Source organism: Drosophila erecta, unplaced genomic scaffold, assembly GCF_003286155.1.
Source record: "Drosophila erecta strain 14021-0224.00,06,07 unplaced genomic scaffold, DereRS2 tig00000000-arrow-pilon, whole genome shotgun sequence".
NCBI classification, from domain to species: Eukaryota; Metazoa; Arthropoda; class Insecta; order Diptera; family Drosophilidae; genus Drosophila; species Drosophila erecta.
The window spans coordinates 2,668,104-2,738,049 of record NW_020825194.1 but is presented as its reverse complement, the minus strand read 5'-3'; the positions used below and the strand labels follow the sequence as shown (position 1 = coordinate 2,738,049).

The 69,946-nt window shown below is 44.1% G+C and overlaps 6 protein-coding genes across 10 annotated transcripts; 2 read left to right on the top strand and 4 right to left on the bottom strand.

The window, feature by feature from the left end:
• The first annotated feature begins 20,841 nt into the window (after positions 1–20,841).
• Positions 20,842–29,358, top strand: LOC6554624 (muscle segmentation homeobox). Its single transcript, XM_001981310.3, has 2 exons — positions 20,842–22,326; positions 28,428–29,358. Exons 1-2 carry the CDS (start codon positions 21,102–21,104, stop codon positions 28,763–28,765), a joined length of 1,563 nt encoding a protein of 520 aa, XP_001981346.1. The 5' UTR covers positions 20,842–21,101; the 3' UTR covers positions 28,766–29,358.
• Positions 29,359–53,550: 24,192 nt separating this feature from the next.
• On the bottom strand, positions 53,551–54,332 carry LOC6554623 (protein TsetseEP). The gene is made up of 2 exons (XM_001981309.3): positions 53,894–54,332; positions 53,551–53,821 (listed from the first exon to the last, which is right to left on the bottom strand). Exons 1-2 carry the CDS (start codon positions 54,293–54,295, stop codon positions 53,591–53,593), a joined length of 633 nt encoding a protein of 210 aa, XP_001981345.1. The 5' UTR covers positions 54,296–54,332; the 3' UTR covers positions 53,551–53,590.
• Positions 54,333–55,358: 1,026 nt separating this feature from the next.
• Positions 55,359–56,093, bottom strand: LOC6554622. Its single transcript, XM_001981308.3, has one exon. It carries the CDS (start codon positions 56,078–56,080, stop codon positions 55,379–55,381), a length of 702 nt encoding a protein of 233 aa, XP_001981344.1. The 5' UTR covers positions 56,081–56,093; the 3' UTR covers positions 55,359–55,378.
• Positions 56,094–56,383: 290 nt separating this feature from the next.
• On the bottom strand, positions 56,384–57,250 carry LOC6554663. 2 transcript variants are annotated; one of them, XM_001981307.3, is made up of 2 exons: positions 56,838–57,250; positions 56,384–56,669 (listed from the first exon to the last, which is right to left on the bottom strand). In XM_001981307.3, exons 1-2 carry the CDS (start codon positions 57,210–57,212, stop codon positions 56,448–56,450), a joined length of 597 nt encoding a protein of 198 aa, XP_001981343.2. In that variant the 5' UTR covers positions 57,213–57,250; the 3' UTR covers positions 56,384–56,447. The 2 variants fall into 2 exon arrangements, with proteins under 2 accessions (XP_001981343.2, XP_026839577.1); XM_026983776.1 differs by lacking the exon at positions 56,384–56,669 and adding an exon at positions 56,676–56,697.
• Positions 57,251–58,032: 782 nt separating this feature from the next.
• LOC6554661 (protein phosphatase 1B) lies at positions 58,033–65,465 on the top strand. 2 transcript variants are annotated; one of them, XR_001448290.2, is made up of 7 exons: positions 58,033–58,404; positions 59,560–60,455; positions 60,519–60,636; positions 63,516–63,621; positions 63,690–63,744; positions 64,055–64,179; positions 64,435–65,465. XR_001448290.2 is itself a non-coding variant. In XM_015153583.2 (6 exons), the coding sequence occupies exons 2-6, from the start codon at positions 59,643–59,645 to the stop codon at positions 64,447–64,449; spliced, it is 1,107 nt and encodes a 368-aa protein (XP_015009069.1). In that variant the 5' UTR covers positions 58,033–58,404; positions 59,560–59,642; the 3' UTR covers positions 64,450–65,465. The 2 variants fall into 2 exon arrangements, 1 of the variants encoding a protein (XP_015009069.1); XM_015153583.2 differs by lacking the exon at positions 64,055–64,179.
• Positions 65,466–65,521: 56 nt separating this feature from the next.
• On the bottom strand, positions 65,522–67,164 carry LOC6554662 (dynein assembly factor with WDR repeat domains 1). Of its 3 annotated transcripts, none has more exons than XM_026976930.1 (5): positions 67,055–67,164; positions 66,923–66,998; positions 66,470–66,871; positions 66,089–66,406; positions 65,522–66,036 (listed from the first exon to the last, which is right to left on the bottom strand). In XM_026976930.1, the coding sequence occupies exons 1-5, from the start codon at positions 67,131–67,133 to the stop codon at positions 65,532–65,534; spliced, it is 1,380 nt and encodes a 459-aa protein (XP_026832731.1). In that variant the 5' UTR covers positions 67,134–67,164; the 3' UTR covers positions 65,522–65,531. The 3 variants fall into 3 exon arrangements, with proteins under 3 accessions (XP_026832731.1, XP_026832733.1, XP_001981342.3); XM_026976932.1 differs by having other exon boundaries at positions 66,470–66,844; XM_001981306.3 differs by having other exon boundaries at positions 66,089–66,871.
• Between the last annotated feature and the right edge of the window lie 2,782 nt (positions 67,165–69,946).

Genomic DNA, 69,946 nt, shown 5'->3' with positions numbered 1-69,946 from the left:
CTTTCTGGACTGACTTTGTGGCTTTCTGGCTTTCTGGATTTCGGGCTTTCTGCTGCTGGCTTCCAGTTTTGGTTGACGTGATTTATTGGCCCACTGCCACTACCTGAGGGCGTTTTGTCGCAAATTAGTTGCATTCGGCTTCTGTTAATTTAGCAACTGCTAGTGCCGCCCCAACTCCAACCAACTCCGGCCAACTCCGCAAAATTGCAAAATGCAACGCAAATTGCGATAATTTATCGAAGGCTGGCCGCGTAAAGTTAAACAGAAATTACGGCTTTTTGACAGTCCCCCAGCCATCCGGCGATCCTCGTCAGAAGGTAAAGCACGCTCAACAAATCAACGCCTCGAATTGCGAAATTTATGCGCCTCTGCCGCCGATCAGAGCAGCAGGGGCCACCTTCGGTTTAATATTTTATTAATTTGACATATCAACTCGATTGTGGCTAATTGCGCTAAACGAACCCGGCCAAGATCGCCTTGAAGGTGTGGCGACGTGCATCACGAGCTTAAGCTAATTATGGCACTGAATGAACAGGAAATCCCTATAAAGTTAACAATATTGATGGGACATACATGAAGCTGAGAAAGGATGGGAAGCTAGGGGTATAAATCCTGTTGAAGGTATAAAGTGTATTATTCATCATTACAATATACAATTAAATTTGACGGATACCCTTTATTTTACAGTACTGCCAGTTTCTCACACCAAAGCAACTAGAATCTTGAGGCAGGACCAGCGCACCGAAGAATCATTAAGATCAAATTTATTTCCACGTCGCAGGCTGAATACAGTAATTATTGAATAAAGTAATTATTATAATAAAGTAATATTAAAATAATTCGGTATTAATGTGTACATTTATTCACCTATTACTATTTCTATGATGTAATTAAATAATTATCATATTAAGGCAATCCAAATGTCGAGTTTTTACTTTTTACTAACGAGTACTTTGTACTCGATTGCCAGAGAACAAATAATATAGATTTTTGTTTGGGAAACATATTGTCTTGTAGCCCTATAATTCCCAACTAGTTCTAGTGAAGACTGTAAGGCATGTCTTCTAGTTTACGGTCGCAAAGTAGTTCAAGTAAGCTCTCTTACCGGTCGAGCAGTGAGTGTAGTGTATGTACCGGTGTTTGTATGTATGTATGTATGTATGTATGTATGTATGTATGTATGTATGTATGTATGTATGTATGTATGTATGTATGTATGTATGTATGTATGTATGTATGTATGTATGTATGTATGTATGTATGTATGTATGTATGTATGTATGTATGTATGTATGTATGTATGTATGTATGTATGTATGTATGTATGTATGTATGTATGTATGTATGTATGTATGTATGTATGTATGCATGTATGTATGTATGTATGTATGTATGTATGTATGTATGTATGTATGTATGTATGTATGTATGTATGTATGTATGTATGTATGTATGTATGTATGTATGTATGTATGTATGTATGTATGTATGTATGTATGTATGTATGTATGCGGGAAAATATTATTCATACAAGTGTTTGAAATGTTATAATATTTATTTTAAAATATTTATTCATTAAAAATATTTAAAATACAATATAAAATTATTGTAAAGAAATTGATTACCTTACCCTGTTTGATCACACTGTGCAAGGGGTTGGACTTATCCCAGTTATTTACTTACTGGCTCATCAATCACCCTGCAATGAGGTGGTTTTCCAGGCGAACTGGCCTCACCCATTGTTGGACATTTATCCACGGCCTGTTTGCGGTTTACTTTTAATTTCAAACACGCCGTACATCTATTAGCAGGCCATTAAGGATGGCGAGATGCATCCGAGCACATGTCAGCTATATCTGGGCATCAGCCAATGTCAGTCGGTTTTGTAGAACGTTTGACAAGCGGACTCCGCCATTGTTTTCCACGATATGTACATGGCATATACCCTCGATGGTTGTATAGCCACTCCACCATCCATTCGGTTATTTGCTCAGACATCCTCTGGTGTCTTAATTATGTCAGCGGGCAATCGTGTGTTAATAATCACATATTTATAATCGTATTAGCTGAAAAGGAGAAAAAAAGTGCACAAAGCGGTGCCAGAAAGAGCAGATACACAGCAGATACACATTCGGTTGGAGATGAATGTGAGTAGAGGGGCAAATTTGTTCAATGGGTCGATCATAATGAAAACCCTGCCACAATTCCCGTACGCCATTCATTGGCACTTCACAACCAATTCATATCGAGAACGTTCCCATTTTCATCGGGCCTTGTAAAAAATAAGAGGTTGACAATCGATTCTGAACGGGTCATAATATTAATTTGTAATGGTTGCTGCCTAAACAATTCGAAATATTCATGAGGCAGATGCACCGATTTAAACAAAGAGTAGGTACTGCTGTGTAAATGGAGAATGAATTTGTCCCTGATATGTGTCCTTTAGAACTTCTTTTCCACAGCATACATCTCAAACTACAGTGTTTAATAGGTTTATTATACCCGTTACTCCTAGAGTAAAAGGGTATACTAGATTCGTTGAAAAGTATGTAACAGGCAGAAATAAACGTTTCCGACCATAAAAAGTATATATATTCTTGATCAGAATGATCCAATTCATTCAAATTTGGAAATTTATTTTTTCTAAATTTTTTTGTAATTTTTCTGATGTTATGATGTAGAAATTCAAAAATGTCCCAAGACTGAAGTTCTAAAGTCCATAACTCAACTTAACTTAATCGGATTTTGAAGTGGCATACCTCTAAATGTTTCCGGAGAAATTCTCTAAGAATCTGCATTCAAATTTAGAAATTTATTTTTTTTTGATTTTTTTGTAATTTTTCTGATGTATTGTGTTGTAGAAATTCAAAAATGGCCGAAGGCTGAATTTCTATACTTCATAACTCAACTGATCCTAATCGGATTTTGAAGTGGCATACCTCTAAATGTTTCTGGAGCAATTCTCTAAAAATCTGCATTCAAATTTGAAAATTTATTTTTTCAAAATTTTTTTGTAATTTTTCTGATGTTATGATGTTGTAGAAATTCAAAAATGTCCCAAGACTGAGGTTCTAAAGTCCATAGCTCAACTTAACGTAATCGGAATTTGAAGTGGCATACCTCTAAATGTTTCTGGAGCCATTTTCTAAAAATCTGCATTCAAATTTGAAAATTTATTTTTTCAAAATTTTTTTGTAATTTTTCTGATGTTATGATGTTGTAGAAATTCAAAAATGACCCAAGACTGAAGTTCTAAAGTCCATAACTCAACTTATCCTAATCGGAATTTAAAATGGCATACCTCTAAATGTTTCTGGAGCAATTCTCTAAAAATCTGCATTCAAATTTGAAAATTTATTTTTTCAAAATTTTTTTGTAATTTTTCTGATGTTATGATGTTGTAGAAACTCAAAAATGCCCCAAGAAATAAGTTCTAAAGTCCATAACTCAACTTATCCTAATCGGATTTTGAAGTGGCATACCTCTAAATGTTTCTGGAGCAATTCTCTAAAAATCTGCATTCAAATTTGAAAATTTATTTTTTCAAAATTTTTTTGTAATTTTTCTGATGTTATGATGTAGAAATTCAAAAATGACCCAAGACTGAAGTTCTAAAGTCCATAACTCAACTTATCCTAATCGGAATTTAAAGTGGCATACCTCTAAATGTTTCTGGAGCAATTCTCTAAAAATCTGCATTCAAATTTGAAAATTTATTTTTTCAACATTTTTTTGCAATTTTTCTGATGTTATGATGTTGTAGAAACTCAAAAATGCCCCAAGAAATAAGTTCTAAAGTCCATAACTCAACTTATCCTAATCGGATTTGGAAGTGGCATACCTCTAAATGTTTCTGGAGCCATTTTCTAAAAATCTGCATTAAAATTTGAAAAATTTTTTTTTTCAAAATTTTGTTGTAATTTTTCTGATGTTATGATTTAGAAATTCAAAAATGACCCAAGACTGAAGTTCTAAAGTCCATAACTCAACTTAACTTATTCGGATTTTGAAGTGGCATACCTCAAAATGTTTCTGGAGCAATTCTCTAAAAATCTGCATTCAAATTTGAAAATTTATTTTTTCAAAATTTCAAAATTTGTAATTTTTCTGATGTTATGATGTTGTAGAAACTCAAAAATGCCCCAAGAAATAAGTTCTAAAGTCCATAACTCAACTTATCCTAATCGGATTTTGAAGTGGCATGCCTCTAAATGTTTCTGGCGCAATTCTGTACAAATCTGCATTCAAATTTGAAAATTAATTTTTTTTCAATTTTTTTGTAATTTTTTTGATGTTATGATGTTGTAGACACTCAAAAATGACCCAAGTCTGAAGTTCTAAAGGTCATAACTCAACTTTTTCTAATCGGATTTTGAAGTGGCATACCTCTAAATGTTTCTGGAGCAATTCTCTAAAAATCTGCATTCAAATTTGGAAATTTATTTTTTTTTAATTTTTTTGTAATTTTTCTGATGTTATGATGTTGTAGAAACTCAAAAATGCCCCAAGAAATAAGTTCTAAAGTCCATAACTCAACTTATCCTAATCGGATTTTGAAGTGGCATGCCTCTAAATGTTTCTGGCGCAATTCTGTACAAATCTGCATTCAAATTTGAAAATTAATTTTTTTTCAATTTTTTTGTAATTTTTTTGATGTTATGATGTTGTAGACACTCAAAAATGACCCAAGTCTGAAGTTCTAAAGGTCATAACTCAACTTTTTCTAATCGGATTTTGAAGTGGCATACCTCTAAATGTTTCTGGAGCAATTCTCTAAAAATCTGCATTCAAATTTGGAAATTTATTTTTTTTTAATTTTTTTGTAATTTTTCTGATGCTATGATGTTGTAAAAATTCAAAAATGACTGAAGACTGAAGTTCTAAAGTCCATAACTCAACTTAACTTAATCGGATTTTTAAGTGGCATACCTCTAAATGTTTCTGGAGGCATTCTCTAAAAATTTGCATTCAAATTTGGAAATTTATTTTAATTTAATTTTTTTTTAATACCCGTTAGTGAAAGAGTATACTAGATTCGTTGAAAAGTATGTAACAGGCAGAAGGACACGTTTCCGACCATATAAAGTATATCCCCAGCTTCTACTAGCTGAGTATCGGGTATCTGATAGTCGGGGAACTCGACTTTAGCATTCTATCTTGTTTTTATCTGGCAGATTGTCATCTTCTCCCAGCCAGTGTTACCCGATTCCGGAGGAGTCGCATCCTAGCACTTCCATCCACTTCAAGGACATCCCGCCGCGTGCATAAATCACAACAAAATCATTGGATTTCGCCTTAAAAAACGAGGAGTCAGGAGTCCGGGAAAGCATTTGACACCGAATCGAAAAGGATATTCGGTAGCGGCGCAGTAGCTTTCATGTGCGTTACCCTTTGTGTCATCCGATGCCAACTGTTTGTCCAATCATATTTACGGTGAGTTGAGCTACATGCTTTCTGGGTCATTAAGTAGCATTTCATAAACTGCAATATAGGTTTTGTGAGCCCTTCGTCTAATTGTCCTCAAATGGTTTGGGGTGCCGGGGCTACGGTGGCATGTGAAAGTGAAATCACGCGCTAACAATTGAAAGGATTCATTAATAAGCTGTCTAATAGCATATCCATATCTTCTCGAGTGCTGCAGCCGCCGCATGTCCTTTTATTTGGCTCCTTGTTAACCCTCCGAAGCCGATTCCCCTAAACGATGCGCTGCGCGGCGTAAAATGTTTTACGCTTCGTTGCATTGAAATTCATTTGAAAACGATTTCTCTTTCAGACACACACACACAGACACACACAGATGCGCACAGAAGTGAAGTTAATTTATTAGACGTTTTGTACGCATTAAATGGCAGAAGGACATCATCATCATCGAATCGAAATCGGAATCTGAATCGCAATCGGAATGGGAGTCTATTAAATTCGTGTTCTGCCCTTTTGTCTGGCTCGAGTGCCTGCTCATCTGGTGCTCCTGGGGTTGTTGTTTGTTTGTCTGCCGGTGACTCCGACTTCGAATCAGGATCGGCAGCGGGATCAGGATAGCCGCAGGATCACAACGAGCGTGCACTGCAAAAAGGTGAGTGGGAAAAACACGTAGATATGTGGTTTATACTCAAGTCCTTACAGTTCTTAAAAAACTAGTTTATTCCATGGTGGCAGAAGATTAGCCTAGATTATACTATGTATGCTACACTCTCACAAATACTTCGTATGACTAAATATTTCTTTGCATATATTTCCTAAATATTTTCTCCCAGTGCACATAACAGCATCGCCCTGCGGCTGCCGCTTTTTACCGCCGCCAGGCATCTTTGTCGCCTTTAATTTCTCGTTAATTGTGAAAATATTTATACTCATTTGTGCATTTTGCACCTTTTGCCGCATCCCTGCCGAAATCCTCCCCTATCTAGGGCTAATTTAACACTCGGGGGTTGGTCAGGACAGGACCGGGTTGTCGGTTGGCCCGGCTTGATTGCCCAAAACAATTCGGACACAAAAGTCATTAGGGGTTAACTAAAGTGGCGATGAATTTACGAAAATTTCTATGTGATTTATAATGGACTGCTCGGCCGGGTAATGAATTCCATTTAAATTAACATTGAAATTTATTTGAGTACTTGAACTGGGGGCACGTAGCCAGCTTGACTTTGCATCTTTTCGCCATTTTCCCATCTCATCTGTCGCATCTTTGAGATTGTCTGGCGCAGATACTCAGTTGCTCAGTATTCGTATCTCAGAATGCTGGTCGAGCCTCCAAGGAAAGTGAGAATTATGCCTAATGAATGAGGGACAATGGTGCAATTGAAAACTTGTTGGTAATTGAGTTTCGCCTTTTGTGTGTGGGAAAACCATTCCAGGATATTGATAAGTCAAAGGGGAAACATTTATTACTGGAAATTGCGAGGAATACTGTGTTTTTCAAGTGAATTATATGTTGTGTTTTCCCTAATTGCATTAAGCGGAATATAAGTTATGTGTTTTGCTGGTCCGAGAATACCATTAAATTTAATTATGTATTCAATTATTAAGCCCATGAGATGAGCGTGCTGAGTAATCAGTGATATAAAATAATCATTCCATTTTAATATGCCTTTTTAATACTGAGTAATCGCGGGACATTCTCGACCCGTCAGTTTTGGGAGCTATAGCTTCTGGATCAGCCACCGCTGACACGCCCGACATGCGATGATTTATTGACGTGGTCAAAACATGTGTTGGAAGTGACAGCCACTTGCGGCATCTGCAACGCCGCCGGCGCAGACGCCTCCAATTCCCAGCTAAACATTTATGTATGCCACCATACTTGTACACGTATATCCAGATCCAGTATCCTGCGAACGGGAAACGCCGCGTGTGTTCGCCGCATTTTCACATTTTCACGGGAATTGTGTTGTTGCGGTTGCGCCCAACTTGTCTGCCACTAACGATCCCTAGCAGCGGCAATCAGTCTGATCTGATCTGAACCAAACACTATTCCTCTCGAGTTTCCGCCTCTGGTGTGGGCATAATTGGATCGGGATCGGGTTCGCGGCTGGAAACCAGCGATCGTGCTCAGTGGCCCCGTAATTATCAATTATTTTCAAACAATTAATAAACATTTATAGCAATCTACAATTGGCCGCGCTCTTCTTCGAGCGGAAGCAGCTGAAAACTAAGTTAAGAGGAAATAGCACTAGTTTATTAGCTAATAAATGTAGATGGAAAAAAGTGGGATGGAAGTATCTCAAGTGAGGCAACTGTATATAATTTAAAGCTTGTCGTTCTATGAATACACTAGTTTGTAAATAACATTTAAGGCGCATTTAATGAAAATCAAAAATTGCAGACATGGTGAATATGTCCAGCATTTATGGAAGTGGCTTCCCATGCGGGGTCCCAGTTCCGACTGAGATTTTAATCGCCCGTCGTCAGCTGCCCGCTGGGATTTTTTGGACGTGGTGTTCCCGGGTTCCCGGGTTCCTGGGTTCCTGGCTGTTCGGCACGCACAGTTAGCCGCAAACAATGGCGATGGTGATGGCGAATTTGAATGCCGAAATCGAAACTATGGCCATGTCAGGCGGCCATTTTGCGCTGAAAGGATAACAATAATAATACCCTCAATCGGAGCTGCCCGCCTCACTGGACGTTCATAATGTCACTCTGGCAATTGACCAGCATGAATGTGCCCAGTCGAGTCGAGTATAATTGCCATTCCCCCTGCTCCTCCCAAACTATTATGTACCTCATGTATTTGTATATGCATAGGCACTCCCCTTTGAGGGCGAGACAATCACAATCACTTTGGAATCGGAATCGGAATCAGAATCGCCGCCATTAATGCAATTGCCGAAATGTCATTTGCATGCCGGACCTTCCCAGCCATTTAGCACTGCCCCTCTCACAATGACGATAAATTTGATGGAAATTGCCTTTCATAGGCATTTCATGCCTTGTGTGTCAGTAGTTTGATTAAATTGCCTCTGTTTCTGTTTCCCAGCCGAAAGTGTCAAATGGAAAATGCCTGATTGAAGATTGATGGCCACAAAGGGCAAAAACTGTTTGGCAGTCTGGGAAGGCTGATAAATCTTCTAAAATCGGTGTTTTTAAGCTATAGATCGTGTGAAATGCGTCTTGGAAAATGGCTGCCCCAAGGAACGCTCCAAAAATGCGTGCTAAATCTACTATAATACATCGGGAAAATGATGAGTACCAGGAATCCTTCTTTCCTGCTCATTACATCGCCGAAACTCTTTCAGTTGGCGTGAAAAATATGAGTGCTATTAATGAGCCGCGTCCTGCAAGGACAACTCCGTCCGGAGGATGCATTTTGGCCCGTCCTCCGGCTGAAATGCGATCCACAAAGAAAGCGACCGTGGCGGAATGTGCGACAAGTGTCCACCTCTGGCGCCGGATACTCTCGATCTGGATTGGGACGGAGAAAGTCGCCTGCGAGGCACAATATTTACCACTCGAGAAGCGTTCTCTAATCGCACTAACTACCGTTTAATGTTTGGCCTGGGTAGGTGCCACGCCCACTGGCGGCCACAGCTGCTGCGGCCAGAAGAGAAGTGCATATATTAGGTCTCATATTTTCCGAGGCTCGAGTAATTTTTCTCATATTCCATAATTACAGTGCCGCGCTGAACTCGGCGCCATAACTCAGAAAATTAGACAGGCAATTTCAATTTTAGAAGACCGCGCCCGAAAGCCGAGACCAAATCGAATCCGACTGAAATCGAAAGTTATCAGCGCTAATTGTGAGACCAAGTCTATAAATCTTGTCGCTGGCAGCAGAGTTTCCCAGTTTCCCCCATTAGTTTGGTAGTACTTCGACTAGGGTTAGGCTTATCGCCCTGCCACATAATTACACGTCTTTTGTGCGAGTGCATCGCTCGCCGATAAGCGTTTGGGGCTAGTCAAGCGTTATGCCTGCCGATTAGATGGAGACGACAGCCTCAATTGCGCCTGTAGAAGGGGATTGGGCAATTGGGATGCCCGACTTGGCTGCTCAGTGATAAGACGGCGATGGCTGTCAGCGTTGTTATCCTTTTTATGCTCAATTACAAGCGCTACGTTTTAATTTGGACTGATAGTGCGGAGTGGCTCCCGCGGGCCTAATGGAAAACGTTGATAATTTTCATAGCTTATTAAATTAGTCGAGTGTCTGAGTTGAGCGGTTTGTTGAACTCTACAAAGTACAAGCTAGGCATAAAGGCGATGTGATAAGAGATCAAGGCATATTGAAAAATATGGAAAAATATATGTTTGTTTGCTTTGCTGATTGGCCCTTAGCTAAGTAATACGATTTTGCTGCGGCAGAGCTATATAAAGTACCTAATTGCTGGCCAATTTCTGTGATTTTTCCGCACGTATTGACTTTGGCTTCGGGCCTGGTCCGAACCGATCTGCAATTGCCCCGCTGCTGGACAATGCTGGCTCATTGTTTGGCTGCACCTTTCGCAGTCGGCGCAGTCGGCTAAATCAGCGGCATTGTCTGGCATCTTGGCCCGGACTTTCGGCCATTGTTCCTATCAGTGGCCGGCATTGTTGGCCGTTGCGAAATACAAAACAAAACGAATCGGGAACGGGCCAGCAAAACAGACACAATTTTACACCTCTTTGTGAGGCGGCCGTGTTTCGATTGTATTTTAAATAGGTTCAAGTGAAGCGCATCTAATTGCCAGCCGAGTGCCAAGTGTGTTTTGGCCTTAACGCCTTCGAGTTCGGCATTTTGTTACTGTTTCTGCGTTTCTGCGTTTCTGTTTTTCCCGGAAATCAAAAAGGTGCTGGAGTCCGGTCGCTGATATATGAAGCGTGTCAACGGCATCTTTAGTGGTTTTTAATTTGGAAATTGTCCAGGTCACTCCCCCAGAAAGCCAGAAAGTCAGAAAGTGCGAACCCGAAGGGGCGTTTGCCCTGCGTTTGTCCAACAACTGTCGATGGTGCGATGGCTTGAGGATTCCCCTAACGATATGGCCAGTTTTGGACCCATTGTGTCAATTGCTTGTTGGCACTTTAAATTCCGGACTTGGCAATCGGACAGCCCGCATGGATGTCCTGGCCAACAATTGGCAATTAAAGCATATGTGCGGCGATGCTCCTGGATCGCCGATCGTCTCATTACCGAGATGTTTATCTTCGTTTATCTGCTATCCGTTTCGCCTGGAAACTGTGAAAATCCCTCGCATATAAAGTGTTGTGCGGGAGTCCGGGTATCTGCACCCTCATTATTTTTGGCTTTATGACGAGCTACAAGCCAATTATGTTGGGATTTTCGAGTTGAGTATCTGGACATCTGTCATTAATCGATTGGCGATGGGGAAATCGCCATAATTGGCAAACAAAGTCGTCAGCTGTCGTCGCTGCAATCTGCATATGAAATCGCCTTCGGACGAGTCATGTCCAGCTGGCAAATGTATCTGTATCTTACGCCGAACTATCCAACACCATACCAGCCCATTCGAATGTGTGTGGTCAGCTCACGTGTCAAGCGTCAAGCAGAAGAAATCGGAGGGAATGATGCCCAAAAATGATTTAATAATGAACTCGTCGGGGACAATGGATGCAGATACGGACTATGAAGTGCAATTCCCCCTAAGCGCTGCTCCCTTGACATCCAATCTCTGCTGACAGGCCAATTGTTTGATTGTTTCGCTTCGCCGGAATTTCAAAACAGCAAAAGGAGGACCAAGTATTCAAGTGCCTGTATTTTTGTATGCAAAAGATACACACTCCAGCACTTCAGCTCTTTCAGGCGTTTGATGGGTGTCAAAAAGGCAGCGTTTCCTACAAGAGGATTAGCCGGATTTGGGCCTTTGTTCTGGAGGAGATCAGCCAATTTGAAAGTCAAAGTGCAAACAGCATTATGCGCTTATGGGCCATACAAGTTGCACTTTTTGCACTGTTTGATTGATCCCCGAAAATTCCTTCACCCAGCTGTCCGAGTGCCACTTTCTATTGTTCGCAGCTGAGAGAGCAGCGTAATTAAAAGATATTCTTTGGTCGAATGCAGCTCTTGCTGAAAGCCAAAACAAATCCGATTTGCCAGTGGTTATAATCGCAGATGAATTGCCTGTGTGGGAATATTTTTACGATACTTTTAAAACACCCCAGTATTGACGAAAATCAATTGTGCACTTGATGAGTTATCAGAAGGTCTTTTGGCTATTATATTCAGGGAAATCCACAGAGGATTTGAACATGTTACTTTTAGTTTATTGTGGTATGATTTTAAACACATTGATGGGGCATCTAATCTTCGCTGTTTTAAATCTTTACAATTCTGGTAGAACAGCTTCCGGTATAGCCTTATTCTTTGCTTCCTTCGATTTTCAGTTTCGTATTTCATGGCTGCCCATTTGTATCCCACTAACTGCTACCAACTGACTCCGGCTTTATTAATTAGCAGCCCATGAAGCCCAAGCCAAGTAGCTCACAAATTCCAATCAATCCAAGGCGAAGGAAGGGGCTCAAAGACTTTGGGTTAGCCCTAACCTTAACCTTAACCCAAGTGTCGACAATAGTAAATTTCCAGGGAAATCTTATAGATGCGTGGCGGTTGATAAGCGTGCTGCAGCATTTAGTGGCAGATGCAACTGCACTTCATTGTGTTGAAACGAGGTTTCAGAGGTTTCAGTTTCGTTTCAGATTGCTGGGTCTGAGTTTTCTCTAGGACTGCTCCACACACTCGCCTGTTCATTAGCCGCCATAATTTATATGAGCCAACATATTTATTGAATGTTTTGGCAGTCGTCTTAACGGCTAACTCGAGACCCACGGCTTGTGTCCAACCATTTGGCTGGCCCAGCTGCCAGCTAGCGAGTGTCATAAAGATGCAGTCGAAAAAATACCAGGCTTTTTGAAAATAACAAATCCTACAGATCCCAAGATCACAGAAGTCATAGCTTATCTGTAAAGAAACCTCTTATCAAATTGAACTAAGCAGATATATTAACACAAGTATATTTAATTGAAGTGGTTTCTAATTTTTATGCACTTACCAGCTAATATTAATATATGGTTTCTCCCAGTGCAGCAAGCTGGTGCCATAAAGTTGGCGCAGCCAGGCGACAGTTGCCACGAGGTCTGGAGTTAGTTTCTGGCATTCTGGCACCTGGGCATTAGGAGCACCACCAGGGTGTGGTGCCTGTGAGTCTGCGAGGTTTGCTTTTGGGCTAAGCTCACAGCATGCAATTATTTTAGCTGTGCGAGTCGAGTGTGAAAATAATAAACCTGCCGATAGAGTGCAGCGAGTGTCCTGCGGTTCCTGCGCCGCCTACTGCCTCCTTTATCCGCTCAAGTGCGCACTTGAGATGCCAGGCAGGGCATCCAGCTGGCCCTGGATTCCACAATGCGTCCTCAGGTCCACAGGGACACCCTACCTGCAGTCGGCGGCACTCGAGTCGCTGTGGGTGATGCAAGGTGATGGATGAGCCGGGATGCTGGGCGAACGGCAGGACTCGAGTGCTTGTGGTGTGTCCTTTTGTCTGAGCCAACATTATTCTTCACTTTAAATACCAATTAATAACTGCAGCTGAAGCTGGAGACTGAAACTGGAACACACAAGTGGTCCAAGTGCAAATACCACTGGATGAGAAGATCTCTTAACTCAGTTACACTAGGAAAATAAACGGCGTGATTGATATCTTATGTTTCCCACAATATAACATATATAACTGACTGTGATCTTTGGGCATAAACCTTAATTTTCGCAGTGTAACTACTCCTCCATCTTTCCGATCTGGCGTGAATGCGTCATAATCTGGCCACTCGAAAATGATCGCAAATATTTGCGGAGCAACCGCTGACAGAGTCGTCGACAACAACTTGAAACAATTAATGTGGCATTTGTGTTCCGCCGCATGACTTTCGGCTTCTGCGCTCAGATCCGCACCTCGGCAAACAAATGCTAATGGGTATGACAAGTCAGCCGCCGCCACCGCCACCGCCGCCACTTACTCAATTACTTTGCCAAACATGGAGAGCTGAACCTGGAGCTGGAGTCCCATCATCACCATCCCATGGCACACATAACCCAGCTCGACCATCGTCCAGCATTCGGAGTATTTATGATTTGTTTGCTCATCGGCTGGGACGTTCCAACTACCAAGCGTCAACATTTGCCATGCAAATAAGCCAGTCAGTCCCCTGACTTCCACTTCTACTTCGACTTCGAAAGAGATATAGCCGAGGTTCGGCACTGTCAGGTGTCCACTGGCCACTGGCCACTGGGCAGTCGGCACTTCTCTTGGCCAGCACACATACCCCTTATTCAGGAGCTGGCTACATCTATTATGACTTCAAAGCGGCAACGCGCGCCAATTGTTCTGGCAGATTTTCTATAAACTTTGACTCACATTTGCCAATTAACTGCGACACTTTGAGTGTGTGTGCCGCGGCACCAGCTACCGGGCTCTATAAATAAACTCTATCTTAATGGGGGGCATCACCAGCTAGGCCGAATTTTAGATGCTCTTCCTCTGGAAACCGCTTACAAATCACTCAATTAAACATCACTAACGTCTCAAGTTTCATAAGAAATATGGGAGCAGTTAACTTAACTTTGGGAAGTACTAATCTTGCACTGTATTATATAGATAACTGGATTAAGATATTTAACGATTTTTCCTTTAATTGCTTTATTTTTTTTTTAATGTGAACTCCATCTCTTTGCAGGGAAACTCTTAGCGAAAGGGTATCAAAAAAGCGCCGCGCGCATTCAAATCGCATCAATGGTCCTCCGAGCCACGAGAACAATTGAGCAGCTTCAGCCAGAGATTCAGCTCCGGTGTCCCGTATCCACTATCCAGCTTTCATTCGGGATCCCAGAATCCTCATTCAGTTGGCCTGGCCAGCAGATACAAATGGCAGAGGAGCCGCGAAACGCTGGCGGCTGTGTGCGATGTCAATTAGCAGCTACGGAATGACACTTTATGTGCGTCGCGCGAGAAGCTGCAGCTTCAGTTTCATCTTGAGATTCAGATTTTTGCTGGCTTCGGATTCGGACTCGGACTCGGAATTGGCTACTGGCCGGCAGAATCGGAGTCCTTGTGCAAAGTGCAATCAGTGCAAAGCAGAAAGCCAACGAAAGCCAGCGACCATGAACGGCCAACGCAGTTGACAAACAAATGTGCCGGCCCAAGGAGCCGGAGATCTAAGGCAAACAAACAATTGATATGGCCCAGACGGGCGCTGTGACTTGGAAGCTCGGACCTGTGCACTGAAAGAAATAGGTGCAGGCTGGGCAGTCAGTTAGATATACCTTTCTGGCTACAATAGCTTTGAACTGCGTTGAAAAGTGTAATGCAAAATGCCACAAATCTGCAATTTTCGCTGTAAGTCCAGCATAGTTGGCGCATTTTCTCGCCGTGTACGCCTCGGTCATGGAGAACAGTAAGAGCGTTTGTCCACCTAGAGCTTGGGAGCTTCTGAAGGCGAGCACAGGGATATGGATATGCGGATAAGTGACTTGTAAACATTTTAGCAACTTTTCAACTTCAACTGCGACTTCAACTGCAGCTTCAACTTCAACTGCAACTGCAACTGCAACTGCAACTGCGAGTTGAGGCGAGCCTAATGAACTGCAGTGTCCGATTGGCGGGACAGGGGATCGTGTGATTGTCAGTGCAGTTTGCAATCGCGTCTGCAAATTGACAAGATAAATACATTTAGCTAATTTGATCTTAGCTGCCCGAGTTTGGGGCCTCAACGATTTGGTGTTTGCCTTCAAGGAAGCTGCGAATTTGTACGCATAAGGCGTGCAATTAAGCTGTAATTAAGCGGCACAAAGGCAGGCCGACAAGCCGACAAGCCGGCCATTTATGGAACAGCAGCGTCCTCCCACGCGAAAAACAATCAAAATTCATTAGCCAAGCGACGACAAATAAAGCCAAGAGTCCACAGTGTCAGGGTGAATCTGCCCATCCACAGCCAGATCCGAAATCCCCCGGGATGTGAGTAAATATATGCACAGGGGGTCGGGGAAATGGTGGCACATAAAAGGCGACAGAACCGCACATCCTGCGCCAGGAAGCAGCCGGCTGAAATTACAAAAGTCAACCCCCAAAGGCACAAGGCCATAAAAACGCTTGAAAAGCGTATGCTCTCCATGGCCCCCAACCTCGTCGCAGAATCCAACCAGCATCCCCGTGTTTCTGGGGGCCAGAAGCCGAAAGCGAAACTGAAACCGAAACCAAAAACCAAGCCGAAGGCTTTTGAAAAATTGCAAATTGAATTAAGCCAAAGTTAAATGGCTAAATGACTCGGGCCAAGTATCCTCGCAGCCATCTTCTCCCGACCAGCAGCCACCAGCTCAGTGGGTGTTTGGTTAGCCCGTCGGGTGGAAAATATTTCGGCGGCAGTGGGTGGCGTTGGGGGGTTGCGGTTTGGCTCATGATAGTAGCTAATATGCTGCAAGGATAAGGCGCACACGGAGCGAAAGGACACAATGGGCATGTGGAAATCTATGGCAATAGGTGGCATATGTACATATATATATGACTATTCTATATTTTAAGAGGATTATGGTGCCGTATGGATTGTACTTTGATGATTTAAGATCACATTTAAGACTGTTGAGAAAGCCTTATAAATCAATTTAAATACTATGAAATATAGATAGATGTGTTCAGATAACGATACTGTGAAATAGTAATGAAACATCCAACCTTGCTAAATGATAGTATATGCCATCCCACCAATAGTGGCAATACTAAGACCATTTAGTGCTAATAAATCCGTACAAAGAGCCAGTAAGTTTCCACTGTGCCCATCCTAAGAAAACCCCACAGATGCACACACAGCCAGCATCGCACCATGCCGATTCCAAACCCGAACCCAGACCCAATCCCAAACCCAATCCCAATCCCAGTCCAGGCCCAAAGGCAAGACTGCTGGCCTGGCCGGGACTGGAGTGTTAGTGCTAGTGTTATTTACCAGGCTAAATTATTAAACGATTGTTAAACGAGCGGATAAAGGATGAGCGTGAATGATGATGATGATGATGCTGCTGCTGGCCGAGGGGGGAAGGAAAATGGCAGGGGGTGGAAGGCTGACAAGAGGGTGCAAAGTCCTGGCCTCGTGAAAAATGCCAGGGGAGGTGGGAAAAGCGGAGGTTGCTGCCTTGTTAGCTTGCCAGCTGAAGGGGAAATTTGATATTAGGTAAATTTATTTGATTTACATTTTTATGGGCCAACCGTTTGGCGCTCGGGGTGGGTGGATGGATAATTCCCGGCTGGGTGGCATTTTCCCTGTTGTTTGCCAGCGTCGTCCTCGTTGTCCTGGTTGTCGTCGTCCTGCGCTTATCTCACTTAATGCCGGCAATGAAGATAAGAAGCTGCTTGGGGTGGGCATAATACGGTGCACACCGCACCGAACTGAATAAATAGAATAAGTTGAGTAAATAGAGTAAATACAAAATGAATTAATAAAAATGGCGGCAAAAAATAATAATCATAAACGAGTTTGACACGCACGACCAGCTTTTTTGTGCGCTGCTACAGAGAAAGAAATACATAAACAATTCTAGCAAGAAAGCTTAAAAGAATTTGCACGAATTTGAGCAGCGCATATATATAAATCTATATTTTTTAGTATTCTTTAATTCTTCTTTAATCTTGCTTGTATTTATAATAGTTATACTGATTTAAAATCAAATGAAAATCATCGAGTGATTACTTTTGGCCGTGTGGTTTTTCCTATGAGCCGGGAGGGTGAAATAAAAAAATGGAAATGGAGCAAAAGAGCGCTGTCAATCAGCCACCCAGCGATTGGGTCCACATCCATATCCACATCCACATCCACATCCACCCACCGAAGGCAATCAGTGCCAAATCAGAACTTTATTTATTTGCTTGTTGTTTGCCAAACATTTACGCCATCAGCAAAACGACACCCGAGAGCTCGTTAAATGCTCAGCCATGCGGATGTAATTCAATAAACGAGCGTTGTGCGCCATCATCAACACCCCATCGCTTAGTAGTGTGTGTGTGTGTGTGGAGTGTGGCCCTGTATGGGTGTGTATCTGTGTGAGGCAGCCGCAATTGCCACAACAGCCGCTGTGACTAAATGACTGACTGACAACCGCAGGGTTTTCCAAAGGGGATGGTTTATTTACTCGGCGAACAACCCCTCGAAAAGCGGCGCATCCCCAGGATCCACCATCTCTTTTCGTCCTTTGCAGCAGCGCTTATTGAGCCGAGTTTCGCAACAGCCTCGTCCTGCGTCCTTCGGAAGTTTCTCAACTGTCAACATGTCAACTGTTTGCTGGTCGCTAAGGTTATATCTATGGAGTGGGCTGCTCCTTCGCTCGCCTCGCTTTTTCGGCTGTTTAAGCGATTTAACGCATCGCAAGGATAATGAAATTTTGATTATGCGCCGCTTGGCTGGTTGTCCTGGCACAGTGCCGCCCTCTGTGGGGCGAGCTGGTGGCGGGTCGCTATGAAATTAGCGTCATTTAGAGGTCCTTTGAAAATCGGGGAGTGGGATTAAATTCGGCAAGTTGCTAATTATCGCTGGAAGGGGCTGTCTGCGCAGCTGCACCTCTTTCTGCTTTATTTAATTAAAAGAGCGCTTGAAATGTAAATAATTTAGTGCGTGCAGCTTGTGTATAAGTGAAAGAAACTATCAACTTTGATTACTCCATGAATACATCACAGACTAGCAATGTTCTCGTTCTCAGCTGGTATAATAAACAATTTGCTGACCGGGTAATTGCTCACTCTCGGATACAAACAATTATGCAATTCAATTCGGAATTAATTGCACAATAAAACACCAAATTCTCATTTAATTGCCGCACAAAAAAGGCACACGAAGCAAAGCGGCAACCCACATAAATATGCAACACCCACACACACGCACACCCACTCAATCATGGCCAACTATATACGTCCATATAGCCCCACCTCTCATTCCATAGCCAAAGCTTCTACAATAAACTGGAATTGGAATCGGTCGGCGGGAAATATAAATTCGAAAAATTATGAAAAACTATCAAAACATTTACATACGCTCGGGGAGCGAAGGAAACTGAGGAAAAACGACGCGATCTTTTCGATCCACGCACTTAGTGGTGTGCAGCAGGCTTTTTAGTAGCCAAATCTAGCTGGATGTGGATATTTTTTAGTTTCAAGTTTTCAAAAATGAACAGAGGTGGAAAACCTGCCAGCTTAAATTCACGATATAAAGCGAAATTTTATTTGAAAGTGAAAATAATATTTCATGTTTGTGGTTTCAGTACAAGAGGAAATTGCTTATTTGGGTACACTAAATACAACATATTCATAGTACCTTATATTTAAACATATTTAAATATTTATAGCTGGTTTTAAAATGCATAGTTGTCATCTCTGCACGCAAGCAAATCGTCGGCCATTTATCAATTGACCAACTTGGCCGAAGCGTGGACTTTGTTGGTGCTTTTGTTATTGGCCGACTTGCTGCTGCTTTTGCCGGTTTCGTTTCATCTCGTATTGGGGGTCGAGCAGGGGGGAGTGGAGTGGGCTGGAGCTCGCTTATGATGTTTATTGAAAAATTAATTTGCGCCTCGTTGTTGTATTGCTTTTTTCGGCGCTCATTTGCGTATTTCAAAGCGCAGTGAATAATGATGGTGGTTAAGTAGTGGAAAATAAAAGAAACGCTCGACGTGCTTGGCCTGTGAAATTAATATTTGTAATTGGCTATAATTGTTTATGCCAACGGCACAAAGTCTAGAAAATGAGACGCAGACAATGATATTAACGAGCTGAGAGGCAACTCAACACATTTTGCCGCCATTTCGAAATGTTTAATTGAAAAGAAAGCGCAATTGTTGGGCATCGTAATGAAGAGCTCAAGTTTTGGGAAGTAGGAAAAATTTTAATCAGTGAAGGGGCGTTGGAAAAGTGGTATGGGGAATATAATGTGTTAATTGAATGGCTGGGAAACGTGTGAATTTCATAAGTGGGTTTACAGCCGGGCTTTCTTTCAAGTGTAATTAAAAATAACTTGGCAAATTCAGAAATATAAAATCACTTTTGAATGCTACTCCTTCCACTTGAAAAAAAAACCTCAAATTAATTGGCTGGAATTTCTGTAATCATGCAGCGTCGTTTCATTTTCAGCATCGTTTGCAACTAATTAAGGCAACCACACAGCCATTCGTCAACTGTTCTAATTGAGCTCTTTATTTTCCACCCACTGGCAATTGTCATTAAAATCCTTTCACCAACTTGCCGCCCCAAAAGCCGAGCAAAGCCCCGCCCACCCGCACAATCCGCCGCCCCTTTCCCATTTCCCATTTCACATTTTCACAACTTGGTCCTTCGAGCAGCGGAAAACAAAGGAGCTGCTGAACAATGGCTGGCAAAAGTTTTCAAGCCAACAATTTCACATAATAATCCTTAAAATGAGTTTAATTTGTAGAGCGAAAATTATGAAGGGTGCCGGGGGTTCTCCCCCCTTTCGTGCAATTTATGGAGCTTATGGGGGATGGCAAAATTCTATATAATCCTGCATATTTCATATTTATATGTGTGTGATTGATTCGGCCGGGTTCCCGGTACGCTCGATTTATGTGGCCCGATCCGATTTTTATGGCTTATCTCCTGAGGTGGAGCAAAAGGGAAGAAAAAACATAATTTCCTGACCGAGATTGCAGCTTTGCGATAATGCCGCTCCGTCCGACGTTTGATGGTTTTTGGGCCCTGATAATGATGGGCTTATTATTTATTATATTGTTCTTGTACGCTAAGGACATGTAGGAGTGCCAATTAAATTCGAAAAGCCCCTGGTCTATATACATACGGGGTACATAAAGCTTAAAAAATCACGCCAATTTGGCCAAATGAAGTCGTAAATGAAAGAGAGGCAGCTAGGGAAAATGGAGAAGGAAAGCGGCAAGGAAAAGCCAGAAAACCAGAGTGGAAATGGACAGGCGTTTGCCGCCGCTGCTTGTTATAAAATGCTAATACGCGCAGCAGCTCGAGAAAAAAAGACAAAACGAAAAAAAGTGGAAAAACGCTTTGAAGATTGAATTATTCAATAATAATTAGGCGTGCGACAGGGACGGCTATACTGTGGGGGTGCTAGCCCATCTCTGTCTGCAAGAGCACGGCAAACTCACCACACTGAAGCGAGAGCGAAAGAGCAAAGAAGGCGGAACAAAAGTCAGAAAAGTGGAGAAATACGAAACTCACACCGGAAAAAAAAGAGCGAGAGCGCTAGTCTCGAGACCAATAAAAATGGTGTCGCACCAGCTGCACTCCACCGCGGGAGAGAAAGAGAGGCACGCTCTGCACAGCCGCTTACCCACCACCAATCGTCGCGTGCCTCAGTGTGCGTGAGTATCTGTGTGGCAGGCAGCGGTGCATCCGAAACTGCGACTATAGTTTCAGTCGCAGAACAGACGTGATCTCAAGAGGACGTGTCTCTCTCTGGAAATAAATACCCCCTTTGAAAAAAAGATACAAAACGCCGCGTGTGTCAGTGTGTGTCTGTGTGTTGCCCAAGCGTGTGATGAACGAGCGCATTAATTGAAAGATAATCAAAACAAATTAGCAGCAGACCATGTCTCAATGAACCAATTAACCGACGCACCTAAAGCAAAGTATTAACGAGCCAAGTTACACAAGCGATCCAAAGGCTTTATGTTAAAGCTCAGCCCAGCGAGCATGACAGTTACAGGTCTGCGCCAGACGATGACCAGTCCCACGGTGCCGCCGAGCAGCAACACTCCCGCGGGCAACCTCATCATCAGCAGCAGCAGCAGCAGCAACAGCAGCAGCAACAGCGGCAGCAACAGCAGCAACCTGAGCAGCGGCAACATGGCCAGCAGCAACCCCATGACCAACTTGAGTCCCAGCCACCCGGCTGGCCTGAACGCCCTGGCCAGTCCCACCTCGCCGTCGGCACTGCTGCTGGCCCACCAGCAGCATCTGCTGCAGCAGCACCAGCAACACCAGCAGCAGCAGCAACAGCAGCAGCAGGCGGCGGCGCTCCAGCTGGCCGCAGTGCATCCGCCGGCCCATCATCTGCACAAGACCACCTCCCGACTGAGCAACTTTAGCGTGGCCTCCCTCCTGGCGGACACGAGGCCCAGAACGCCACCCAACCAGGCGGCAGATGGGCCCCAGAACCTGACCAGTTCGGCGGCCACATCGCCCATCTCCCAGGCCAGCAGCACGCCGCCGCCTCCGCCGGCCAGTGCGGCCGCCCAAGTTCCCGCCAACACCTTCCATCCCGCCGCCGTCGCGCACCACGCCCACTTGCTGCAGGCCGCCCACGCGGCAGCGGCGGCACATGCCCAGCACCAGGCGATGGCCGCCCAGCTGCGGCAGCAGCAGCAGCAGGCCGACGCCCGGGCCAACTCGCCACCCGCCTCCACCAGCTCCACGCCCAGCTCCACGCCCCTGGGATCCGCTCTGGGATCGCAGGGCAATGTGGCCGCCACTCCCGCCAAAAACGAGCGCCATTCGCCGCTGGGCAGCCACACGGACTCCGAGCTGGAGTACGACGAGGAGATGCTGCAGGACCACGAGGCCGATCACGACGAGGAGGAGGATTCCATTGTGGATATCGAGGACATGAACGCGGACGACTCGCCGCGCTCCACGCCCGACGGCCTCGACGGCAGCGGCAAGTCCATGGAGTCGCCGCACGGCCCGCCGCCGGGCTCCCACATGCAATCCACGATACTTTCCCCGGCTGCCCTGGCCTCCGGTCATGTGCCCATCCGCCCGACCCCCTTCAGTGCGCTGGCCGCCGCGGCGGTGGCCTGGACGGGAATGGGCGGCGGCGTTCCGTGGCCAGGAACCAGACAAATGCCGCCCTTCGGACCGCCTGGCATGTTTCCGGGAGCAGGATTCGGTGGAGGTAAGTGTCGTTATCCAGTATTTGCCAGGCCTTCAGCTTGTTTTCGGTTTTTATGCTTCCTAGAAAGGAAATGATAAACCTTATCTGCTGTCTCAAGGGGTATTAGATATTGGGGAATGAGGAAAATATAGCAGAATATATATAGGAGTACTAGAACTCAGAGCTTCACTGAAAAACAACCTAAACATTGGTTGGTGTATATAGATATATGTATGAATATATTTACCATTAGCTGTAAACCCATAAACACAATCTTTTGAACCCGCAATTGAACAATAGAAATACGTGAATTCCGCTTGGGAGCAAATTCCCCATTAGCAGCCAGCGATGTGTATTCAAAAACGATTTATTTAATGGAGGAATTCCAGTGGGCTCCCTTCGCGCCGCCCCTCATTGTTTTATGCCCCTGGTGCGGTGGCAAGTTTATCTACACCATTTTGTGTCGCATTTTAATTCAATTAACTGCCGCCCCTCGCCTTAATTGGCATCGATGGTGACTCTGCTCCTGGTCGGCGCGAGCTGCGGGTGCTCCATCATGGCCACCTCGTCGTCATCGTCATCATCGTCATCGTCATCGTGATCGTGGCTGCAGTTTGTAGTCAAAGTGCGTGGCAATTATTGCGGGGCCTTAAATAAAACAATGAAAACTGCCTGATTGCTGGGCCCATTATTTGATGATGATGATGATGATGATGGTCGCGTCGGTTCTGATTTGACTCAATTGGCCACGTCTGATTATTCATTGCACCCGGTGGCCAGCGGCGTTTTTCGGTGTTTTCCGGTCTGACAGCCAGCCAACCAGATAGCCAGCCCCCCATCACCAACCGAACTCGAAAATCTAATAATAAACGCATAAAAAGCGGACTGTCTAACCGACCAGCCAGACTAATTGAAGCGAGTCTGGCTGTTTAACTGGGCGATCTCTATCTGCATGCACAGTTCACACTTTGCCTGCATTTCCTGGACAAAAACTGGGGGAAAATCGGGGAAAACACTCGCCCAGTCACACTTTGATGCCGGACTGACGACTGACATGTGAACTTTACTCGCCATCGCGAACTTTGCGTTTCCGCTGCGCTCCTTAAAGTTGCTCAAACACTCGAAAAACTCTGAAGGGCGGTGGGCAAAAAAGTGTAAATTTGCTTTTTATAAGCAGACCAGCAACTATTGTTCCTGTTTTTGCTGCATTGGCTCGGCTTTTTGCCACCACAAAGCATTGTTTTATAAAGCTGTCGGTTTCGCCTGCAAAAGGGGTGTCGTATTAGGAAATTTGGGCTTTAAAGTAGGTTGTAGGTTAAAAATTAGCATATGAGCTATTAATACACGGAATTTCAGAACTGCAGCTGAAGAAGTGCTTTCTCAAATCCCAAAGTATTTGAAAGGGAGCTGTTTAAAAATCGAAATAAATCAATCTCGATGTGGGCCATCAATTCACCGCCCTTCATCGGCCATCCACTTGAGCTATCTTTTGTCCCTTCCCATAAAGAGGCCCAAATGCAGACAGCCCGAGATGAATAAACTATTCCAAACATTTGCCGCTTATTTTGTCATTTGGCTGTCAACTGCTGCATGTGTATAAAATACACTCGAACAACTTCATTTCGTTTCATTTCGTTTCGTATCATTTGGCAGCTGTTTTTGTGTTTTTCGTGGCCCTCAGTCTCGGTTTCAGTTTCTGGTTCAGTTCCTGTATTCAGCGTGTCTCATTAGCGCAGCAGGTTGCTGTCTTTTATGGACTGATGATCCCCTGTTTTCAGGAGGGATCACTTCTGACCTGCGCCGCTATCTTCTGCGGCATTATGTCAAGTGTTAGGTGCTTAGTGCCTTCGGGAACTGCAGGATAGAGGTTGTATCTTTTGGCTACCGTTTGTCGGCTTCTTCACGGACTATTAAATTAAACTACCTTCGATTAGAGGGAACACACACACTCGAAAGGCATTTGCCATTTGATTAGCATCTTCGTGTTGCAATATGGGGAATTCCCTTTGTGCCTTCATAATTTAACTAATTGCAAGCGCAGTCGAGTCACGTATGCTGCACATGCCACCCATTTTTTGCCCCCTTTTGTTGTTCAACCACCACGCATTGCAGCTGCAATTCTTGGCAGCCATTATAGAAATTAATTTTCAAGCTGAACAAACGAGCAACAACTTGGGAGTCATTGCATAAATACATAGAGCCAGCACACACACACACATGTACGCCGCGTTTCTTGGCAAGAGTGCGATAGAGAGAGGGCGAGCGAACCTGGCCAAAACGGTGGGTGTGGCATGTCAGCAACGCCCACCCAAAGCACGCAATTTTCAACAGCAGCGGCAGCAATTTAAACGTTGACAGACGGCTGCTGGTTGGCGAAAAGCGAGAAGAGGGTTAAGGAAGAGCAGGGGAGGGGGGCAGGGGGGCTTTGGGGAGCTGGTGAGCCGTTTGCATGCGTTTTAACACCATTTGCAAGGCTCCAAGCCGAGAGAGTCAAAAGCTAAAATAATATTTGCATTCTGCACGCCATCTAACGTGCATACGCTGTACTAAATACACACATGCAACACAGGGACGTGGGCCGGGGGGCGGTAGGGGGGCTGGGGAGCTCTTCAGGGGGCCTTCGGGGGGCGTGTGGCGGCGCAGACATTTTGATGTATGTTTTGGTAAATAAAATTTATTTGCATTAAATTACCAGGCCAGACAAAGCGAAGGTGCTGCGCATGGTGATGGGTTAAGAGCAGGGGCTGTGGGGCATGGGGGTGTTAAGGGGGTGCTGGGTGTGTGTGTGTGGTGGTGTGTATCCGTGAGGTTGAGAAAACATTTGCTAAATATTTGTAGACAATTGGTAGTTCAACTAATTTGAGCTGCCTGCTGTTGGATGTTGCTGCTGCTGCGCTTGTTGCTGTTGCTGCTGCTGTTGCTGTTGCTGCTGCGGTGCAGCTGAGTAATTAAATGGCATTTGGAACCTGTCATAAGAGGTGGCCCCACCCAGCCCACGGGCTACCCGAGCACTCTTATCTTGCCCAGAGGCAGCGAACTTCATTGCAAATCAGTCCAAATAGATATGTGGCAGCACGCAATGTGGCAAGCTTGCAGCAGAGTGGGCAGTGCAGCAGCACTGGGAGAAATAGACAGTATCATTTGTATGCATAACAGCTCTACTGAACAACAAGCCATAATTTTGCGACTTTAAACACCCTTTTATCTGCGGCAACTGGTTGCTAGCTGCCCACTAATTGATTGACTCGTTTAGCCGCTGCCAGTGGGCCAACTGGCTCCCTTCGCCCAGGACACTCGCCCAATCATTCAGTTAGCCGGCACACACCTATTTGGAGCTAATTAAAATCGCACATTATGAAATCGGCCTGGGTCCCAAAGCGATTGCCGTTTTGCCCGTAAGCGTGTAATTGCATTAGCCATCCGGCCAGCGATCTGCCCATTTGCACTCTGCTCCAATCCATCCAATCCATGCACTCCCGCCAATCTATCCGCTCCATCCAATCCTGCTGCACACCATATTGCTCAACGGTTTTCACTGCAAAAACGCTGCTGCGTCGTGGATGTGGATGTGGATGTGGCTGGTGCTATGCGAAAACGCTTTAATGAAGAATTAATTGCCAGCAATTTGCACCGCACATCAATCGAGCGTTGTCACCGCCGGCTATATAAAGCGATTGCTTTGGCTATTTGGTATTGGTACGAGTATTGCCGCTCCGAGTGATACGCGTAAATTTCACAATTGCTTGTTGCCTGTCTCATTTAGCAGCTGCTGTTGCTGCTGCTGCTGCTGCTGCTGCTGCTGCTGCTGCTCGATGCTCTTATACGATGTCGCGGCTACAATACACCGGAGAACTCAAATTAATTGAAAATCCATTACAAACATAGGCTAAATGTCACAATTGGCGTTTGTGGCATGTATTTTGCGCTGGCAATGGCGACGTATTGCCCCAGCAGCAGCAACTCGCAGCAACTCGCAGCAGCCGCAGCAACAATGCCTATAAAAGAGCAAAAAGGCGAAAACAAGTCTCGCACTCTGGTTTCAGCGTGCGTCTCCATCTTGCCCCTTGAGCCTCGGGTTTTTCAGTTTTCCGCAGGTTTTGCAACATGCCACAGGCACTCGGTGGGCGGGGCCAGGGGCGGCGAATCCAGCTCACTTGCTATGGAAACCCCATTCCAGCAATTTAGCGACAAATGAGCAATTAATTTTGAAATAAATGTAAAGCAAACCGAGACGAAAATAAGGCGAGATTGGAGCACGATACTGCATACAAATAATGGAAGTTGGCTCGGTGGAAGATTTTGTACGATTTTTATTAATTTTATTTTGGAAGCTACAAAGCCAACAGAGCTTTGCATATAAATATTAAAGCCATGCTGAGTATAAATGTTATGGTAAGAAAAAGAGTCGTAAAAGTGGAGAGAGCAACCTGTGACAAAAGCGAAAAAGGGCTGTAACAGTTTGGCCGCCTCGTTTAAATGCTAATTTGGCCACTAATTTACGGCCAATACGACAAGAGCGACAACAAAATACCAAACAAGACAAGGCAGAATCAAAACTTCACACGGAATGCAAGCTGGCCCAGAAAACAAGCCAAATTACAATGGTATGCGAGTTTGTATATTTATATTTATATTTATAGAGGCCGAATCGCAGTCGCAGAGTCTGTAAACAATTTTGTGAATGCAGTCATCATTATAAAGTCCGCGGCACCTGGAACCAGGCGACTTACTTGGCCGGGAGTGTTCGCATTTCGATGCACCTTGTTAGCGGCCATACAAAATGCTTTTACGACCTGGCCAGAAGGCGAGGCACACAAATAAGTGAAATTATATGCATACATCGATATCGGCCATATCGATAAGGCCGCAGCATTAACATAACTCCGACATGTCACACTAATTACTTAATGAGCCAGTCAGCTCAGATTGCCCCGCGATTATTGGTTCTGATTCCATAGCCAGTTGCATTTTTATGGCCCAAAGACAGCTCGCGCGACATTTATGTGTTCACTGAAAACATAACGTCGTAAAATGTGTGTGAACACATCGAGTTTCTGGTCATATGTATCATAATATTCAGCAGTATTCATATCAATGCCCCTTTGGCATTGTTGTTTAATGCATCGTTTGCCATTTGCAGGGCATGAAAAGCAATTACAAAAGCAGCAACTTGGCCACGTTTGTCACTCGGCAATTTCAATTTGTGCAATTATGCGTAAAATTAAAGCGCTGCATATCATTTGCATTTGCATTTGTCTTTATTTTGATGCGACTGCTCGCTCCGTTTTGCCTGGAAACAAAATGCCCAATAAATTACGCGTGCCTGGAAAGGAAGATGGTAGGGAATGCGAGGGGGGCTGGGGGGGACCGGGGACCTGAAGATCTGACCCGGACTGACTGCATCTTTAAAATGCCATTTGCATCTTTGTGGTTTTGGCGCAGCCCCGATGGCAAGCTCATTACTTTCATTAACAACACTCCCGGCATGCAACTCGCAACTCGCAACTTGCAACTTGCAACAGCTGCTGCACGAACCCCCCTGTTCCACGGATCGGCCGTCTTTATAAGGCCTGCACGTTTCTTTCTGCTTGGCGCTGTTTTTTTCTTGTCTGGGTGCCTTTGTTTGCCAAAACAAAATGCCCAAATTAAAATTGTTTTGCTGTGGAGAGAATCGAACTGAGATATGGACGGGGAATCGGGATTTGGTGGGCAGCCGCTGGGGGAGTGGGGGATTCACTCGGGGAATGCATTTCCCGTCGCTACTGCTGCTGCTTTGTCTGACAAATAGTTTAGACAGCAAATTTATTGGCCACTTAAAGGAGTAATTACCGTATATTGTTGCTGCCGCTGCCGCTGCTGCTTTTAGCCAAATTGACAAGGCCAAGGACAGCGGCGGTTGACAGCACATTTCATTCAGCGAGCGGCTGCATCTTGCATGCTCAATGCTACAGTGAGTGTTCCTTAAGGCGGACAAACAGAACTTGGTGTCAGAAAATATCCAAGAATGAATGGGGCACTTGACCGCCTAACAGAATTCCCACTGTGCAATCCCCTTTATCTGGCCTAATGCGACTACCAGTGCAACAGACAACTAATCAAGACGCTGCCCATCTATTTTCCAGATGCCAACGAACCGCCGCGGATCAAGTGCAACCTGCGGAAGCACAAGCCCAACCGGAAGCCCCGCACCCCCTTCACCACACAGCAGCTGCTCTCGCTGGAGAAGAAGTTCCGGGAGAAGCAGTACCTGAGCATCGCCGAGCGGGCGGAGTTCTCCTCCTCGCTGCGGCTGACGGAAACGCAGGTGAAGATCTGGTTCCAGAACCGAAGAGCCAAGGCCAAGCGGCTGCAGGAGGCCGAGATCGAGAAGATCAAGATGGCGGCGCTGGGCAGAGGAGCTCCTGGTGCCCAGTGGGCCATGGCCGGCTACTTCCACCCGAGCCTGATGCACCTGGGATAAGTGGCGGCCCAGTTGGTGGGCCGCGATCGCCATCAGGTGCGCCACCAACGCCCACTGAGCCACAGTGGCCAAGATCATCTTCATCCTGGTAACCAAATAACCGCTGGCGGCGGTCCTCGAGCGGAAACCCCCAAAATTTTGCTGTGATGTTAGCGCATTTTACGTTACGATACTTCCAAATGTTGTTTCAAATGCACACCCTGTAAATAAGTATAAGAAACGGAGTAGAAGCACCCGGACTCGATTCGAGCAGTCGAAGTTTGTATATAGCGAGAGCAAAAGCAAGCAGAAAAATGTTTCCTAATTGTACATAAATCTAGCATGTAAACCCAATCAATTGAAAACCTTCGTTCGTTTGTTTCGTATAATCAATTGACAAAAGAACCGAACGCCATTCGTTTGCACAAACCAAGTCAATAAGCGTAAAGCAGCATTAACTAAATTCATATTTGATTGTATTGTATTTTGCAAAGTAAGTCAGTCTAGCTAATGGATCGATCGTGTATTTAAAAAATACTTCTAAGCATCTAAACTAAACTAATATAATGCTATAACTATGCCGTTAAAAGTACTTTATGATAATACCACAGACCTATACATATAGTTCATACACGCATAACATATTATGAATACCATATAGCGTTAATCCTCTGTAGTTGTTTAATCATAAATCATAAAAACGATGTGTGAAAAAATGATACAAAAACACGCAAAGAGCAGAAGGAAATTCATACAAAATCATTGAAAAAAAATATATAATTATACAAAAGAGTTATAAACGTCTGTTTATTCCGTTGGTGGCAAACACTTCACACAATTCACTATGAGTTTAGTTCTAACTTTTCCAGTTCATTGGAATCACGAATCTATTTTCCTAGCTACAAAGTGTCTCATTTGATGCTGATTATGTGAATGTAGTCCATTATCGACAGCCTCGTAAAATCGTAAAATGTCAGGGAAACAATATTTTGTTTTGATTAACACGTAAAGTGTTATTTTCAACGGAGTGATTGCATAAGTGCGATTGCCTATGCTGCAGTGCATTTTCCACTGCAAAACCATCGCAAATCGGGAATGGCGAATAGAGTAATCTGAAATTGGTGGCCGCGGCGAATTGATAAAGGGAAATTGTGAGGAAATATTAGCGGCTTACGAAACAAGTGGCTTTCAATTAAAACCAATACCATGAGTTACTCATCGTGGAAGCTTGAGAGTCCAGTAGAACCCACCATTCGATGAGCATCCTTATCGGCTGGCAATTAATATTTAATTAATCAGACAGTCGGTTGCCGAGGCAACTCAGCTGGCCCACATGGCGTATGCGTATCGCTGTCCATTCCAATGTATACGTACTGTACGCAAAGGTTGGACTAGCAATCGGCGATTTGCGATTGCAATTGAGTGATTATCAAATTGTATGCATTATAATTTTTATTCCTGCGCGATTTGTCGAGTGTCAGGCCGGGTTCAATAACGAATACATTTTTTATTCACCTTATTTGTTGTTGACAGTTGGCCGAGCGTCAGTAGCACTAATGTGTATGTGCTGCTCGCCGCTGCTTATCGCCTGGAATTAAAACCCAATTAATTTAATTACAAATGGAAATAACACGCCGTTGCCGCAGCAGCGAGCAACACGTCAAATAATTTAGCTATTTTGATTTATTTACGAATGGCAAACAAGTGTTGCTGCTCCTCACTGATCTGCGCAGGTGTGTTAGTGCGTGTGCGCTCAATAAATAAATTAAATATTATTATTATTCGCCAGTTTGCGGCTGATAAGAGAAGAAAATTTCCGACCGCTGTGCGCTGTCGAGTGTGAACAAATATTGGCTTAAATGTTTCAGCCGCGGGTTTTTCCTCCGACGATGGAACTTTGATACAACAACTTATTGTCAAATTAAATACAATCTGATTATTCACGAACAACTTTCAACTTCAGCATTGAAGTAGGTATTTATATCAACACGAATCTGATATTGCTACTCTTGCAGGGTATAGGATAGCCGTAATGGAAAAGCTCACCTGCTCGCCTTTCGCGCGATTTGAATATAATTTGTTAACAATTAAGCTGCAATCGTGCGATGTTTTATTGGCCAGCCAATAAAACAATTACATTTATTATGCACTTACTGTTCATCAAGTATTGATAAATGAATTCTCCACGGCAGCCGACCGTTTTTATCTCGGATGTCAAATCGATTGTCGCCGCAATTAATTACGCGTATATAATTACAATGCCTGCCTACACAGACGCCAACGTCTGACGCCCCTCCCCCAATCCCCCCAGAATGGCTATATCCGAATCGAGGGTATCAGAGTGGATGGACCCCTCGCCCGCTTATTAATTAGGCCCGGCCGCGCCTTCAGGTTTTCAGGTAGCCGCAGGTGGCGCTGCATGCAAAACGCAGCGCGCCGGAAAGTGCAATGCGTTAATCAAAACGTAATCAAATCATTTGGCAAGCGGCAAGCAGCCTGGGACTGAAACAGCCACAAGAACCCAAACAGAAACTGAGACAGAAAAGACACCCAAATCAAGCCTTAAGTGCACTGAGCGAAAGCGGCACCAAGTGCCTAACTTATTAACCAAGTGCAAGTTGTAAACTTTTTTCGAGTGTTGAAGAACTCTCTTTGCTTTCGTACCCATTTCTATAGTAAAAACATTTTATGTTTAAGTGCATAGCTATTTAATTGCTGTGCCAACTCAATTTTGGCCAGTGTGGTCAGCATCGGGAAAATGAGCTGCGTCGGCAGCACAATCACAGCCTGGTCACATTGGTAGCCTGCTGCGATTTTGGCCGAGTCCGGCAATTAAGCTTTATATCGGGCCTAATGGACCGAGCGCCGCCTGCGCTGATTGCGGGCATTTGTTTGGCGTCGTCTCTTTCTCCTTCTGCCACTCCCTCTCACTCGTTCACCCTCTTGCTGTCTCTGTCTGCGTGCCCCACTGCTCGGCGCCCAATCAAACGTATATATGTCTGTGTATGTATCGGCTCCCCCGCCCCCGCCGAAATCACAGCTTGATATTAACGCCCAACTGTGAGGCGGCGCATTTACAATGATAATATTTGTGTTCAAAGTTATCAATGGGCCAGCCGCCAAGGGAATCGGATGGGAATCGATTGGGCTGAGAGGGGAGGGGATGGGGCTCAGGTTGGGGTCGGTAGATCCAATTGGGCGGAGCAGTTGAGATCTGCTTACAACTTGATTTCAGTTGTTTTCTGCTTAATTGATTAACTGCGTATTGAGCGGGATTAACCACAGACAAATGTTAGAGCGAGGATACAAAGGGGCTACACTGAGGGAAAACTTTGAGCTTTAGACCTAACTTTGATGTCTAGCAAATGCCTCTGAAATATGTTGGATGTTGTGCAAAGTGTAAGAACGAATCAGCAGCAAACATACATTTAGTAGCAACTGCTGGGAGTGCAAATCCAAGCATAACACTTTTTAATTAACCCACACACGGACACATGCAAATGAGCTCATTACGGGCTGATTATGCCAGATATACTGGATGTGGAGTGGAGTGGGCTGGCGGAAAAACTCCCCCGACTCCCGGACAGATTGTAGTTTTTCCAGCCCAACACCAACATCTCCATCAGCCGACTGCCGACAACCGACAACAGACAGTCGACAGGCAGTTCAACAAACGATGATTGCCCAGAGACAGATACACTCATATGCGAATTCACAGAAGATCCATTCATTAAGTCAAGCGAATTGGAAATCCGTGTGCTTAACCCGCTTCTCGGCCAAAAGGCGCACAACTATATGGTCGTAAAGACGCCACTGCAGACGGCATGGCGATCCACTCACTCGAATGGAGCGCACTCGCAATTACCGCGAATAAATTGAGGTAATTAGGTAATAAAAATAATGTTTTCACCTCGTTATGCGAGCAACCAGCTGCTCTCCGCGTTTCCCAGAATCGCTGCAACCACCTGATTCTTCGGAATCTTCCCAGTCTTCAGAAGTTCGGAATCTTCGGCACATGGAGCGAATAGGGAGGCAATTGTGCGAGTGATAGGAAAATCAACAGAGCTGTCCGGGAAATTTCACTTTCCACTTGCTACAGGGTAAAGGAAAAATGGGATATTGCATTTTTAATGTAATTCTGGAGAAAGGGCATTCAGAATTCGCCGCCTGTTTTTACCAATTTCTCTGACATGCGGCAGTGTCCCAAAAAGCAACCATTTCCCTCAACTTCGTTTATGCAAATGATTCATTTTCCGCGGAATTCCCTCGCGTCAATTAAGTTTTCCTTCCACTGCTCATTTTGTTCGCACTTCGGGGCGAGCAAATAAAAAACAACTCCATATCCACTTACTTTTCACTTGAGCCGAATTTTCCCCTCTGGGGTCACGGACGTTGGGTCAGGTGAGTTAGTTACATTTTGTGGTTTTTATGGCCGGGCCAAGCGCTCTTAATTGGTAATTACAATATGAATTTCATAGCGGGCGAGCAATGGAAAATATCCGTAATAATTTTTAAGCCGCAAGATCTGCGCTCCCACACAGCGAAAGGTGGCATTAATTTTTTGGTCAACTGCAGGCATTCCTGGAATTGAGTTGTGGGGCATGCAATTAAACAAAATAGCGTGAGATACGCGCCCGATAAAACTGGAGGACCAGCAGGACCGCGGCGCATTGTCGTGTCTGAAACCTAATTTCCAAGTTTAGAATTCTGCGAAAACGCTCCAAGAGTTTACGTTTTCGAATACTCAATTAAATTTTTGTGCCCGCTGCTGTGGCCGCTTTTCCCCCGATTTCACTGCAGTTTCGCACTATTTTCAATTGAATTAAATGCGGTGCTGCCTTCTGCATTTTCAGGCGAACAATTTCAAGGAATCGCGCATATCAAGCGCGTCGTCGTCTACGTCGGCACGCTCCGTTTGGGCGCACAATTAATTTGCGCCCCAAAAACCGAAAACGAACGCACGTACTCCCGGCGGAATGGTATCTGTATCTGCGAGATACATTAGCGCAAGTGTAGGTCGTCGCTGCAGATACAATTTAGTTTCGACTGCCCTCGCTGGCGCGGAGTTGTCCTGCTTCGCATTTTCCTAGAATGCCAGAACTTTCATTTATGAATGGTAAACTATTCAAAAATGAAGTTCTTAAGCCATCAATCTCAACTTTTTCAGAGGGAAAGTCATGGATGTTTCGTGTACTTTAGCTAATTCATTTCGCTGTTAGGGTATTTGCATCTTCTATTTGCTGCTGCCACTTGGCATTGCCACGGCTTTTAATTCATGCGGCCGAATTGTGTGCGACAGAGACGCCAGCAAAATGCAAAATTTGTCTGCAGATTTTAATCGTCGGCATGCGCGCCCAAAACGGCCCCAAAACAGCCTCGTCCGGCTGAAAAAAACCAGCCAAGATCGTTGGTAACAGGCTGCGCTGTTCCCATTGCTTCCAGCCGGGTCAGAAATGTTTTCTAGCCAGCTGGAAGCGATGGTGTGAGAAGGGGGGAGAGGCAGTTCTGAAAAGGGGCGGCGGGCAATGTGGGCGGAGCGGGAGGCCTGCTAACTGCTATGTAGCCACATCTAAGCCCCATCCACATCCACATCAACATCCTCATCCACAACTGGACTCAAAGCCAGAGCATGTAATGTTTGTCCGTTTCTCTTGTGCCATGGTTGTTGTTTTTATTCTGTTCCTGTTTGTTGCCTCTTGTTCTTGTTGTTGTTGTTGTTGTTGTTGCTGTTGCAACAAGACAATTTACTTTTGTGCGAAATTAAGTGGCATCTGCAGCATGGCATTCCACTTGACTCCACCAGCAGGGGTGCACCGTAAGAAAAACGATCATTGTCTCTAAAGGTAGGTTGAAAAATGAAAAGAGGATCATGACAAACCTTATTACTAACTAGTAAATTACTAACTAGTAATAAGGTTTGTTATGATCCTTTTCTTACCTTGTCTTATAAAAATATGCGCCTTACCTTGATGTAAATAAATAAATATGTTACATTACCATAAATCATAAGCATAAAATTAAGACATATCTGTATTTATACTTAAGATACAACACTAAGATACTTAAGATACAAACTAGTATGAATATCATACAAGGCTGTGCTTTATTTCTCCAAGTGTGATCCCATTGCCCCCGCAGTGCCACATTCATTCCCATCTGCATCAGCTTCTTTGTGTCGCCTCCCCTTTCCGCCGCCCATGGCCTTCTGGCGTCTATCTCGCTCTTTGTGTGCGCGGCCTTCTCGCTCTTGTGGGCAATAACTAATTACATTCGCAATTATTTCATGTTTTGGCCAATTTAGTGGGACAAATTTATCTGCGCGGTGTCATCTACTTAGAATTGATGGCTTGCCACATGAAGCTGTTTGCTCCCGTCTTGGTGCATATTGTTGCTATTACTGCTTAGAGGGGGGTGGGGTGTTGTGGAGCTGCCGTTTCTGGTGGGGCCATTAGGCGCCCAAGGGAACCGCTGAATGACGTTGATTGTTGCCTGGCAAATGGAAAAAGGCGATCCACTGTTAGTCGCAGTGCCACTACCGCTGCTCTAATGCCAAATGCAATTATTAAGCAAATTAGCGGGCATTTAGATATTCCAGCCAGATTGCCCCACAACGAGGGGCGCCATTGATGGGCTCCATTTCTCATTCATCAATCCGAGTTCGAGTTGGGGCGGTTCCAGGGGCGTGGCGTAAAGGGGCGCCAATCTGGGGGCTTCTGCCACAGCTCAGTTGATTAAGTTTGATTGCTTCCGGGAGATAGAGATGCCAAGTAATCCCATAACAACGAGATCCACAGACAGGATGCCGAGCAATGAATATCCTGGGGCAGGTGGCATCATATTGATTGTAATTTATTTTGCAAGCAGCTAATTGAGATTAATTTATCTTTCAGCTTTAAATAAACAGCTAGAATGAAACTAAGGAGTTGCAAATGTAAATTATTTTGTAAAAATCGTATACCCAACTAAAAAGACAGTCGGAAATGGCAAAGAAAACGCACATACTTGTCGTTATTTCAATTTCTCCCATTGGTTTTCCCCGACCAGATAAATCTTTTGCATATTTTTTCCGTTTGTTTGGTTTTCTCATTTGAAAACGGTAAATGTTTTTCTTTTGTTCCCCCGAAGAGTTACATTTATTGCTTTACACTTCCAATTATAACTCAGAAATCCATGGCAAGTGGAGACAATAAAATTCACCAACACGGAGATTTATGCCCACGCACACGGATGCACTGTGAGAAAGGGGCAGGGGCAGGGGGAGAAGGGAAAACATAAACTGGCAGACAATTCACCTTAATTCAAGTAGAAGCGATTTAACTCCCACGGCTGCACTGCCATTATATTGTTGCCTTTATTTTATATGAACTTAATTTCGCTCAACTCAACCACACACAAATACACTCACACTCACACACACACTCACACACACACGCTGGAGCACTTTACACCACAACCCCTTGGTGAAAAAGTAACGGTAAACGCAGCCATTTATTACATTTCCAGTGGGTGTAGCTCCCCCGAAGTGCAGAAGGAGTGAGGGAGAGAACGTGAGTGTGCGAGCGAGAAGGGTCAGTGCGGCCAAAAGGATATGACGTTTTGCCTTCCTCTTCGGCAAGTGAGTGGAAATTTGTTTCATTATAATTATTTTCCACAATTGGACATATTAGTATGGTCGACGTTGACTGCGACTGCGGCTGCACTTGGCAGCGGCAGAGGCGCCGCCATTTTTGCAATTTTCCCGTGCGAAAGAAAATTGCCGGGCGACAAAACAGGACAAAGTGGTCAAGCATGCCATCCCATTCTGGCTGCAGCTCCAACCCTCTCTCGCTCTCTCACTCACTCTCCCAATCGTCCTGCGCAAACTCAACACACCTGCAGCAGTCTTCTTCCGTCGTGGTGAGTTCCTATCCCCACCGAAACTCTGGGGGTAGTTTTTTATTGATTTTAGTTTATGTACTACTACCCCAACTGTCTTATGTGCCACATAGCCATACAGCCATCTCTGTCGCACTTGCGTACGTGCCTGGAATGACAAAACATAAAGTTATAATAATTTTTCTTTCCGCTTAATTGTGTTCTGCTGCTCGGAATGGGGGAAATGTCAGACAGATAGTCCGTGTAAGGACATTTTGACTGCTATTGCCCCCAGTCTCCCTCTCCGCCTCTCTCCCTCCCTCTTCCTCTCTCTTTCTAGAGTTTTGCCACCCCCTGTTGCCATCTCTCTCTGGCCCACACGAATTGACCTGGCGTTGGCACTTTTAATTTGATGCCTTTATGTATCGGGCACAAAAGGAGACCCCGATGAGACCCATCTTCCAGCTTCCCAGCTTTTCTATGTGCAACTGTCTATATACTGTCCATATAAGGCCATGTACAGATAGTTGGCTTTCTGGGCAGGCGGGGGGAGGGTTGGAAAAGCTCCTTCTGTGCGTGTGGACGTAGGAAATACAGCAATTAGAGCCATATTAACCGTAATTAAATTTAATTGTTTAATTAAGCGCGAAAAGTGAGGAACACATTTTGTGAATCCACCCTCCCACTGCCACCACCCGTTATTATATACCATATAGCCACGATTGTGGGTCCAGTCTGCGTTCCAAATTCAGTGGGTGGGTGGTTTGGTGGCTCGGTGGCTTGGTGGCTTAGGTGGCCTCTGGACTCGGTGCGTGCGAAAGGGGATTGCGTGTTTTGGCCCTCTGATTACATTGTGACCCCGCATCGCCGGCTCCTCTCGTTTTGTCCGGGTGTTGGAGTTACAAATAGCCATGTGATTTGATGCGACGGCTCAGATAGTCAGCCAATTAAGCATTCAAACGTAAATTTTTGCACAGTTCGCATTAATTAGTGCGACGCAGGTGGGGGCATTGGCTTCCATTTTTGGCTCCAATTAAGTTCCGCGGAATGGAGACTCGCACAGTATAATGAAGTATAACATTGAGCCATTTAAGTGAGTTAAAAATAGGTAGATCATCATTAAGATATACAACCCATCATTATAATCAGCTGATCTGCTTTACTTTTCATACCGCCTCCACATCTAGTTCCATTCCAAGATAAATGAGTCAACCAAAAGGACCCACCAGCCTTCCAGTGCATCTGTCCCCGACCTGAGGAACATATCTAGTGGTTCCCATCTCGTTTCTGGCTAAAGAGGGCACCCACATCTATTAATTACAGCAGCTCTTGGGACATCCGTCATCTCGGCCTTTGGATTAACTTGCAATAATGTCGTGGAAAATTAGCATCAATCAAGTGCAGGTGCCGATGGACAGCACACAAAAATATCGAAATCCACATCCAAATCCAAATCCGAATCCGAATCTCAGTGACGGCCAACAGATGTCAAGTGGCCCGCATAAAAACGAGCATGAATGCGAGGGGAGATCGGCGGATGGTTGGTCACAAATGTCAACCACAACGCTGACATCTTAATAATGATGAATTAATGGCCCGACAATGCCGGCAAAAACTACACAGCGTTTAATAATCTTTCTATTAGTGGGATGGAAAATCGGTTTTCCATTTTTCAACTGTGGGAAACATCCAGCGATCTGCGTCGATGGGCACTTGGGCATTGATCGAGAGCACTGGCATCAATTACGTTGGCCAATCCGAGGACTGCACTTCCACTTCGATTCCGTGGAGCTGCCAACAAATTCCGAAATATCACTTAATTTTTCACATGTTGCTGCTGAAGCTGGAAAGCCGAATAAAAATGCAGAAAAACCGCCAAGCAAACGACATTCCATGGCTGCATAAATCATCCGCCATCCCAATACCAATCCCAATCCCAATCCCAATCCGAATCCAAAGTGAGCATGTCAAAGGTGCAGCAAGGATTTGAATGCGCCTTCGGGAGAGAGGAAAATATGAAGCCATTGTTGATGCCGCATTTCCATATAAAATCGAGCCAATAGAGCGACAAACATATAGACAGCGGATCCGGGGAAGGGGGACTGATTCGGTTTGGGCCGGGTTTATTATGCATGCGGTTAATGTAGTCATCGTTGTTGCCCTGCCCGACTGGCTGACTGGCTGACTGGGCCGGACATATGCAAAAAAGCCGAGCCAAGCAAATAAGAAACCCATCAGAATTTCTCACTCCGGCCAGGCGCTACGACAAATAAATATTTTAACTCACAATAACAAAAGGCACGACGAGCAGCCTCCGATCCAAAGCAGTCCAATCCGGACGGCCTTTGGGGACAATTGGGGAAGGGATGGGAAGCCGGATTGCTGGGACAGCGATGACCGAAAGGGAACAAGGGTTGACCGATCGAATGATACCCTGCACAGCTATGTGTTCTGTATAATATAAAATGTTTCTGAACTGCACATTTAATTTTTGATGATCACATATCAGATTATTCCCATGCGCTCGCCCACTGAAATTGCTCGATCCGCCCTCGCTGGGTTCATAGAACACCGGGATGAACAATCTTTGCAGTGCATTGCCGCTGCTGCAGGCAAAAGCCGCCAGATCTGGCCATCATTTGTTTAAATATGCGCCTGCAGCAATCCGCCAGCAGCAGGAAGAGCAACAACAACAACAGCAACGGGTAACTGCCATCGAGAACAACATCCAAAGTTGCACGTTTAACAATTCAATTTATTTGCAACATCAAAATTTAACGAACATGAAATTGCGAGAATTTTAAGATTTTCAGCAGAAACAAACGAGCGACACGATCCTGCGGCCCCTCGAATGTCTCAGTTCGCTTCAGTTCACTTCACTAGGGCTTAGCCGATTTTAGCCTGGCTCTTAGCCGTGCTTGCCCCCTCCCCCAGCTTAACCCCTCGCTGGCCCCCTTAACCCCACTGCGGGCGGCTGTGTGTTTGCTCTGGCTTTTTGTTTGTCGCGCGCTTTTGTTCTTTTGTGTCTTTGTCGTGGGGTTTGCTTAGCTGGTTTGCGCTCGTTCCTCGGAGCCCCATATCCACCATGCGGTCGCCATTCAGTGCCCCAAAGCTCCACGGTGCAAAGAGTCAACAATTTAGCATTCAAAGAAATATTTTAAATTAAAATTTCTGAAATTTTCGTCAATAAGCGGCCCGGAAAACAATGCAAGCAGCAACCAGCCAACCAGCCAACCAGCCAGAGAGCCCAAACCGAAACCATGAATAAATGGTCCAGTCTCTGGCCAACGAGATTCCGATTCTGATTCCGATTCCGATTCTGGCTTACCTCTTTTTAAATACTTGCACATAAATGTTCGTAGTCTGTGATTTATAGGCCTGGTATCTGGCGAGTATCGAGATGGTACACATATAAATTGGCCAGGATAATATACATGTGCATTTGAAGCTTAAGTATCTTATAGATACTTCATTTAATTACTTGATTAATTGGACGTCTGTAAAGTATACTGAAGACATACCTAGATATCTAGTGCAACCAATTCCCACTACCAAAAACTGATTTTCCTTTATCCCACGCTTTTTATTAGATTTGCCATAATAACTAACGCCTTGCGGGCATTTATATTTATTGGACTGGCTGCTGTGGAGATGACAGCGCATCAGATTCAATATTTACCTTTCTCATCATGAGTCCGGCGTTACTAGGGGATTGCAGTGTTCTCTATTTCGCATTTTTTGTTTTGTTTGGCTAATAGGCTAATCACACATCGGGCAAAAAGCGAGGCACAGAACAACAAACAGGAGTCGCAGGACCAACCCTTAAGTGATTGCGATGTGAAAGTCAACAATCCTAAGCCGCTTACCGCTTGTTCCACTGACAGCGAGCAGGCGCAGGACTCGCAGACTCCCAGGACATCAGAGCATCAGAGTATCAGAGAATCAGGACTCCAGGATACCAGCACCCTCAGGATTACAGTAACCTTTTCGTAATTGCTTGTAGCTGGCACTGTAGCTCTATTGTTGCCACTGGCGATTTCTTTGCGGCACGCGGCCAAAATAAATTAACAAATCTCGTGAGAGATTTGGCCAGCGCAAATAGCTAAGAAGATTCGGCTGCGCAGTTGGGCCAGCGAATGCCATGCGATTCTCGGCCAAAATGCATATTTGATTCGCCTGAAAATTGTCAGCGCATCGATTTGCATATTTGCATGTTGTCGCAAATGTTGTCCTGTCTTCTGCGACTCGTTCGTTTTCGCAGCATTGCGTTGTCGTTGTCGCGTTGTCGTTGTTGCCCCTGTCACTTGGCAAAAAATCTCAGAAATGTATATTCAAAATACACTTTTTTCAGAGCCCTCTGTATTGGATTTTCTTACAGATTCTGAAAAGCGCCGTTCGTGGGATCTTCAATATAATTCTTTAGAATTACTTCGTGCTTTCCTGTTGAGTAAATGAGTTTTTCCAAGTGCACTGGTGTCTTCTGCTCCTCGAATCAACTCGCTCGTCTCCTCTCGGCCTGCAAATTGAAATGTCAAGCCTCCTGCTTGATCGCTTTATGACAAGCAGCTCGGCTGGATGGTTGGATACGGATGCGGATGCGGATTGACTGATATATCTGCATAAGAGCCTCGTTGTCGTTGTCAACGCATCGTGCACTAAATTAACATTTTTTCAGGCGCTTGTCAGCCATCCCATCTTATTCGGAATGCAAATCTGCGCGCGGGAACCTGTTGGCAGTTGCCAGGATATTTCCACGCACCCAAATGTCTTGGCGCTTTTAATGCCGGCACATTATTCCACTGGAGGTTGCAGCGGCATCCTGCCAGGACATAGTTTACGCCATCGCATAAAAGGCTGATCCTTTCACTGCCGCACCATCATTTACATAGGAAAATCTTGACGTACTTTTTATGATTCACCCGCACATAGACATAAATTTCAAGTGCCGGGCACAGCATGAAAAATGGCAAATTAATGTAAATCGCAGCGCAACACAAAACTCACATAGGCTGAAGGCAGGGGCGTGCTCAAGGGGGTTGCAAAATATTTCCAAAAATTGTAAAAAAAATCACAGATTAATTGTTATCCATTTTACAAAATCTCCCTTATGTTGTTGAATGAAAGCCCAGTTGTTCAGGCAAACTTGCATTAAACTGAAGCACTTCAGCTGCCTTTAACCACAATCCTTCCTCTTTTTTGAGCTCCACCACTGGTGGTGCGGAAAGTCTGCCATTTTATGAGCTCCTCGACGAAATTGACACTTGAAGTGTGTGAAAACGCCTACAGAATAGCGGCCATGTGCCACCCACTCCAGATTGCTCCCATTCCTGGGGTGGAAATGGAGCTCTGGGCTGGTGGTGGTGGGGAGTTGGCTTTGAGCTTTCAATATGCTTCGAACACTCTTGCAATAATGTTGTCGTTGTAGCCGGGAAGCGATAAACAAACCGACAGCAAGAACAACAAGGAGCCAGCCAGGACCTCGCCACAAGAATCCCCAGGCAGAAACTTTGTCCTTATATGTGCAGCATTTTGTTGCTCGAATTGCGGTCGTTGTGGCTGCGGAGCTTCCTCTTTTCCAGGGGCTGATATGTTATGTAAACGGAAAATGACAAACGAATTAGTTATTGACAACAACAGGAAACAAAAAGTTTCGCCAGCGTTGTTGTGCGAAATTTCCGTGTACTATTGCAAAAAGTGTATATCGAATTTAGATACTGCGGTTGTCTTTGCACCTTTGACGGCTCCATTCCACGTTGCTAATGAGATCGGTTGAGGATGGGGTGCTGTTTTCCAAAGTTTTCCATGTTTCACTCTGCTCTGGGGACTGCAAATCGCTTGACACTTTTGTCAATATCGTAGCAAATTGTGGCTAAAGTTGCTGAGCAAGGTGTGCAAATGTGGTGAAGAAAATGGAAAGACACTACAAGTTTCCACCTTGAAATGTTTTGAATTTCCTTATTTACTTAAAGATAAATATTTGCACAGTAAATCTTTTGTATTAAATTAATTAATCACTCGAATGGACCTCAAAGGATTTACAGCGATTCTTCGTTTCTAAATGCTGTACCTTTCGCCAATCAGCAATCTGAATTTCGCATTATGCTCATTAGACCCTTGGCGTTTTGTAGTGCCTCCTCCTGCTAACCATTTAACCCTTGGATAATCACCATCTCACTCCCCCGGAAAATTGTATAGGAAGTTCGTCCATCGCCAGTCACGTGTCAGCAGTCAGTCAAGGTCCGCCGATATCTGGGAAAAAGGCCAAATACTGAGAGCTTCTGATCATTCATCAAGCTGAACGTCAATGGGACACGTTTTTTCACGTGCCTTTTGACAAAGGACACGACATGGCGATTGCAGCTATCGGAATCAAATCGCATCGAAAGCGAAGTCAGGGCCAGCAAAAAATTAAGCCTCTTAATGCCTGGTTGCTACCACCAAAATCGGGGCCCTTAATTGTATTAGCGGGCATTTGACATTTATTGGGAGAAGCGACGATATTGGGCTAGTTGTTTGCCAACCAAATGATTGATTGACCAGCGAGGTTGAGGTTGCGTATACGCACTGTGGCACGAGCACGAGAAAAAAGATTACGAAGTTCTACGAAGTTCGCTTTGCTAATTTGATATATGCTTAAAATCTGTTTTATACAATATAACTTTATTTACTGAAATATTGTGTGAAATGCTTGCCACATCAAATATACTCTGAGCCACAAATAGAGGTTGTTCCACTAGGAACTACTCAAAATGATGAGCAAATTCAGTGTGGTTTCCTCTCACCTCTCCTCTTTTCCATAGGCGCTGGGCAATGACTGTACAAACACGGAGACTAAAGGAAACCGCCAACTAATCCGCAGGAAGCCTCCTGCATCAGGACATCAAAGCGCCGGGATCCCGCATCTTGTTACCCGGCCAACGCCTAATTAAATATTGACAAGTCAATTTGAGTTAAACGATTTGTGAGCAGCTGGCAGCGGAGGCAGGAATCCGATATATACGAGTATAGGAGCTATATGAGTGTATTTACCTCCAATACGGAGATGGGGAGATGTGCTGACTGCCAGCCGGCGGCAATGATTTGGCCATTTGCCCGAGGGCAAACAAAGCTGCGATTGGCTTGCTGATTGGATTTGGATTTCATTTTAATCGATTTGCATGCCAAACGACGTTTTGATGGAAAAGCCAAGCTTTTCACATGCAAATTTCCCGGGCAACAAACATCACGTCCCGATTGATTTCACTCGGCGATTTGGGGTGGCATTTGATTGTCATGCGATTTTTATTCCTCAACGTTGCTACTTTGCATTTCGGGAGCAGGTATTTGACTTTGATTTGATAAATTTTTATGCTGATTGAAAAACGTTGGCCAAATGTGTCCCCAGGCGGCTGTAGCCTGTAAGCCGCATTTAAATCGAATGGATCGAGTCGCCATTATGTTATTTTCCAAGGTGGCCCATTACACGCATCCGAGCAGTTAATAATGTGTGCCTGGGAATGCTGAAAGTCCGATAGCCAACATCCAATACCCAGAAGACGCCATCGATGGCTAACAATCCTGGCCTGATGAATGCATTCTGTGCATGCTGCCATCAAATTGGCATAGTCCACCTCCGAAATCCCCTCGTTTTTTCGTGGCGTCCCACAAATTGCCATGCGCCTCGCCTGATGTCTTCATAACCCACATGGCGAGCGAAAGAGAGGGGTATGTGCGCTAAGAGAGAGACGGGGCTAGCAGCCAACTTGGCTAACTGGCTGCTCCTCGACTCCTCCACTCCTCCAGTCCTCCGATCCCCCTGGATTTTCCTCTCTTTTTTTGGCCGCACCATATACAGCTCGCGCAATTCGATTACGTTTTCGTTAAATGTAAAATTTATACGCCCCACGTCAATTGTGACAGTTCACTCACTCACGGACATCACCACGGATATATAGACGGCGGATCGGGAAACGGGAGCGGAGGGGGCTTTGCAGTTGGCCACGAAGCCAAAGCCACTCATTCAATGGCCAAAACGGGCCATGGAAACTGGCCAACGAAATTGCAAATATACGAGTGACCACATACAGTGGGCGCCAGTTTTCCGAGGCAGCTACACATAAAACCAAAGTATCGTTTCATATCAGCAAATGTTTATGGCATTGTAAAAATCTAAATATGATTGACTTTCCAAGTTCCCAAGAAAACGGAACAGAAACCAAAATTCCAGCCATAAAAAATGTAATTCAATATTAAATTAAATCAAGTTCTAATGAATTATAAATTCCAGGAAGCTTGATATGATTCTTATTCAAATGCTGATGCTTGAAAATAACTTATATGTTTAGAGATTAGAGCTATTAAATTTGGATTCCAAGATGTAGCAAGGTGGTAGGTCAAGTTTAAGGTCGCCCTCCTGCCAATGACCACTGTATTTGGGGCAGCTATTCGCCCCGCTGCCATGGCAGTCATTCAGCCCAACTTCTGGTCTATCTTCCTTGCCGCAGTGCAGTTCCGCTGGCGAGAGGAAATTGAATTGAAATGCACAAAAAAGGAGCTCGTTATGTGCGTCCTGCGATCCGCGTTCTGCAGGCCGACAGGCGCCGCGCCATCCGCCAGGTTTAAAAGTCAATTGCAGAAATTAGCGAGCCTCGCGGAGCATCGAGTACCGCGAACCCTTTTGCAAGAGCCAGGCTCGAGCTGTAAAAGTATCAAATTACACTTCCGGCGGAAACAGCGACGACGCCTGGGAAGCGACATGGCTGTCACTCTCGTCCTGCGGCACTTCTACTTTGTTATCGGACATCCCAGCCAGGTCGACGTTACGGGTTCTGTAAAATTTTTAGCATCATTCCAGCCCCTTTGGCAGGCAGCCTGTGGTTTTCGGCCATAATCCGCTTGCACGGCGGTGGGGCAAGAAAAGCTTCGCCATGTGATAAGCCGTGATGCATTGTCCGCCGACCAACCACTAAATGACTATAAAGTAGCAACTTCCGCGACTGTTGCGCAAAATCATTCAATTTCCGTTCGGCCACACGACCCATGAATACATATCCTTAGCTCCCCGACCTTTCCTTCCACGATATGGGATGATGTGCTCACAGCAGCGGGCAAGAAGTGTGTTCTAGCTGCATATATCTTACTACTTATTTGAATACATTCACAATAATATGTGCTTGAATTTCATGAATATATTCAGAATGCCTAAGAGTTCTAAGCCCCGTTCTTCATTTAAGTAATTCGCAACATCTAGATTAATATTTTCATATATTTTAGTATCCTACATTGTTGCCCGCTGCTGTACATTTTTGTGGGTCGGCGCTACTGTGCGCATCATAATCGAGGGTGTGATTTGTCCTTTTTCAGCGTTCCTCGTCCGCCTGGCAAAAGGCATCCTCATGAAACATCACCGCAATTTAGTTGACTCTGCGAACCCAAAAGCGAAGCCCACGCCATCACCCCTGCGAAAAATTTGAATAATTTTTATTACGTGGCGCGTTATGAATTTCTGATGAGCCCGGCGATGTTGTTTGCCTGGCTTCCTTGGCGAGGCAAGGGCGTGTGGCCAGTTATCCTTCACTAAGCCAAGTGACAGTGCCACAATTTATTAGATTCTCGGCCTCCGCCTCCGCCTTCGCCTGGCGAATGGTTGCTCCCACTCCCCCAATGTTGCCATTTTTTCTCAGTTTTGTTCCATATCATCAGAGTCTGCGCTGCAAGTTTCCGGTGGAAAAGTGGGTGGCAAGTGGGTGGCAAGTGGGTGGCAAAGTGGGCGGTGGCCTTCGACCAGGGTGAAGCTGGGCGTGCTGGGTAATAAAAGCAAATAAAATATTCTTTAATATGCGACACTCGCCGCAGTCTGCTCGCTGTCATCCTGTTTTCCCATTTTCCCGCTTTTCCATTTTCCCCGCCCGTTTTGCTTGTGTGTCTTTGTGCGTGTGGGAAATTTGCATATATATTGCTTGACAAGCATTAATGTGTGTAATCCCATAATTTTTTAATTAAATCAAATTGTTTCGTGGGATAGTGCATGCCATATATATTCTGCGAGACTCACAGGTCAACTGAGTGCTCGAGGAGAAATAATTAAAAATGTAAGCGGCGATTAAAAGCAGAATATTTCATTGTCAGCATTGCATTATGCTCTAAGTATTTGCGTTTGTACGAACTTAATTAGATGCTTAAGCTACTCAGCATCAAAGTTACACATTAGTTAGTTTCTGTAAAGAGATCTTGATAATATAGAATTTATAACCAATTTAGGAGCTGCCACAATGCGACAGCAGCCCAGTTGGCATCAATCATAATCAGAGGCAGTGACTAAATGCAACTGCACCCAAATTATTCGGACCGGGTTGTCCAAGTGTAACCATTCTGGTGCAGCGCCCCGCCCTCCGCTCTTCCGCCTTCCGCCTTTCGAAGCGATTAAGTGATTTCGTGCACAGTGCATGATAATTGGATTAATATGCGTCGACAGCCAGCAGAACAGGGAACCGAGCATTGGAGTCGCCCGAGCCGGAGGATGTGGCAGCCACCACCAGCACCCGGGAAATCTGAGCTGCGAGGGTGGTTTGTGGGTTCTGGGGATTCGGAACTCGGTATTCGTTAGGCGGGCAAATTACGACGGCATCCGAGGAAGTTCCTCTTGCTCAGTGCAGCCGATTTGGCTTTTATCTAGCTAGCCTTAGTTCATAGTTACTAAGTTACTTAGTCACTTAGTGGGTTAAACATGTTATGAAGCAACTCTTGGATGTTTTAGAACAAGTATTGGCTAAGATATATTTTATAATCGTAAAATGGTATTATTACGCAGAAGTTTAATCTCCAAGAGCAACTGTGATAACTCCATGAGCTAACTTGTCCTTGTAGGACAGCACCCCTCGGCTAAATGCTCCCGTTATCAAAATTACATATATCATAGCGCATTGTGCCGAGGGGTGGAACGAACGGGATAAACAGAGGGCTGCGGGCGGTTAACACCCTCCTTATAAAGGGTGCCAGTCAAATCAATTTCGAAGCAAACATATTCTCAGTGCCGTAATTGGAAAAGTCGGGGATTAAGCGATCAAGTTGTATTCTTGCTGATAAGCGGAATGTTCGGGGATGGGCGCTATTACCAGTGCTTTGCTGAAAATGGCTTTTGCCTTTTTTAAGCCAGCTTATGAGCAGAGAAGCAGCCAAGCCAACCATAATTTGTCAGGCGAGTCCGGTCGATTGGTAAATAGGCTCTTGGCCAAACAACTGTGGGCCACTTAGCGTTTCATTACCAAACGCTGCCGCTGCACAAACAAATTTAGCCGCTTCGATCGGCTTTTTCGGGTTTTTTGGGTTTTCGGGCTGCAGAAGCCGCTTCCGAAGTGCTTTGTCTTAAAGGCGGCGGTGTGATCAAAAAAATGTAAAATCGAGAGAAAAAAGAGGAAAACGGCAGAAGACTGTTTGCTGACAAGCCAATGGAGCTAAGTGCGATGGTGGCTTTGATCTCCGAGTGGGCTGCCTAATTTATAAAATAAATCATATGTGAATTAGCGGTCAACGGCGGGTAACCCGTTCCTCCTCTGTTTGCATTCGACGTCGATTTCCTTCTGATTAATTTATTTGCCCAACACCGCTCCACTGCTGCCCATTATGGCCGCGTTGTTGCCATCGGCGATCGGTAAACGATTTTCACACCTCCTCAACGGGTTTTCCTCCGGCTTTCCGGCTTACTGGCTTACTGGCTCTCCGCCATTTGGCCACCTGATTAGTGGATCGGGCTTTGAACAGACCGCCGCTATTTATTACCTCGCAGGCACTTGTTGTCTAATTGCCAGAGCCACCCGCAATGGCACGTCTCCATTCCGTCGAGAAGTGACGGTGATGAGGTTGCACTGCGGGAAAACGGGGGTCCTTTGTGTCAGGAATCACAAGCCAGTTACAAAGCCAGCTATAAAAGTTACCTGCATGGTCGAATAATCTATATATACTTAACTAAGAGAATGGAAATCTGTCATCCTTACAAATCTTGATTATGCACTTTGATTAATATTTATTTGATCATTTTAGCCACCATTTCTGCCAGTGCAGTCCTAGTAGTGCCGCGGTCTCCTTCGCTGTGGCATTGGCCAATTTGTGGCACTGGGTGAAATCATTGGCGTCGTCCGGCGAAAGGAAAGTTTCTCTTCGCGCCTCCATGTTAATTTCGGGCCGCCTTTGAAGCCTGGCTGGCTGGGTTTCTGCTGTGCTTTCGATTTTATTATGATTTTGTTATGATCGTGATCATGATCTAATGATTTGTTGTCGCACAGTTTTTGGGGCTCAGCAGCGACGGCCAAACAAAAAGGTCCAATCCGCGCTCCGATAATGATCTGCCGCAATAAAATTGAAATGCGTCTGTTAATCGCCCTGAGATACATAATAATTTTTGTCCGAATGCCACAATGGCCACAAGATAGCCAGGTTCTGTGGACTGGCCGCCGCATATCGATCACTTTCTGAATTTCGCATTTTAGGGGAGCTTTGATTCGGACGGAGTACGCAAAAATCACAGCGGCAGATCGAAGGCAGAAAAGAAGTGGCTTTTCAAGGCGACTAGCGAATGCTCTACAAATGTGACCCAATTTTCCCAGCTATAGCTCGTTTTATAAGTATTTTGGTGTAGCAATGAGCTCCATATCTCTTTATATAGTTTGTACCTTTAACTCCTTGCAACTCAAACTAATTAATAGAGAACAGATAGCAAATGTCGTCAGCAAAACTATATGCTGTCAATGGAACTTTTTCAGCGATTTCCTGGCGTTAGTTCGACAAAAAAAAGAATCAGCTCCAATTAGTCGGCCAATTACGAATTATTTGTACTATCGCTGTTCAGATTGTGAGTGTTGCCACCAGCTGCCTCGTGCTCTTCAAACTGACATATGTATATAATGTGTATAGTATCTGTATAGTTGAGTGTCTGGCGAGATAAGGAGACGCAGTGCAATGTACCCACCAGATTGTAGGGCATTGGGCGCAATAAATCTTGGCCTCTTTGGCCGTGGGCTCTGGGCCAGTTCGAATTCAAATGGCCATTGTTCTGGCCAAAGGGCCGACGACAAATTCGGCGGGAGACGTTTTGGCCCGACTCCTGATCAAAATCGGCGGGCGCAAGCTGCGATCAGTGATCTTTAGATCGACAATATTTATGGCTCATAGGGCAGCCAGAAAAATGTCTTAGCTGGAAATTAGAGCAATTAGCTTTGAGCCGCGGCTGGCACAGGAAAATAAATTCGGAACATAAATTCCGCATAAAAATGAGGCAAACTAATCAATTGGAATAGGAATAGGAATAGTTGATGACCTTTCCTATCTCGTACCCATTTTTCGTGTGGCTACTGTGGGTGTGCCTGTCTCGAGTCTCGGCTTGTAAACAGTTTCACTATCTGATGATTATGTAATTTATAGGGCTCCTGGCCACCGGCTACCTGTGCCGATCCGTCGGGCAGATAGTGCCACATAAATAAGTGTGTGTCTGGCATAAATGTCAAAGGGCATTTAATGAAGTTATTAAACGCTGCCGGCCCTAGAGACTACCGTTTCTCCCGGAGGGGGCGTTGCGTTCTCCGCTCAGTTCAGTTCGGCTTCGGTGATCATAATCTCAGAGTCCGAGATCCCAATCCCTGTCCCTATCCCTATCCCGATCCCCGGGATCCTGAGTTGCCAAGTTCCCGAGTTCCAGCGTTCCAGAGTTCCGACTGCGACTGCGACTGCTTTGCATGGCGACCAAAACTGGTTGAGCAATAAAACGCTTGCTATAACGAGCAACAAAATTTGTAACGATTCAATTTAAGGCTACATACAACATGAGCCGTACGCCGTCGGCAAAAGATGAAATAGTCGCAATAGGTATAGGTACGAGTATATCCTAGCCCCAAACGGCCCCCACCCCTCGTTCCCTGTGTGTTTTTGGCGCATGTTGAGGAGTCCCAGTCCGACTTTAAGTTGGACTCCGAGCGGCGGTTCAATTCAATGAAATTTATGAAGACATGACTGGCAATTGTAGTTGCAGCGTTGCAGCGTTGCAGCGTTGCAACGTTGCAACGTCGGCCGAAAACCAGCTCCACTAAAGACCCAGAGTTCGACGATCCTTCAACGCCTACTTGGCCATTGCGATTACAACTCAATTGTCAATCGCAATTGATTTTCTAGCCAATATTTTACAATTAATTAAGCGCAAAATTTGAGAACAAAGCCCGGGTGTGTCGGCGTCCTTTAAAAGGAATGTGAATGCCAACAAGTACACGTATCGCAGGTCAGGACAAGATGCGAACTGATTTTGTATACCTGCACCGCCACAGGTCACTCGGTGATTTCTTTTCCCTTCGGGGTGGACAGAACGGATCAAAGGTCAGAGGATGGATATGGAAAGCCACCATTGATAGATGCCCCGATATCGTCGAGCATCTCCCTCCAACTGTGGGAAAACTGGTGAAACGCAGTGGGACTGTCGTTAAATGCGGACATAAAAGAAATTAGCTGGATAGTTTCGGTTTCGGCACTGATATGATTCCAAAATTCGGGTGGTCCGCATTCGGGTGGCTTTGAAATTAAACCAAATTTGGAACATGCAATATTAATTCTGATAGTTCAAATACTCGTTATGACGTAAAAGAACGATTCATGAAGCCCTATAATAAAAACCATCTAAACCTCATATTTTCATTTCCGTTATTCGTAGAGTAAAAGGGTATACTAGATTCGTCGAAATGTTTGTTGTAGAAATTCAAAAAAATTCAGAAATCTCCCATGACTGAAGTTCTAAACTCCATAACTCAACTTATCTTAATCGGATTTTGAAGTGGCATACCTCTAAATGTTTCTGGCGGAATTCTCTAAAAACCTGCATTTAAATTTAGAAATTTATTTTTTTTCAATTTTTTTGAAATTTTTCTGATGTATGATGTTGTAGAAATTCAAAAAAATTAATTGATGTCCCATGACTGAAGTTCTAAACTCCATAACTCCTCTTATCTTAATCGGATTTTGAAGTGGCATACCTCTAAATGTTTCTGGAGCAATTCTCTAAAAATCTGCATTCAAATTTGGAAATATATTTTTTCGACATTTTTTTGTAATTTTTTGATGTTATGATGTCGTAGAATATCAAAAATGTCCCATGACTGAAGTTCTAAGGTCCATAACTCAACTTATCTTAATCGGATTTTGAAGTGGCATACCTCTAAATGTTTCTGGCGGAATTCTCTTAAAATCTGCATTTAAATTTAGAAATGTATTTTTTTTCAATATTTTTGTAATTTTTGTGATGTATAATGTTGTAGAAATTCAAAAAAATTAAAAAATGTCCCAAGGCTGAAGTTCTAAACTCCACAACTCAACTTATCTTAATCGGATTTTGAAGTGGCATACCTCTAAATGTTTCTGGAGCAATTCTCTAAAAATCTGCATTCAAATTTGGAAATATATTTTTTCGACATTTTTTTGTAATTTTTTGATGTTATGATGTCGTAGAATATCAAAAATGTCCCATGACTAAAGTTCTAAACTCCATAACTCAACTTATCTTAATCGGATTTTGAAGTGGCATACCTCTAAATGTTTCTGGAGCAATTCTCTAAAAATCTGCATTCAAATTTGAAAATATATTTTTTCGACATTTTTTTGTGATTTTTTGATGTTATGATGTCGTAGAATATCAAAAATGTCCCATGACTGAAGTTCTAAGGTCCATAACTCAATTTATCTTTATCGGATTTTGAAGTGGCATACCTCTAAATGTTTCTGGCGGAATTCTCTTAAAATCTGCATTTAAATTTAGAAATTTATTTTTTTTCAATTTTTTTGTAATTTTTCTGATGTGTGATGTTGTAGAAATTCAAAAAATTAATTAGTGTCCCGAGGCCGAAGTTCTAAATTCCATAACTCAACTTATCTTAATCGGATTTTGAATTGGCATACCTCTAAATGTTTCTGGCGCAATTCTCTAAAAATCTGCATTTAAATTTAGAAATTAATTTTTTTTCAATATTTTTGTAATTTTTCTGATGTATGATGTTGTAGAAATTCAAAAAAATTAATTGATGTCCCAAGGCTGAAGTTCTAAACTCCATAACTCAACTTATCTTAATCGGATTTTGAAGTGGCATACCTCTAAATGTTTCTGGCGGAATTCTCTTAAAATCTGCATTTAAATTTAGAAATTTATTTTTTTTCAATTTTTTTGTAATTTTTCTGATGTATGATGTTGTAGAAATTCAAAAAAATTAATTGATGTCCCAAGGCTGAAGTTCTAAACTCCATAACTCAACTTATCTTAATCGGATTTTGAAGTGGCATACCTCTAAATGTTTCTGGCGCAATTCTCTAAAAACCTGCATTTAAATTTAGAAATTTATTTTTTTTCAATATTTTTGTAATTTTTCTGATGTATGATGTTGTAGAAATTAAAAAAAATTAATTGATGTCCCAAGGCTGAAGTTCTAAACTCCATAACTCAACTTATCTTGATCGGATTTTGAAGTGCCATACCTCTAAATGTTTCTGGCGGAATTCTCTTAAAATCTGCATTTAAATTTAGAAATTAATTTTTTTTCAATTTTTTTGTAATTTTTCTGATGTATGATGTTGTAGAAATTCAAAAAATTAATTAGTGTCCCGAGGCCGAAGTTCTAAATTCCATAACTCAACTTATCTTAATCGGATTTTGAAGTGGCATACCTCTAAATGTTTTTTTCTGACGTTTCCGACCATATAAAGTATATATGTGTATGCGTGATCAAGATCAATAGCCGTATGAACGCCTGGATCTCAGAAACTACAAAAGCTAAAAATTGTTACATTTTTGTATAAATTTTTCCCAAATTTCTACCTATATTCCAGGAAATGCTGAAATTTCTCGTTTGCACTTCAACCAGCTGAGTAACGGGTATGTGATAGTCGGGGAACTAGGCTATAGCATTCTATCTTGTTTGAGTACGTAAAGCAAGAAGACACATTTTATTTAGGCCTTACATTTGATTATAATAAACTTTAAGTTTTAAAGTTTTAGGTGGTATAGAACCAATTCTCAGTGGTATCCTGCGGGATCGGAGCTCCAGCGAGGCACTTGTTGAGTTCTCCGTAGTAGAGGGAGGTGCCCTCCACGAAATCTCTTTCGGCATAGTTGAAGCAGCTTTCCCTCTTGGTTTCCACAGTCTGCAAATGGATCTTGATCTGGACAGCGGCTTCGGTGGCATTTGCCGACACTTGGTACATGATCTTCGATTGCTCGGCTCCCTACAAAATGATGCAAAAGAAAATTTATATATTTCACCATTGTGAAAGTCTCCTTGACTCCATGGGACTTACGACTTTGGCGAAGCACTCGAAGGCAAGCACGGAGTCCACAATGCAGGAGCAGTCGAAAAAGCTTTTGCAGCTACTATCCCCAGAAGCCTGGATGCCGAAGAGAGTGCTGTTCCAGGCGTCAATGATCAGTTGGCTGGCGTAGTCGTAGTCCTTCACGCACTTGTTGTAGTCAAACTCGTACTGGGCCGACAGTCCGTTGATAAGGGGTATGTAGTAGTCGAAGCAGGCTATCGATGTGCCAGGATCCCGAGCGGCCAGCTCCTCCGTCTGCTGCTGGAGACCAAGGATCTTCTTGTTGGTCGGCAACTGCAGCTTGGAAGGCTTTATCATGAGGCCAAGGCTGAGGCCAGAAACCAGGCCAAAGGCGAGAACCACGGCCAACAGGGACAATTTGGAAAACATGGCTAAAAGTCGCAGATTCAACTTCTTACTGAACACTTCGGTTGCAAAGCGAAGTGATTTTATATCCATTTCCCGAGCTTCTTATCTTTATTCGAGCCAATTGCCCCTTGTTGGCGGAAATGTCGCGTTGCCAATGTTCTGCCTAATCTACAAGTATTTCCGGTAATTGGTAAATGTTTTTTAATTTAAGGGCAAATAAAGTAAATCACATTTATTAGACACCATTTTCAAAGACTCGATAGCAGTAACAAGGGTTCAATTTTCTTTTCATATTGCAAAAACGTTGTACTTGGTTTTTTTTTTAATCTTTGGCTAGAAGGAAATTGAAATTGGTGCAATAAACTCAAAAAGCGTATGTAATGTGCTCCCAAAAGCATTTTAATTCAGAAATATAAACTCAAATTTATGTTACATAAACTTATGATGCCTTACTATTATTTTGGTTATTTTTAAATGCGTTATAAAATTATCCTCCTGTTTTGATCAAACAGAAATTATATTGTGTTAAAAACTACGAACGTGCATCTTTTCCAATAATTTTTAGGTTATTTCTTAGGTAGCTTTATGGTTCCGACTTATGTACCACCAGCAATGGAAAGAAGATTTCGGGAAAAGTTGTATGCATTTAGCCCCAAAACTCAAACTGTAGTTAGTGTTTAAGCATATGTTGAAAACTTCATTCTGATTTAAATACTCCCTTCTAAGGGTATTAACAATTAGAAGTAGAAAAACTTTGCTTAAATATACTATGATAGTTCAGCTTATATCTTACTTATGCTACTTCAATAATCCTTAGTGATATAAGTATTTTAATCGGATTAAATGGGCCAGTCTCGCACCAAAATTTCCGATGATCACGGCAATTTGCGTAACAGGGTGTCAAATTGTCCGTTTAATATAAAACTTCGTCATTTAACTAAGAGAAAAGTACTGTCATGCCTTCGCAAATAATTGGGCACCTCCACATTTTTCGTATTCTAACATATATTTGATAAATGAGCTCCATAGTGAAGTGCTTACAGTTCTAATTAGTTGAGTAAGACAGAGAATTGGATTGCCTGATATTTATTGAAAGAATTTCTTTTAGGGTTTTGCTGGGGTTGTAGTAGTAGTAGTAGTAGTAGCAGCAGTAGTAGTAGTAGGAGCAGCAGTAGAAGTGGAAGTGACAGGAGAACACGTGGTGGTTGGAATTCCATTCTTGAGGCAGTTGTTCAAAAGCTCGTAGGTCTCGGAGGTGTCCTCCACGTAGGTGCGATCTGCATTGTTGAGGCAAACTGTCTTCTGGCTTTCTATGAGGGTGTATTCCTCCTGGATCCGAACTGCAATCTGCGTGGCATTGGCCGAAATGCTGTAGAAGGTCTTGGAGCTCTCGGCCGAGTTGGAGGAGGCGCATTCGAGGCGGGAGACCACGGCGTCCAGCTGCTGCTGCTCAGCTGTCCAGACCTGGCAATTGGAGTTGGGATACGAGCAGCCGATGTTGGCGGACCTGATGAGGATCGCGCGGTCTTCGGCATACTTTTCGCTGATTAGGGCAGTGGAATTGTCATAGGTTGAGATGCAAGCCGCAAAGTTAGTTTCGAACTGATCCGCTATTTTGGCCAATTTGGGCTTGTAGATCAGGAAGCACTGCGTGGAGTGATCCGAGTGGACTTCGGCCAGCTCCCTGCTCTGCGCCTGCAACTCCTGGATGTGGGCGTCTGGCCTGAAGGGAATCTGCAGCTTCACCGCCAGCGAGAGGCCCAAGGAGAGGCAGAAGACCAGGATCTTGGCTTGTTTCGGTATCATCTTGGCCAGCTTACTTGGCGATGAATGCGACACCCAGTCGTATTTATACTCCCACGTATCAATTTATCATTATCTTTTTAATTACACATTAATGTAATGTATTTTCAATTACTGATAACTATTGGCTTCATGAATGGCCATGTTCACCGAGAGTAGATAAGCTTATGTTTTACTGCCAAAAACCTTACGCTTTCTGTGCTACTTTTGAAAAACACCTTCATAAGGAGCTGGTCGTAAATAAATCATCCACTTCTTTAGATAGCCTCAGAGGCACACAAATTAATCGTTTAAAAATGATGGAAATTCGCGCAAAGCCTTTTATTTACAGCGATAAAAGCCCGGGAATACAGGGATCTTGACTGGAGTCCTAGAGCAAGTAGCTCGTGCTGGGAAACTCCCAGTTGGGATCACCTAGACAAGCGACCATGTCGGCGTAGCACTCGCCGTGGTTGGTGTTGTAGGTTCGGTAGGCTTCGATTTGGCATTTGGATAGCGTGTCCGCGATTTCGGACACCTGGCCGAGCAGGCTGGTTTGGTTATCAGATGCCTTGTAGGAAGCTTGCTCCAGTTCCTTGGATGCCAAAGGGCCCTGTGTTTGGGTGGGGATTTCATTAACACTATTGAACGCAAGAAAGTAAAGCAAAACCCGTTGCACGGTTAGAAACACTTTCAAAAGCGCCTAAGAAGAACCGAGATTTGTGCTGGTTCCTCTTTAGGCCACCTATAACCCATGGCACGCATTCTACGGATCACTCACCCGAGAGGCCAGGCAATCGAAGGCATCGGAGTTCGAGTTCCTGCCATCGCAAGTCAGCAGGGAAAGGCAGCTGTTCCTCACGGATCCGGCCAGGCTGTCGCGGGCATATTGGAAACTGGAGTCGATCAGGGCGAAGGCCCCGTCGTAAGTGTCCTTGCACGTGATGAAGTCCTCGTTGTACTTGTCCACGTGGCCCTTGAGGAGCGGGCTGTAGTAGTCCACGCATTCGACGTTGAACAGATCCGATCGCATGGCCGGTGACCCGAGCAGGAGCTGCACCAGCGAGAACTCACCCTCGATCTCGACGGGAGTGGGCACGGCAGCCACGAAGACGGCGCCGATGGCCAGCAAAACAAGGACCGCCTTGAACGACATTTTCACACTGTCACTTGGAAAACTGGGCAGGAGTGTGGAGCCCAAAGACCCAGTTTTGGCTTTTATACCACCCATATCACCAGTAAGATTACTAATATTTATGATTCCGAAACTATCTGGGTGGGTAGTTTTTAATTCAGCCTTTGTTATCGTGACGCCTTGTGAAAACTCGTCATTAAAAGTATATACATATTGATTCTAACAAATAGGCCTAAATTTACCCGTTATAAAAAAGAGCTACCGAATCATTTGAAACACATGTTCATATACATATCTATGTTATTTATTATACGTTTTTTTTTTTATATATTTTTCAGTGAAAGCTAATAAATAAGTGACTTATTTCAGGATTTCAGGATTTATTTCAGGATTTCGCTGATAAAAAAAAACTTATCAGGAATAGTTTCCTTTATGTATACATAATTTGTTTTTGGTGCTTACATCTAAAAAAAGTACCTCTTTTAATCAGTTAAGCCATAGAATTCACAAACGTCGCATTACAGATTACAAAATAATTCTAAGAATTCATGCTGCCTGTTGCTACTAAATGCTACTAAAAATGGGCACCTGTTTATTTAAAGCATATCTTAATACAATACTTAGTAAGAAAATGCGGTGCAAATTTATCATTCAATTTTATCAATTGGACCAGTGTATTTTTTTGTGTGTAGTCCGAGTACGTCCTTCGGGTTAACAGCTGTACTACATCGATTGTGGACTTCTGTTAACAGCAGCACTTAACATAGCCAATGGGATTGTGTACTCGCTTAGGTGGGTGAAAGCATTCGCTAGGAGAGTACCGTCCGTTATAATCGATAGCAAAGGGTATATCGAGTAACATCGATAAGTATCGCCCTAGTACATCGATGTCCGATGTTTTTTTACATCACTAGTCACTTTGTTAATCAAAATATTAGAAAAAACTCCATTTCCGCCTCGAAAGTGCATTTCGCGATCGCGCAAAAGTGTTAATAGGCGCGCGACTTGTTTGTTGATCCTAAAAGCGCTAGCGGGCGATGAAAATCAAGCGCAAAGCCCTCGTTTTTTCTTCTTAAACTTTTACTTACGGCAGACACGCACACGCACGCAGCTCACCGACGCACTCGCGCACACACAACTACACGCACGCGGAGAGCAGAGCAGCAAGAGGAAAAGGAAGAAGAAGCAGATCATCAAACTGAAAATTTGCGAGGTGAAAAGAACGAGAGCGAGGGTTTTCCCAGCACCGAAGATCATAAATCGCGAGTGTGTTTTCATTACCAACTATTTTTTTTCGGGGCCATGCCGGATTTGCCTCACCCCGCGCCTCCTTGAAAACGGGGCTGCCAACTTGCTGGTCCCTATACCATTTTTGTTTTGTGAATGGAATATGGATGCTGTTGCGCGCAATTTTTTCCCTCATTTTCCACAAAATTTATTTAACGCCCACTTTCGGGTGCTAAGTTTAGTCGCCCAAGCGGAAGGACGAAGCCGCGTCCTTGATAAATCGATGTGCCAAAAGAAAATACAAAAAAAAAGCGCGGGGAACAGAGGAAATAACGGTGAAAAGCGTGGGCGGGCAGCTGCCGCGGGTTCTTCCGCCCCGCCCCCTTTTGTGCTTGCGCCTTTTTCCATGTCCTTGCAGTCGGCTTACAGTTATTGTTCTGTAGCACAACTGCAAAACTCGACAAGGGGAAGCCCCGCAAATGTACACTGTACCTATGTATATACATAAGTACAATGTACGTATATTAATTATGAAGCGCCAGCTGATTCGAGTTCGGAATTCACATGTTTTCACCGGCTTATATATAGGACCTCATATGAGCAGACCTTCAGCGATACTATCGTTGAGAATAGATAAAATAAAGTATTTACTCTGATCGTTAGTAATAACAGTTTAAACTTCGATTTTATATGAAGACGGCAAAACTATACATTCCAGAGAAGTTTTCATAATATGAACTTTAAGATTAATAGTTAATAGTGAGAATAGTTAGATCCTAGTGACTATCAAAATTCGTTAAAGAACCTTGCGGAGAGTGTGGCAAAAAATTATTTCATGTTCAGCTGAAATCAAACTGCCATGAGTCAACTCAACTTCCGTAGAAATGCCTATGATATGAAATGGATTTGGAAAAGCCGAGACTTGCACATCCGTTAGTGTCAGAAAAATCGAGATACATTTTCCAGAAATTCAGCTATCATATTTAGTTTCTTATTTGTATATGGTAAACTATAAACTATCTCTTTTGGCACGACCTTTGCGTAGTCATCCCCCGATGAAAGTTCAAGTTCAAGGACTTGTTCGTTGATATTGATTGGCAGTCGTTTAACGAGTCCATACCCTTGTGTCATCGATCCGTAGATTCCTTGGCACCGCATAGCCGTGACTGAGAGGAGGAGGAATTGCACCCGCCCGGCACACAGCACACAGCATGTTCAGTGAACATGGGCGGATTCCTGGATAAGCCGAAAACCGCCAAGCACAATGACGAGGGCGAGGGCAACAAGCTGCTCTTCGGGGTCAGCTCGATGCAGGGATGGCGGTCGGAGATGGAGGACGCCTACTACGCTCGTGCCGGGCTGGGTGATGCCCTGCCGGACTGGAGCTTCTTTGCCGTGTTCGACGGACATGCCGGATGCAAGGTGTCGGAGCACTGTGCCAAGCACCTGCTGCAGAGCATTATCAGCACCGAGGAGTTCATTGGAGGCGACCACGTGAAGGGCATACGCACCGGCTTCCTGCGCATCGACGAGGTTATGCGGGAGCTGCCGGAATTCACTCGGGAGTCGGAGAAATGCGGCGGAACCACAGCCGTGTGCGCCTTTGTCAGCCTCACGCAAGTGTACATCGCCAATTGTGGTGATTCCAGGGCAGTCTTGTGCCGTCAGGGAGTCCCGGTGTTCGCCACGCAGGATCACAAACCCATTCTGCCGGAGGAGAAAGAGCGCATCTACAATGCGGGTGGCAGTGTGATGATAAAGCGCGTAAACGGCACCCTAGCTGTTTCGAGAGCCCTTGGCGATTACGACTTCAAGAACGTGAAGGAGAAGGGACAGTGCGAGCAGTTGGTATCGCCAGAACCGGAGATATTCTGTCAGAGCCGCCAGGATAGCGATGAGTTCCTGGTGCTCGCTTGCGATGGAATCTGGGATGTGATGACCAACGAGGACGTGTGCAGCTTCATTCACTCGCGAATGCGAGTGACCAGTAACCTAGTGAGCATCGCCAACCAGGTGGTCGACACCTGCCTGCACAAGGTGAGTCATGATTTCCATGCATATCGTCAAAGTTCTCACAAGCTGTTCATTTTCTAACTACAGGGTAGCCGCGATAACATGAGCATCATCATCATTGCCTTCCCCGGAGCTCCGAAGCCCACCGAGGAGGCGATAGAGGCTGAACATCGGCTGGAGAAGCAAATCGAGAAGATCACAAGAGGTTGTCTAAGTCGTCTACTCTGTTTATAACTAATCGTAAACTGTTGACCATTGGCGTAGTGGTCTCCGTCTTCGTGTCTCTATTGAACCGAAATACGTATACTTTGTACCTTGACCGCCACGAGCACTTTATCTGGGCTCTTTGATGGCCAACAGCCTCGGCCGAAAGTGCTTCTAGAGTTGTATTTGCCCCACTTTGTCCAACACTTGAATCTTACAAAATAGTTCCTTTCAAAAGTAGTTCCGTAACGAAAAACAATACCAAAACGAAAACCTAACCATTGCCATTACTAATGCCAAGAATGAACTCCACACATACCCACCTTAAGTACAGTGAAAGCTCTCTTGGATGGATACTCATTCGCACAGATAATCTATATTTATATTTCTAATATTCATTTTAAATCTGTTGGAATTTATAAATGCATATCAGCAGCAATAAGGGTCAAGCCCGTTTTGTTTATAAGAGTGCTATATAAATGTTGTGTATTACATAATACGGCTCATTTATGTTCATTTCTTATATTCCTTCAGAGAGCTTTCACCGACATCCCTGTATAAATGTGTAAATGGGGCGTGTGTGGGCGTTCAACCAATATCCTATCACTTATGCATAGCAAATACCTGTATAGCGTGTTAGTTTGTCATATCTGGTGGCTGTGCGTGTGGCTGACCAGTGTTCGTTCGCCCCGTGTGTGTGCCTGAGTTAAAGTATTATTTATACATGCCTGTGTGTACTACAGCCACTGCCAAAAGCGTTCCATGTATGCGAAATCCAGCCCATTTAGCTTTAGTCGTACATATACACCTAAATAATAACAATTATCGACGAACCTGCCCGAGCAAAGTAGTTAAATGACCCGTCAGCCAATTTGTATATACATGTACATGTACGTATACGTTTACTAGTCGCAATGCAAATCAATCAAACAAAATTGCAATACTTAACGTACGCAGGTATTGACACTCAAAACAAACACTTGGAATTGATGTATCTAGTAGGAGTAGCGAATTAAGCAAAATCTAAAATTTTCTAAGCAAAATCAAATAGGAGAATGTCTTCAGAGAAGATTCGTTGTAGCTAGAATTGTAAATAAGCTGAATCGCTGACAGAAACTTTGACAAGCAATGAGAACATATATTTTATTAACTAGAAACCGCTCAGATGAGCTGTAGTCGTATTACTTGAACTACGTATATAAAGCAATGAATAACAAAGGAGTGTTTATCCAAGACTTCAGTATTCGAAACACCAAAGTGAAACGCGGCCGATGCCTGCAGGCCGAGCTTCAGACGTGACCTTGTTGATATAGACAATTACTTTAGCCCGACTTCGTACGATTTACAATTAGCCAGTTAGTGAATAGATGTAGAGCATGCATTGCCCACCACTGGTCACAGTAGCTAACCCATTAGGAAATTATTTTGTCTAAGCAATAAGCCATAGATGGCCAATACTCAATGTCCAGTGTCCAGACGAATTACTTAGCCTAGAGTAGAGTAGCCAAAGGAGTTCGAATGTTATAGAATGTATACGTAGGTTAACGAAACCAAATTGTAAACCTTATGCTCACCAACTGTTGTGCTTGTTGTTAACGAAGGCAAACGATTACTCCACCCAAAACGATCAGACATATTCCACTCAATCTAAGCAATTCCCCCGAAATGTTTGTACCCGGGTGCCCTGGTGAATTGGTGATCCAGTCAAGAGTGTAAAACACACAAAATCCACATCCCAACATACACGACTTTTAGAGATTAATGATGCCAGTCAAAAATATAACTTAACGAAAGATTCGAAAAACAAAGCAAAAGTGTTTGTCTGCTGTTCTATTGGAATCATTTCGGTTTTCATTTGCTTATTTCCATTTTTTCTTTCCACACTTCACGTTGCGAAAATCGATTTTGTTTTGTTTATATTACGTTCATTTGAAAACCAAACATTCCATAGCTTTTACACGATTTCGTGAGAGTTTCAGCTAATGCTTAACATTTATCTAAAGTAATTTGTCAAAAGGAAAATTTTAGCCATTCGCTGTCGTTGTTTTATGGTTGTTGATCGCGCCTCGTACTACAAATCCCAATTTCCAATACACTATTGCCAAATCAGAGCGCGAATTAGCCAAATGGGCCTAATGTCAATGCAAGAACAAGAAACAGAAAGCAATTCAAATTTAAGATGAGTGAGCATAAGGTACGTCTATAATTTTGTAGTTTGTAACTTTTCGAAGCCACTTTGTCATTACGTTATCGTTTATCTTATCGGTTGATTGGTTTGATTTTGTTTTGCCTACACCCACCCAGAACCGCCTCCAATAAGTTCTTATCTGTGTATTAATTGTAAAAAGTGATCCACCCAATCCAGCAGATAATCGAAAATGCATGTACCCCTTAGCCACAATGGAAAATTGAATTGAGCAACGAAGGCACCTAAAAAGTTCTGTGCAATCCTTTTGCTAAGAAATCCTCTATTGGAAGTTTTATTTTTGCTATGGCCAGATCAATTGGATTGTCTTAAATGTATTTAAGGCTTTTTTGCATTTTATTTCCCAAAAGATTATGCTGACACCATCATTGCGAGATTGTTCAGACCTAAATGATTGCGCTTGCTATAGCAATTCTTGCTAATCTTGCAAGTTCACTAAATTCCCTTGTTTGAAAATCGCTTAAGAGGGCCACACATACCCGTTTTTTGATATTTTGTATGACAGCGTTCGTATCTATATATTGCATTTGCCTTAAAGTAGCTTAACTGTGTAATTCGTATTTCTTTATGGACCATTTATGTACATATATATTTATTTATAAACGTCATTTGAGCTAACATAGTGTTCTATAAACTGCACATTACTAATGACTGATTTCTCTGATTTATTGCAGACGAGATAGAGTCTAGCAAGATAACCGACTACGTGGATCTGCTAAAATGCCTGCAGAACCGAGACGACATCGAAGGTCTTCCACCCGGAGGCGGTCTGCAGTCCAAGTAAGTGGATCATGTTCGAAAATAGCGACCGGCGATTGCTAATCAGTGGTGTTTGATTACCTTTGCAGATATCACGTTATCGAGCGCACATTCAAGCAAGAGTTTCCGGATCGACCATGTGAAGTACGAAATCTGTTTTATAATCTGTAACTCAGTTCGCTGCGCCTTCGCTAATGCTAACACATATATTTTATCGCTTGCATAGCACCGTTTTTGGTCATTATAGCCATAGACTTTGAAATTGCCTTGTTTTCTCTGATTCAATTAGTAGATCGACACCAGAGGATTTGGTAATGATAGAGCTATCACAGCAGTTCATTCGATCGTCATCACCATTAACCACTTTTATCATCGTGCCATGTTTAGTTGGGTTCCCCTCACCCCTTAATCGTAACCTCTAATCATAGCCGCCTATTCTCTTTCTTTTTTCTAGCTGTATGCATATGATGATATATGAATTTTGTAATGCTAATTGTTCATTTTTAAACCAACCAACCAACAACCAACCAGCAAGAGAACAAAGATAACTAAACACCCTATGCTTCACATACTCTAAATGTAAGCAGATAATTCATTATGTTGCTCGTCTTGCCCCATCATCATCGACCCCCATCCAATCTGTTTCGCTATGTTTTTGTTTATGTTCCTTTGTTTCAAGACTTGGGAGGACCGCATGTCTGTCACTGCATGTCTCACCTATTTCAATCCACTTCCGTTTCCGCTTCAGACGCTAGTGTGCATCCTGCCTGAAAATGTCCTAACCCATCGGCTGCCCTTCACGGTCAATAATCCAGATATTTGTTATTCTTGCAGAGTCCAACGCATTAGGTTGCAGTCGAAACACGAAACAAAACCAGTTAAACAAATGCAGCAACCAGAACAGAACAGATCAGAGCAGAGCAGAACAGAAAGCAGAGCCACACAACTTGAACGAAGCAAACATACAAGAACACACACCAAACAGTTTTCTACTTTGATAAACACAAAAGAAAAACCTACTAATAATGATAATAATAAGAGTAACGATACATTTATAGTTTGTACGAAGCAGTCCTAAACACAACAATACGAACAGCCACGCCCACACAACTCTAAGATATAGGAGAGATCTAGAACAGAGCGTACCTGAGCAGATCTCAGAGACTCGGAATCGGATGAAATCAGAGGATGGCTCATAGCCAGCACCAGGACCACACCCAACAGATTACTCCGATCAGATCCCTCTGATGCACCCATCCATCTATGTGAATGTGAACCCTCTGTGTGCCCTATCGTTCCGTCACTCCTCATCAATCAGCTATCAGCAGTACAACCGCCAGGAAAACTAATGGAAAATGTGGTATCAAATGTTATTAAGAACGGAGGCGGACAGTTAAGAAATTTGTGTGTACAAGAACATTTTATTTTTCATTTAAAAACCATGTATTAACTATTGATTCCGAACCGAAAGCGCGGACCTTTGTAAGTTGTAAAATGTTTGTTACCGAAAACACCTTTTGTTCACCTTTTTTATATGTGTACGAGAAGATGTGTCGCCAAGCCAGTAGCGAAACTTAATAATGTAAAGTAAAAAATGTTAAAGAAAACCAGAAAAAAATGGTAAAAGGAAACCAAACTAGCAAACAATACCTGTAACTATCTATGTACGGAAACGAAAAAGTAATACCTAAACCTTAAGTAAGAGAAGCAAAACAAAAGAAATCCACAATAATGTCCGATCTTAAAGAAACGAGAATGAAAACTAAGAACTATTAATTTATAAGAAACGAGTTGATGAAGAAAATCTTAAGAGAGAAAAGCAAAATTACGCTCGAGTTTGTAGTAAATGTTGATAAAAAAAAACACACACACTCCGAAGCTTTTAATCAGTCCATGGATCCATCGTTCAGCTGCACAGTGTACCAGTCGTATCACCTCCAGAAGCGACAGGTGTTATCCTTGGAGGCGGTCAGGATGGCGTCGCCTGTGTAGCTGTAGGCGCAGCTGAACACCTCTGCCTCATGTCCAGCAAGCACTTGGGAGCACTGTCCGGATTCCGTGAGCCACAGGCGAGCCGTGTTGTCCGCTGATGCCGTGAGCAGCATGCAGCCACTGGGACTGAAGCACACCTTGGACACCTCATCCGAATGTCCTGCCATCAGGGAGAGCATCTCCAACTCCGAGGATCCCTCCAGCCGCCAGACCCTGGCCGTGCAATCGCTGCTGCAGGTGGCCAAAAGTCGGCCCGCGGCATCGAAGCTCACATCGAGCACTTCATCACTGTGCCTGGCCGCCACATAAAGTTCCTGATCCAGCTTTCGAATGTCCCAGACCCTTGCGGAGTTGTCCAGGGAGCCAGTGGCAATCAGAGACCCACTGAAATTCCACACGCAGTTGGACAACTCAGCGTCATGGCCACGCAACCGCTGCCCTAGACTGTAAGGGAAATTTCGAATAGTGGTCGTACTGAACTCAGATCTTAGCCCACCTCTTGCTCCTCACATCCCAAATAGCTGCTGTATGATCGAACGAGCCGGTGAGCAGCATCTGACCATCGCGATTAAAGCGGGCAGCAATAACTTCGGCTCCGTGATGGTTCAGTTGCTGGAGCTCGTGGCACGTTTCCACATCGTAGATCCTGGCTGATCCGTCCAGGGAAGCAGTGGCGATGGATTTTCCATCCACCGGCTGAAACTCAGCGGCCACCAGTTCTGCGGTGTGTCCATAGAAAGTGCACAGAGAGTGGCCACTGGTGGCGGACCAAACCTTTGCGGTGCCATCAAAGGATCCAGTCACTATCTTGTCGCTGAAAATAATTGGAGAGGCTGTCAGGTAATTTCCAGATCCATCTCTGCGTAGATTAACCAACCAGTGAGGGAAATTGAATCCCACCGAGAACACAACGTTGTCGTGGCCAGTGAGGATGTGCTCCACCTGAGCCGTTTGGGTGTTGATTACGTGGCAGGTGCGATCATAGCTGCCGGTGAGGCAGCGTTCGCCACTCCGGTCGAAGGACACGTTGGTCAGAGGAAGGATGTGGGAGTTGTGGCACTTGTGCAGATAGAACTTCTTCTTCACAGGCTCTCGGAGTTTCTTTTGCAGCTTCTCCAGTGCCTGTTTCAGAGCACTAAACGTGTTCTGCGCTCTGGCGACACTTCCGCTCACAGGACGAGGTGCAGAGGTCTTCTCCGAATCCCTAGGTGATGGCTCCTCCTCCGCTTCGGCCAGGGTTTGCAGTAGGATCCTGTCAGCCAGAGGTTCTATGTTGGTTCTGCAGCAAAGAAGTATTCGCATAAACTGCATCCTGCAAAGCTTTACTTACTTTGAATCTAGGTCAAGCAGATCGAAGTGACGCAGCCGTTCATTGCCCTTCGCGGTTCTGTAGTTGACAGCCAGTCCTAGAGAACCCAAAAAGTCAGCATCTACTTAGCACTTGATTAAATGACCTTCCCACCTGGCGGATAGTAGCGCAGGAAGATTTTGTTGGCACTCATTGTGAGGTTGTTGTGACTCTGGAACTGAATGGAGCGCATTCCGCTGGCTGCCAGTTTGCTGACCTGCTTTAATTCGGCCTTTGTTGATTGGACTGGCTGCCATGCCGAAGTATTGTTTGATCGATTCTCCTTGGGGTCCTTGTACTAGGTCTATGTCGAGGTCTCGCTGGTGGGCGGCTCAAGGATGTAGGGTAATGTATTCGGATTCCATGCAGGAATGTGACTCTATTTCCTCTCTGGTTTGCGTTGCTTCCCATTTGAAACGAGCTGAATTTTCTTCTTCCAAAGCTTTTCTAACAAAAGCTTGTCCTAGCCGGTTTTCCCACTCAGCCATTCATGAAACCTCATGTTGTATGTAAAGTTTTATTACTTGCGTAAATACTAGCCTTGTAAATTATATTTTAAATAGAAATAGTATCCTTTATATATATGTGCTCCATCACTTATTAGCTTGATGTCTAGAATTTATCTTTGAATACAGGATTCTGCCTAATTTTAATAAGCTGACGAGTTAAAGCCAAGCAGCCATCAAATTTCAATAGGCACTCATATTTATTAGTCAGGAATCGATTTATTGATTTATGGTCGAACTTTTCGTTGCTTTTCGTTTTTCTCTTTAGGACAGGTCAATTTTAATGGCGAAAAGCACATGACTAATTAAGTTTTCCAGACAGCCACTACTGTGTGAACCCTCACTAGCCCTTGACCTACGATTGTCCTTTGGGGAACCCCTTTGGCATTTGACAGGCAGCAGGAGCGACCAGCTAAATGGTCCCTGGCCATTAAACCTAATTAGCTTGTTCAAGACGGGAAACGGAAGCCAGGACCCCAGAGGCCAATTGACTGGCGACACCTGGTCGCATTTTTAGCAGATTTACCATATGTCCCACGTGGGCAGACACGCACCCACCCGCAAATCCCCGACCACCCTGCAATTAGATTGCTTCACCTGGCTCCTTCGCCTCGTTTCGGCATTTTCACTAATTTAATTTGTTCAGTAATCGGTGCCCCGGGCTTGGGAAAGGCAGTGAATGGGATTGTTTAACAACCACAGGACGACAGTCTCTGAGAATCGGCCGGACAGCCATTGAAAAGGCCAACTGGAGGGACTGCCGGCGATGTGGGTGGAGGACACAGCCCCAGCTCTGCTTGGCCTAAAATGATAAGTAATGATTAGATATTATCGCACCCAATTTCAGTGCACAGCAGCAGGAGAACTGAAAGCGACAGGCGCAAAGTTAAGTGGACAGGGAGAAGGGCGCGGAAATCTTCGGAGCACTGGAAAAAGATTTGAGGAATTTCTGTCTATTATATAACATCAGATGGTGAGCCCGACACTTAGGATTTTCCTCAGTGTGTTGGAAAATTGCGCAGGAAAGTTGTGTGGGTGGAAAAAGTGCGATAAGATGTCCAGAGTCTGTGTCTTTGTCAATAATAAAACATTTCATTGAATGTCCATTGAGTGGCGGGCATGGGAGAAGTGACAACATGTCGAGGATGTTGGGATGGAAATGGAGTCGGGCCACCTGGTAGGTCATCCGTGCTCCAGCCACCACCACCAGCTCCTGGAAGTAATCGGATGGGACGCTGAGCAAGAGCAACAGCTGTGCTCCAAAATATTCATCTCTTCATTGGGGGGAGCCAATGTAATTGGGCTGCCACAGGACTCGTGGCAAACGGAAGCTTTAAGGAAATCAGAGACGAGGAAATGGCAGTACGAATGGAAATAAAATCAATTTAAAAGCCCATAAAACGCTTTCATAAACAAAGCAACAGTCGGGGGCAGGCGAAGAGCAACGTTCGGATCGGAATTTATGCTCAATAAATTTTTGTTGATTTCCGGCAAGCGGCTTCATTCGAAATCTCTCTGTGCGTTGTTAGCCATGAAAATGCCGGCTTGCATAAATTATAGACGCACATACGATCCTTACCTTTTCCCAAAAACCAAAAAGAAAACCCGATTTTATTGCCGCATTTTATGCCTGTATGTTCGACTGTTTGAGAGTCGGGTTCCTAGCTACCCATTTTGGCAAAAAAAAAAAAAAAAAAGAGAAAATGCTTGAGTGGCACAAAAAATTGGCGAAACCACATTTTCTAAGCCGATAGACCAGTCGAATTAGAAGGATGAGCGATTTATAAACAGATTTTCGGTTTGTGTTTGACTAACCGACATAGAATTGGATTTTTCTTCTCCCTTCGGGTTGTCCTGCCCGCGGTTGTTTCGTATTTGTTTGTTTTTATTGACGTGTGTGGCCGGTTTCCAGGCTTTCAGCTAAAAGGAGTCGTTAGTGGCTCCCTAATTGGAGAGGGAAACTGAATGCCTGGCCGGCTGGCAGGACATCAAACGGTTGGTAATCGAATTGCCGTGCCGTGCGGCACTAAAATCATTTTCACAGATTTCACAGCGAGCCATCGTCCACTGAGTGGTAGTTAAATGGTATAGATTTTTATGCATATTTGTTTACTTTGCTCTCGTTGCCGGTGGATGTCCTTTGATCAGCAAATCAAATGCACAACTCAGCCATTTCCCTTGTTTTTGATTCTGAATTAACGGAAGAAGCACCGAATCAATGGAATTTAAATCCTTTTAAAGAGGTTCTAAGAAGTGTTTTGATACCTAAAAGTCGTTCTGCTTTGCTACTTCTAGATACCCTTTCAAATAACTAGTTGGCTGAGCCGCCAGTTTCGAGTCAATAAACAACCTACAAACCTGAGCCTGTGCGAATCCCCATTTATGACGCATTCTGCGGCCCGGCCACTGAAAAGTTTATGACTTTGATAAATGAAATTGTGCTTGGCCTAAAACACACAACAACAGGAGCCGAGTTTGCCTGGCCATCCCCAAGGTTTGA

Excerpts from the sequence above, each read along its gene's own strand:
- LOC6554624 (XM_001981310.3), top strand. The coding sequence starts at position 21,102 with ATGTTAAAGCTCAGCCCAGCGAGCATGACAGTTACAGGTCTGCGCCAG. Across the intron at positions 22,327-28,427 it reads GGGAGCAGGATTCGGTGGAG|ATGCCAACGAACCGCCGCGG; the intron begins GTAAGTGTCGTT and ends TCTATTTTCCAG.
- LOC6554623 (XM_001981309.3), bottom strand. The coding sequence starts at position 54,295 with ATGTTTTCCAAATTGTCCCTGTTGGCCGTGGTTCTCGCCTTTGGCCTG. Across the intron at positions 53,822-53,893 it reads TCGAGTGCTTCGCCAAAGTC|GGAGCCGAGCAATCGAAGAT; the intron begins GTAAGTCCCATG and ends ATCATTTTGTAG.
- LOC6554622 (XM_001981308.3), bottom strand. The coding sequence starts at position 56,080 with ATGATACCGAAACAAGCCAAGATCCTGGTCTTCTGCCTCTCCTTGGGC.
- LOC6554663 (XM_001981307.3), bottom strand. The coding sequence starts at position 57,212 with ATGTCGTTCAAGGCGGTCCTTGTTTTGCTGGCCATCGGCGCCGTCTTC. Across the intron at positions 56,670-56,837 it reads TCGATTGCCTGGCCTCTCGG|GGCCCTTTGGCATCCAAGGA; the intron begins GTGAGTGATCCG and ends ACCCAAACACAG.
- LOC6554661 (XM_015153583.2), top strand. The coding sequence starts at position 59,643 with ATGGGCGGATTCCTGGATAAGCCGAAAACCGCCAAGCACAATGACGAG. Across the intron at positions 60,637-63,515 it reads AATCGAGAAGATCACAAGAG|ACGAGATAGAGTCTAGCAAG; the intron begins GTTGTCTAAGTC and ends GATTTATTGCAG. Across the intron at positions 63,622-63,689 it reads GGAGGCGGTCTGCAGTCCAA|ATATCACGTTATCGAGCGCA; the intron begins GTAAGTGGATCA and ends TTACCTTTGCAG.
- LOC6554662 (XM_001981306.3), bottom strand. The coding sequence starts at position 67,133 with ATGCGCTCCATTCAGTTCCAGAGTCACAACAACCTCACAATGAGTGCC. Across the intron at positions 66,872-66,922 it reads CTGCTTGACCTAGATTCAAA|AACCAACATAGAACCTCTGG; the intron begins GTAAGTAAAGCT and ends TCTTTGCTGCAG. Across the intron at positions 66,037-66,088 it reads TGGGATGTGAGGAGCAAGAG|TCTAGGGCAGCGGTTGCGTG; the intron begins GTGGGCTAAGAT and ends TTTCCCTTACAG.